Source organism: Carassius gibelio, chromosome A16 (assembly GCF_023724105.1).
Source record: "Carassius gibelio isolate Cgi1373 ecotype wild population from Czech Republic chromosome A16, carGib1.2-hapl.c, whole genome shotgun sequence".
NCBI lineage: Eukaryota > Metazoa > Chordata > Actinopteri > Cypriniformes > Cyprinidae > Carassius > Carassius gibelio.
Window position 1 is genome coordinate 12,915,882 of NC_068386.1, and position 60,948 is coordinate 12,976,829.

Genomic DNA, 60,948 nt, shown 5'->3' on the forward strand with positions numbered 1-60,948 from the left:
ATGTACTTAAATGTGCAGACGATTACTATTGCATTCCCTCGATTTACTATTTTGTTCACTCGATTTATAAATAGTGTGCACAATTTACTAATTCATTCCCTCGATTTGCTAAATCGTGCACACGATTTAGCAAATCGAGGGAACGCAATAGTAAATCGAGGGAACGCCATAGAAATTGTATGCACATTTTAGTACATTGACGGAACGAATTAGTAAATCATGCGCAATATTTTTTTTTTCTTGCGTGTCATGTGAGGGGCTACGTACAAATCTGCCCCAATGGCTCCCAATTAGATCGCGTTGCAGTTCCCCTTTCCACCACAGATTGACGTTGTTAAATTGTGGAGGCGCTGTTGAGTTTGGGAGGTCTCAGGCACCTTCTTCCCTGCTTAGTGTCATGCAAAATCCATGTGCAGGATTTTAATATATACTGCTTACTTTACTACTTAAAGCAGACCGAAAAATATTTGTTTATAACATATTTACAATTTTATTATTGTTTCAGTTGGTATATAGCCTATGTTATGGATAAATGTTTTGGTGGGTATCTGACCCACCTGCCCATACAGACTGCACCTGGAAGAGAGAAAAGTTTTTTTGAGGAGGTTCTCTTGGGATTGGGCTGTAAAACACTTTTTGTATGTAACATGAACCTTAATTTTCAAGAGAGCAATTGTTTGAGAGAAAGAGAATGGTGGAAAGAGTAGAGGTGAAGTGGACAGACTTGGGACCAGTAATTTTTAAAATCACAATTTGTTTCATTTTTTGTCTCCCCTGCCCTTAGTCTTAGTCTTAGAAAGTCCTATCTCTATGTTTTGTTTCTTTTGTTGTTGTCCAATTTTCCTCATCTAGCTCTGTTGTTTTCCAATGTCTCTTTCTCATTCCATCCCCTTTCAGCCAAAACTCTCATACTCCAGAGCCAAATGCATGTGGAGACATCTCTGTATACCCCCATCTATCTCTGCTTTCCTCCTGCCCTGCCTCCTTTCCTTTTTCTTTACTTTGCTTTCGTTTCCTGTGCACAGAGGGGAAGCCGGCTGCCAGTTTTAGTCTGCTAAGGGTTTATTCAAATTAGAAACGCTTCAGTCTTCTTATCCCTCTTCTCTACCTTATGCAAGCACTCACTCTCTCACCTGCTTTCCGTGGCTCCCGTCTTCCCTCAGAAGTCCCCAGAGCCCAGCTAGTTAAGCGGGACAATATTGTTGAGAACTGGGAGATGAGGGGAAGGAGAGGTTAGGAGGAAATTAGGGAGGGAGCAGCATGGAAGACGTTCAGATTTGTCTGGAGGGACCTGTTAGCCGTTTGATTTCTCTTCCCTCTCACGTTCTCGGCTGGTTTAGAAGCTGTTATGAGTGTTTACATATTTCCCTTCTGTATGATTCCCTTCTTGCCTGACAGTAGTATAACATTAACAACTTGTGTGGTCTACAAGTTTAGTATGTCTTGATTCTATTTTGCATGTTTCACTCTTGAGTTTTTTCCCCCTCTTTGACTGACTGTCAGTCATCTGTCAATGAAGCAGATGGGACACAGAGATCAGTCAGCCCTGGTAATCATCACTGTAAAGTACTATAAGCTATAAATCTCTAGTATCCCACCTTTGAGCACAGAAATGTTTTATTGGTTTGGGGTCATATTTTGGAGATCATACTCTTTTAAACAAATTCACAAGCTGTGATTTTTTTAAAGGAACTCCAAGTGTGCTTCAATGTAATTTCCACAGAAGAAAGTTACAGGTTTGTAACTTTTGGAAGAACAATCCCTTTGCAGTCAATATACTTTTGCATAGTTTGCATAATATTGTGGAACTTATATAACTGCAGTAGATGGCCAAAGGATCTGAAAAATGGCATGCATTATAAAGTTTAAGGGAATCCAAGGATTCATATAAACTAAACAAAGCAAAAGTAGACCAAATGGAATGGATTCATGTAATTATTAATAAGGCTTATTCAACTCTGGAAGCATATTGGACATGCTGCTTTGATTCCATTATATGACCAGTGAGAATGTGAATATTTTTATGCTGCTTACAATGAAGAGTAACCCCATTCAAGTCATTATACAAATGAGCCAGGAGGCCTCAGCTGGGCCCCTAGGCCTGTCACATGCAAAGCAGGAGATGGGTTCTGTTTGTCAAATGGAGATATGATATCACATTAATACACACAGAGTAAGTGCTTCTAATCATCCAACTGCATTTGCATATATAATGTTACCTTAAATGATGGATTCTGTGGGTGATTTTTTTAATTGTTTTGAAAGTGTTCATGCAAAATACTTATTATTAGTATCTTTTGACATATTAAGGCCTTGAAGGCTTTGTGTAATAGTCTGCAATTTCCAGTATAACATGGCATTGGCTATTTATAGGCCCTTAATCCCATAAGTATTAGCCTTTGCCAGTCTTTACATAAGGGTTAATTGATAAAACAAGCCATAAATTCCACCCAGGCTCACAACTTCAAAACTTAGAGCTGGCATTGATTTGCCTAGGCCTCCTAATCACTCAGAATGGACTTCTATAATCATTAGAGCACTTGTGTAGATTTGTAATTGCAATGTACATTGTAATTAAGCATGAGACTATTGCCTTAATCACAATTCAGGTTCAGTGACAGTATAGTCATAGAGTTTTCCCTCACATTGACTGCAAGTGTAGTGTAGGCCATATTATTTGGAGCCAAATGGTTTCATTAAGAATAAATAGTATGAAATTGTATAAAATCAAAAGAATATACTATTACTTGTCAGTAAAACAACTTATGTTTATTAGAAAATAATCTTGCAAAAACATACATAACACAAAATGTTAAATATTACAAGGCCTTTTTTCATGTTATGCAGTAGTTTGTGTTGTTTATGTATGATTTATTTGCTTTGAGTTTATTGCTCCACTCTGGGTTCTAATCTTTTTCTCTATGTGAAATTAACGTTTGCATAAATAATTAAATAATTATCTTAAAGAATTATACGTTGTCTTGGGCTACTTGCTTTTGATTGATGTCTGTTTATGATTCGTTCCGCTTAGAAATTCCTACAACATTTCTTTCCTGATAATATATCAATTTATCAGGAGAGGTTTTATGTTAATTTCCGCCCTCCCCCATACAAATACCCATCATAGTCCAATACCATCTCGAGCTAATTAAGCAAGTGTTAATTAAAAAATGCTGGAGAGTATGAATGCGGAGAATTGTTATGGAAACGTTGAAGTTAATCAAGCTTTCAAATTATTGATAACATCCTGAGACCGGTGATCGATCGGGAAGACATTAAGAGGCGAAATAAAGCAGATATTTGTGCGAGCGAGAGAGAGCACGCGTGCGAGAGAGTTTATGTGAATGTCGCAGTATTTTATGCCTTGTGTGTTTTTGTCAGATCTAATTTTCTTACTCTGCCATCCATTTTTTGTAACCTATTAACGGAAAGTTTCTCATTGAGTGCTTGCAATCACATACATATTTTGTCCCAGACCTGTGCGCCTGCTGAATTGAACATGACTCTCTTTATTCTGCAATGGAAAAATCACACTCGCTTACAGTTATGCAAAGGCCACTCGGTTAAGTCTTTGGAAATTAATATTTCCTCGTCCCCTCTACATGCTCTCATTCAATCCAGCAGGCGGTAGTTGTGCTTTATACTAGCTACTTCACCCCTTTTGTGTGTGTGCTTGTATGTCGTGTAGCTACTTGCAGGCCAGCTTCATCATTCAGCCAGCGATAGGAGCAATTTACCCATAAAGTGGCGCTTTCGGCCATAAATAATATTCAAGTCGGTCTATTGTTAAGTGAAAAGTTGACTGGTGTTTGATATTTTTTTTCTTTTTTCCTCCTCCTCCTTTTCCACGGCGACCTCGGGTTAGGACTCATACATCACGGGATGACAGCTATAGAAAGGCCCTAAATTAGCAACTAAATCGAATATTGATCAGCTATGTGCGGCCCTTCGCGTCGCGGTTCCTTGCCGTTTCTCCAGTGGAGAGAGTGAAGAGAGGTGTACGGGAGGAGGGGTGAAGCAGTGGCTGTCTCTCTGTGTTGTTGTTTTGTGTATCAGCGATGTGAGACTTATACAATGATTTCAGGAGAACCAACTTTGTTGAAAAAATGGAGTGCAATCTGTTGAGATTCATCTCGAGCAATTCGAATTTTGGCGTCCTTATGGCATTTGGCTAAACTTTTTAACATGTTATAGTAAGTAGATCTGTAATCAGTTTGATAAATAATCACAATGTTAATTTTTAATGACCCAAAAAGCGCTTAAAGGGATAGTTCAATCAAAAAGGAAAATTCTGTCATCATTTACTCACCCTCATGTCATCCCAAACCTGTATGAGTTGCTTTCTTATGTTGAACATAAAATAATATTGAAGATTTCTAGTAATCAAACAGTTGGTGGTTGCCATTGACTTCAATAGTAGGAAAAAAAAAATACTATGGAAGTCAATGGCAACCACCAACTGTTTGATTACAAGCAATGTTCAATATTATTTTATGTTCAACATAAGAAAGCAACTCATACAGGTTTGGAACAACACGAGGGTGAGTAAATGATGACAGAATTTTCATTTTTGGGTGAACTATCTCTTTAAGTGCCGTAGGCCTATTGCTATGGTTACCTCTCCAGGCCAAAGCGACCAATGTTCGCGAGCGTCGATTTACCGCCAGGTGAAAAGAGGCGCTCTAATTTTTGATCGAACTTTTGTGATTACTAGTTACACACAAAAGGTTTATTCTCTTTTAGCTAAATCAAACAAGTCGTTTCAGCTCCTTTGTGGTATGCTAACTATACATCATCGTTAGGCTACTCATATTGCATAATTTTAATCAATATATGCAAAAATAATTATGCACGCCCAGCATCTCAATTAAGATCAGCTTAATTTGCCTTAATTTATTAATGACTGAGTCACAGCGAGCGTGGTCGCTTCTAAGCACTCTCTTTCTTTTAGAAAGCAAACTTTATATTATCCAATTATCAATTCAGCCATGCAAACAAACCCACTCATCCATTTATCTGTCCGCACATCGACATGGTCTTCCTTCATCTCCCTTTCATGTGAATGCTTCCCTAGCATCTATGTTGAATATGAATTTCTTGCTCAATGAATGCTGATTGGCAGTGTGTGTTAATAGTCGTTGCATCATATTGATGTTCTCGCGCTTTGCTCTTAGACAGCGTTTAATGAAACGATCCAGAGACCTCTCGCGGGAAGGCGCTGTGTCCGGGGCATTGCCGTCCAAACCCAAGGCCGCAGTGTAGGTGGTCAAGGTCATACAAGGTCGCTCACATGAGCCCACTCGTCCTCTTTTTACCAAAGGGCCGGATTGTCAGGGTTGCCGAGTCCAGATCAAATATCGAGTGGTGCCATCATGGTAGAACAAGCAGAGCACAGAACCGCGAAGTGTTGGAGATTACAACAGGCTATTTGTAATGGATGCTCCTGAAGTGGAGTGCTAAATGAGGCCTCAAATATTTATGTTGTTCACTCGAGAGATGTGTCCGGGCCATACTGCCCCGTGTATCATCTCCCACATCGAATACTGACCTTTGACACTGGACACCTTTATTTAAAAATCTGTCAAAATTCGTCAATTATTCGAACGTGCACATAAATCATGGGCTGCAACTGCAGTTTTCAGCGGGCTGGAGATTTAAGCACCATGGACAGCGCACTGCTTTCGGCTAAACCAAAATATCTCACTTTATTTATCATTGAATTTTTAGTCCTTTACTCAGTCTGGTATTTCTCTACTGTTTTACATGTTTACCTAGTCACCAGGACCGCACTGCATGCGTGTCTTGTAGAGCTCGAGCTGAAATTCGTCACGCACGTGTGGAAATGGTAGAATATTTGATATGCACGCGGTTTTTTTTTTTTGCATGTTGTTTCCATCAGAAAATTCATAGCGTGCTTGTAGATGCCCTAGCCGCTCATCAGCGACGTTCGTGGCAAACACTTTTAGAACTTCGCTTGAGGACAATTCCGGCAGCCATCTGTTTCTGGCTGAGGCACGCGCACGGGGCAGGAAGCGCAATTAACAAATTTTGAAGGGGAAAGGTGTTTGTCAGCCAGTAAGGTCGTTGCTGGGAATGTGCACCACTTTATTTATTTTCATTATCGCTCCCACTTTCCTTGAGAGCGAACAGAAGGTAAGAAAACACGTTATTTTCCTGTTCCTTTTTTTCCTTTCCTGGCAAAGTGCCGTGATCCTTGCTTTTGCAATTCCGATTGTCAACACGATACTTTTTCTTATTATCACTCCCTGAAACAAGGTCCACCGTATTTTCCTAGCATTCCTTGGCGCTATTTACCCCATCTGAATTGGACGTTAATAGCTAGTGAAAGTGCTATGTCTTTCTGTCTGTCTGTCTGTCAGTATAACATCAGTATAACTGATTAATGAGCATCTCAGTTATATTCAAGGCCCTGTGGTGCAAATATGAAGTCTAGTAAAGTATGAATAGGGATCTGGAGGGAGATAAAGGCGTTCCCACACAGTGGAATATTTGTGGTGCCCTCACAAAACGAGAAGTGAATCGGAGAGAATCACTGCAGAGTAAGTAAAGGAAACCAATACCCCACTGGGTGAAGTAATACAAACAGAGAGCCAGATTATAAGGAGGGGGATGAAGTGACTGAGAATGAGAGAGAGGGAGGGAGAAGGAAGGGATGAATGAAAGGTAATTGCATTAGAAAGTAAAGAAGGCCAGAAGGAAGGAAATGATTAGAGGAAAAGAGACTGATAGCCGATAGAGAGAGAGTGGGAGAGATGGACAGAGAGAGAGAGAGAGAGAGAAAGAGGGTGGAGTGGGGTTGTTCATTTACTCCTTTCATTCAATACACACTGACACTCCCTCAGTGTCAATACAGAGGGTTTTCGTGTCTCCTCTAAGCACACTGTCTAGGTAACTTGTCTCTATTAGTTGTTGTGCTGTATGTCTGAAAGAGTATACTTCGAATGTATTGGTATGTATTAGTATTTTATTTAGTATTATTTGTGTTCTTGAAATTTCACTCAATATATTGCATATTATATATTTAGAAGTAGCATAATCACCTTTAAACTGACTATATATAAAATACATACTGTTATATTTATATACTTTATAATACATATTACATCATACATGTAAAAAATTCATGTTAAATCACTTTGCATAATAAATGTATATAATAAAGACACATACTATATATATATATATATATATATATATATATATATATATATATATATATATATATATATATATATATATATATATATATACACACACACACATATATATGAAACTTTTACAAATTATTTTGCATATAATACATTTAGAAGTTATTTAGCATAAATTACTTTGTAGGTGTATTACTTGTATATCATTATTAATATTAATATTATTATTATTATTATTTATATCTAAAACCCTAATTTGGTGCATTTTCTTTTAACAAACCATTTAGAGTCCCCAAAACATGTTGTAAAAGCATGTGATGATCAAGAAAGACTCAAGACAGACCACTGGCCTCTGACCCTCAACAGTCATTTTCCTCTTCAGCATCATAATCTCACCTCAATCCTATATTTGCATTTGAGGTAATTCATTCATTTTGGCAACTGCGTAGTATGAAATAACAGTAATCCCACCAAGCGCTGAATGTCTTTTCTCTCTGTGTCTTTGCTTCTTCTCGTTCTCCTTTTGTCATTGACCTTTGGACCCCATCTCTGTCTGCATATTGACTGTTGGACTGCGAGTCACTTGAGCTAGCTGTCGATACTTACCTGGTTTACACACCCTGAGAGCTGTGGTCTTCAAGCAGACACGGTGAGAGTAGTGGAAAAGAAACACATGCTGGATGAGCATGAAGAGAGAGAGTCATTTTATTATATAATTTTGTGTCATACAAAAAAAGTGGAAATAAACCACAAATCTCTGTTTATGATTATTCACCAAGGTTTTATGAAAATGTGTAAACTCGCAGACATTTGTAGTGACCTTTGCAGTGCGAGCCTTTATACGTCACTTCTACGGTGCACAGCTCTATTCAACGCCTGTTTTACAGTCCACTCCACCTTCTTCATGCTCTACCTCTCACTCTTTCTCTCCCTCTTTCCTTTTTACTCTTTTCATTTCCTTTAATCTCTCACTCCCTCCTCTTTCTCCCTCCCTGTCACTTTGATTTCCCTATCCACTGGCCCAGCTCTCTGTGTGCATGAGTCTGTGCAGGTCTGTAAGTGAGAGCAGGGGGACGGACTGTTAAAATATGTTTGTATTCACAAATGGCTGTTGTTGTTTTGGTCTATACATCTGACAAAAAAAATGATGCACAATTAACATGCATAAATTAAAGTCTGCATCTCACTAAACCTGATTGTGACTGATGTTATGAATTACTAATTATCCTGCCCCATAATGTCACATGTATAGACCAGACTCTCATTCTTGGTCATGCTTTTTTCTCTCTAGTATGTGAGAATAGCTGAGAAAGAGCCATGCGTGTCTCATTGAATGTATGCATCTATATTAGAGTAGACAGTGTCTGCATGGGCCACAGAAATCCTGGGAGAGAGAAGGGCAGAGCATCAGCGTGCGGGTGTTGGGGTGCATGTGTGTGCGTGCATGTGGATGGGGGGAGAGGCAAAGGGTCCCCCTCTTGTAGACAGTTTGACTGATGACATGCATTAAACAGTTAATCTGTCTGATTGAATGTTTGCTTCCTCAAAATTGAAACATTAAACAACAAGGCGAGAAGCGGGAGGGAGGGAGAGGCCGAGTTAAGCCTGGGATACGGCTTCATCTACTCCCCAAATCATGCAAAGAACCGACTGGAATATATAATATCGTCCTGTGAGTGAAGGAGAGCGAGAGCAAGAGGAAGAGGGAGATTGGAAGGGACAGTGCATGTGTGTGTGTTGCAGGAAGGGAAAGGGAATAAGTTAAGGCGAAAGAAGCTGGATAGGAGCAAACAATGAGAATGAAGGGATGGTGAAAGATGAGAAGAATGGTAGTGAAGATGAAGGAAAAGGAGAGGGATTGATATGAAGGATGTGGGATTATAGTGAGAAAAAAGAAAGAAAAAGAATGCGAGACTTGGAAATTCTGATTTTTATCACTTTGTAACCTGAAAGTTTTTGCCCTCCTAGTTTTGTCATAGCATTTAAATCTGTGAAGTGAAGTGATCGCTTCGGATGGACCTCTTTAAATGTCAAAACTCAATTAAACAGTTACAAACAAAAATAGTTAAGTTTTTTTCTACATTATTGTTAGAGTGCCAAGTATGTTGCTAGTCATTCTCTTTTTGCTTTTTACCCCAGTATATATTGTGCATATATAATGCACTGGAGAAATCTACCTGCAAAGCTACAGTACTGTGAAAAGTTTTCAAAAACAATATCATTAATATATTAAACCATTTTTGCTATCCTTTGCCTATAAAACAAATTTTTTCAAAGGTATGTGTTTATAAGACAGTTTTCCATGTATATTTCTCCAAGCATCTTGAAGATGTATACACAGTTTAGTCTCTAATTTTTTTGTTTCTCCATGTAATCCCAGACGGGCTGAATGATGGTGAGATCAGATCTCTCTGTGTGTGGACTCCTTGTGCACACACAAATGTCATTGAAGTGTTACAATTAACTGAAGGTTATGTAATGTAAACTGACACTTTCTACAGGCACACTAAATCCAAAGTTATAACTCAATGTCTGATAAATAAATATATATATATATATAGCCTTTCACAGACGATTGTATATCAGAAATGTAGAACATAAATATTATTTTTATACTGCATGATTGCAATGTATGAATATACATATATTCACAGCACTCTGATTAGAATGATGAAATAAATCAAGGGCAGGAGAATCCAGACCCGGAAGTAAATCTGAAAACCAGTTATGATCATTTCCCCCTTAATCCTTGAGGAGTTTATATATGACTTTTATATACAGTGTACAAGTCTGTTATTCCTTAGGCTACAAATTTGGCCAAATAACAGCCTCTTTTTTCCTTTTCTGTCATCACCTGATCTTTTTTTTTTTTTTTACTTCTATTGTAGCTGGATAATTGCAGAATGCCACACGAGATGACGGATTGAAGACCAGATGAGCCTATGGATGCTCTCACATCAACGAACACGAAAAAGCAGAGCGATCACAACATAAATAGACAGATTGCAGGATGGATGAATTGATAGATCTTTTAGAGAAGGTCAAACTTCTGTGCTCACACTCTCAAACCATCGTGAAAAGAAGAGAAATTGATTGCCGCTCACAAAAGGGTTGAAATGACCAAGAAATTATTTTTCTGGGCAATGAACATTGTGAGTGAGAGAGAGTGAGAAAAAGGGGGAAAATACCCAGCCTCTTTGTATGAATTGTCTCAAAAGTAACTATAGTCATCTTCAAGATGTTGCCAGTGTTCTGGTCAAATGGCCTTGACCAGACCAGAGCGGTTTTGAGTTTCGGTACCTCATCTGAAGTTTGTCCTTAAATGTAGCCTTCACATTTTGCCAAAGGAGATAGCCATGATGTCATCATTTCACCTGTCAAGAGTCTGTCAAAGTTACCTTGGAGACAACTGGCACTCGTGGAACCCTAGTGCCCCATGGCACAAGCTTTCGATTGTGGATATCACAGTTCCTCGATTGATGGATGCCTCCAATCCACACTATATTACCCTGCTGGGGTGCCACTGAAGACATCTAACACCCCCCACCCCTTCCCACAGTGTAAATAAAGACATCTAGGGGGAAAAAATGAATGCTTCTTTAATCATATGACGTCTGTGTGCACCAAGCCGTTCAAACGGCGCGCCACTAATGGACTGCTGATGAATAGACAAAGGGAACAACCATCCACAGTGAGCAGAACAAATAGGCCTCCAGCACAAATGGAGATGTAAGTGAACCCACTCACTCACGCTTAGATATGTAGATTGGGGTTCAGTTGATCACACCCTCAGACAGAGATGAATATACGGGCTCGTGAACGAATAAATACGTCGAGCCTTATTGTGAGCTCACTGAAAGGCCATTACCACGAATCCGCGTGCTAATCATAATTAATCACTTACTTATTAAGCGTTAATTGCGCTGCGCAAATGTGTCCTCGCCCAGAAATGCCCCGGTATTGAAGTTGCTGGGCCTAGACATGGCAATATTAATTTATTCTTACTTATTAATTTCCCTAATTAAAACAACAAGACCTAGACATATAAGTGCATTCTTTGTGTAATAAATGAGGGTTTTGAAAAGCAAAAGCAAGTCAAGCGTGTCGCTGTACAAATCGTAAATCATCTTCTAGGGGGTTGATTCATTCTCTTCATCATTTCTGAGCCAAACAAACACATTAAGATGGCACCCAAGTCTGTATGCACATCCTTACAAAAAAATAAAAAATCTTTTTGATAAACGTTTTTTTCTCCTAATAGAACTTGCTGATCTCTTTCCACTAAAGCTTAATCATCTATCTAATAGGATCAGGATGCATTACTGCTTTGCAGGCCTCTTTGAAACTAACAATACCACTTTTAGGGAGAGTTTGCCACTCATTGGAGCAGAAATTGTTTAATCTAGACCCAAACTGTTGGCATGTTGCTATAGTCTAGTTCTTGGTTGTGGGTTAACTTAATGAGTGTCCATTGGTTCCCCCCCCCCGTCTCGTTTTTCTCCATGCATTTTTATCGGTTTCCTCATTTCTTTTTCTCCATTTCCAAAATGGTCCACCTGAGCGGGCTAAGGGAGGGTGGGGTGCCGTAATAGCGCTAATGCCCAGTAATACGGGCCAGATATTATAATCTAAGCGCTGTCACAACGCGTTAGCCGCCGCAGACTGACGTGTCAATGCTAGTGAACGCAGGTGATATAGCGGGGCAGGAAGCGCGGCCTGGTAATCGTCTAACACAGACACGTTTATTTTGAGTGTCGCTCTCTCCCTCATTCTTCCTCCCTCACACTCACACACAGTCTTTCTCTAGGATTTGAGCGCGTGAAGGCTAACGACCCGTGCGCGCTCCTGCGGTCACGGTGCGGTGCGCGCTTCGTTGGTGATTTATGCGTGTGTGTAATTGAGTGTTAATAAAAGGTTGTCCGTAGCGCGTGTAATTGTGTGTTCTAGACTTTCTGTGTGCGAGCGTGGATGTAATTGGGTGTTATCGATGTGGCGTGCGCATCTGTGTGAGTAAGGGTAACTTCGGGCTGGCGCGCGCGCGTATACAGGTTCTGTTCTCGTCTCGTTCTCGTGTTCCATGTGTCTTAGAGCCCTTTACCAGACCGAAGACGACGTATACACTAGAGGGCCTTCTGTGGGTTGTATCAGCACATTTGTATGGCTCAGTCGAAGTCTCTATGCTAACTTTGGCCAACTCATTTAGTTCTGACAACAGATATGTGACCCTGGACCACAAAATACGTCTCAAGTCGCAGGGGTATATTTGTAGCAATAGCCAAAAAAACATTGTATGGGTCAAAATTATTTGTATGTTATAATAAGTTTATTTTATGCCAAAAATCATTAGGATATTGTGTAAAGATCGTGTTCCATGAAGATATTTTCTAAATTTATAACCATAAATATATCTAAACTTAATTTTTGATTAGCAGTATGCATTGCTATTAACTTCATTTTGACAACTTTAAAGGCAATGTTTTTTGTATATATATATATATATATATATATATATATATATATATATATATATATATATATATATATATATATATATATATATATATATATATATATATATATATTTTTTTTTTTTTTTTTTTTTTGCACCCTCAGATTCAAGATTTCCAAATAGTTGTATCTCGGCCAAATAATGTCTCATCCTGAAAAACCATATATCAATAAAAACCCCATTTATTCAACTTTCAGATCATTTATAAATCTCAATTTCGAAAAAATTACACTTAAGACTGGTTTTGTGGTACAGGGAAGTCATGGCCTAATGGTTAGAGAGTCGAAGGGTTGTGAGTTCGAGTCTCAGGTTGGCAGGAATTGTAGGTGGGGGAGTGCATGTACAGTGCTCTCTCCACCTTCAATACCACGACTTAGGTGCCCTTGAGCAAGGAACTGAACCCCCAACTGCTCCCCAGGTGCCGCAGCATAAATGACTGCCCGCTGCTCCCTTAAAAAACTCTGCTCGCTCTGCTCTGTGTGTTCACGGTGTGTGTGTGTGTTCACTGCTGTGTGTTTGCACTTTGGATGGGTTAAAAGCAGAGCACGAATTCTGAGTATGGGTCACCATTCTTGGCCGTATGTCACGTCACGTCAGCTGAATATCAGTGCAGTTGTGTGAATCGACTGTAGTGCTGTGCAGTGTGCTGATATTCATTAGGCCTACTGCAGAATTAATGTGATATCGTTGTTAATATAACTTCATTTCCACATTTCATATATAAAAAAGGTTGTGTTTTTATTCTCTGCAAACAAAATGATTTCCAAATGAAGCCAAAATGACTAAAATGCAGTCAGTAACAGCAAAGTGGAGTGGAGTGACAAAAATTTCCACTCACCCACTCAAAGCATTCAGACTGCTCCAGTTCCACTCCTGGATTTACATTTCTCCACTTGTAAGAAAAAAAAAAACACTCTGTGAGTGATCCTGGACTAACTATGATCTTGCTCCACTCACATACTCTGGTCTGAAAACACTGTTAGATTTACGGCTCAAATTATAAGATTGAATCCAACTTGTTAGAATTGTTATATTTTATTTAATTTGTTAGAAATATGTGAAAAAGTGTACAGTTTGAAGTTATTATTCACACATTTAAATACTATTTATTAACTCACTAATCAAACAGTTGTTTTTGCAGTACTGTGGTGATCACAGTAAGTGGTTCTAAGTGACTGCTTTTCAACTCTGTGTCTTAAAGTCAACCTCATAAAAGCCAGCTTTTTAAAGCTACCACCACTACTTTAAATCTGTTAAAGGGATAGTATAAAAATGTTTTTTTTTTAAATTCATCCTCATGTCACACACTTGTACTATATTGAAAAATACATTCTAATGAATGTTCAAACAAAACCATGTCTGGTCCCAGATTGCATTCAAGTATGCAGATAATAGTGTACATTGCAAGATAATAATGTACTATATTTTCTAATTTGTAGAAGAAAACATTGTCAAATTTGCCACAATATTTAATAGATAAAAATGCAAGATGCAGGAAATATATAGAACACAATGACTCATGGATGTTGCAGATGGGTGCATGTGCAAACTAGTATGTTACAAAGTTTGTGAGAGAGGATAAAAAAGAGCTTTGTGCTGTGATTGTGGGGTGTTTGTGTGACGCAGCGGTATACAGTATAATACAGTATACCAAATTGTGCTAAAAAGAGAACATCTGATTGGCTAAAGAATTTGACTATATCCAGTCATTTCTATTAAATATAAAATATATTATTATATTATAGTTATAGTTTAATTATTATAGTTTTTTTTACAATTTGTGTTTTGTCCTATATATTTTAAAGACTCATGAAATGTATGATGTATTTTGTGCGCATCTGAAGTAGAACATAACAGAACATACAGGTGCAGGTTAGTTGGTTGTGTGTGTGTGTGTTTGTTAAAGAGTGTGCATGGTTTGGGGCCTGTTTAATTGATGTGGGCTGAGCATCGATCCCCCCCGCCTGGCCTAATGAAGGCCTGATTGGTTTGTGAGGGCTGGCTGGTTCTGCTCAGCTGCCTGGGCGGCCCGTACTAATCCACAGCACAGCGCATTAACACACTCAATCCACCATCACTCTCTTTTGCCCCATCCCAATCTTCCTTTCTTAAATTCTTTTCTAAGCTGCCTATTCATTCTTTTTTTTCTCTCTTTAACCTTTTTTCCCGAAAGTAATTTTTTTTTCCATTTCAAAAAGTTTTACAACTATAGAAATGAATTGTACTTTTGACAACTAAATTTAATATGATGTAAAGCTCAATTTTAAGGCAGAAACAAAAATGCCTTTGTATTGACCTCTGTTAATCACATGACCAGCTGAATACTGCTCTGAATACTGAATTTTTTTATTTATTATGTAATGTTATAATAAATTATAATGGCAGTAACTGATCTGTACCATATCATATTATTTTATGTTCTACAGAAACATAATTTCCAACAACTCTGTAAACTACAAGAAGAAGCAGCCTACTGCTATTGACAAAAATCTCCCAGGGACTGAAGGTTCTTTGGTTTCCCAACATGCACTGCAGGTTTGAGTTCTTCCTCACAGTGTTTACATGATGCTGAGTTTCATATTTGCCACAAATTGCCAGTCAGGACAGTTGAGAGACTTTACTGATGCAACACACAATATGTAAATATGTAGGATATGTACATTTTATCATTTAATAACACTATAATAGGATAATTGGTGTTAATTTGATTGGTTATCATTTTGTTGCAAATTAAATAAATGCATAAATACAATACATTAAACACACACTATTGTTCAAATATTTGAGGTTGGTAAGATGTATATTTTAAAGTTTTAAAATGTAATTTGCTCCAGTGATGTAAAGCTGAATTTTCAGCAGCCATTTGGTGCTCAAGAAACATTTCTTATTATTATCAGTTGAGAACAGATGTGCTGCTTAATATTTTTGTGAAAACTGTGATACATTCTTTTCAGGATGGTTCAGACTTAATTTGAAAAATAAACAGTCATTTCAAATCAATTTGATGCATCCTTTCTGAATAAACGTATTAATTTCTTTAAAAAAACATTTTTATTTTACATTTACATTTTAAATCTTTTTTTTTTTTTAATAAGATTTATCTCCTGTTTAAAAATATTAAATATCTTTTATATATTGCAAGGGCTAGGTAACTTTTTGAGCACAACTTTCTGTTTTAGTGTGTATTATCTGATTTATCTGATGTTCATGTGAAGTTATATTCCCCCTCACTGTTGATATCATAATTTGTTGTCACACATAATGCTTTTTGTCAGGTACACATCTGTTGTCATAAATCTCATAGTGGATTCACACTGTTAAAGAAGCTGACAGCCCAGTTACAGAAAGCTGGTGGCAGATCTTGGGGATTGGTGGCCGTGATATGGTTTCCACATCAGACTGACTCACAAAATTTGTCAAAGCAATCTCCCTGGTGCTTTCCTCTCTAGAGGTGTCTCAGTTTTGCCACTTCACTGGTCAGTAAATTTTGATCCTCCAGCTTTTTCGATGAGTTTTTGCTTTTATCCAGCCTTTCCATTTATATCAGTTCTTTATTTTTGACACTAGCTTTCACTTGTCACTTGTTGATACCGGGGCTCATATCTGATCCAGCAACCCTTAAAAATCCCCTCAACTGAAAATCTGCTAATATTAAATACATATATTACAAAATAATGACAGAAAACTGAAGCTTTTAAGCCTGTTATGTTCAGTCACAATGACCTTTGTCAGTTTGCCTGATTGTCATCTCCCAAACACATTATTTATCCACTCTTTTACACTACATGAAAAGCTTATTTGAACATGTATTTTCAACATTTCTCAGCTTGATAAGTTTTCCTCTTTAAACAAGAAAAGCAATTAAGAAGAGGTTTTATTTGTAATGGTGGACTGCCAAGAGCCAATGTGTTCATTTAGTTATATGAATTCAAAAAAATGAAACGGGGAGCAGGTCTAATGCAAACTGCAATGAAAACACTAAATCTGCAAACACATTACATGCTGAACATGTGATAGAGTGCCAATGATAATTCTATATATATACCAAAGATTATACCAGAGGTATATACTCAAAGGTTGAGATTGTCTTGTATCATGTGTCAGGCACGTGAACAGCTTACAGTAGACTGTTATCATTCATACAGATGGCTGTGATGTGCATGTTAGTGGTTGTGTATGTTGGCCCGTATGAGTGTGTCATTGTGACTGAGTGACAGTTTACTACAAAGACATGCTACACACGTACCCGTCCTGCCTTGTATCTGTGAGTCCACACAGCATATCAACCAAGCTGTGCAATGGCCACCTTTGTTATCTGTCACTCTCTGTCAGTCAACAAGCTGGCAGAAACGCTCTGAATGCTGTACCTGGGCCAGCTTGGCCATCGGTGTAGTGATATTTAAGAGTAAGAATTAGCCACAAGACCAGCTTCAAAGTCATCACATGTGGAAAACTCCACAGATGTTGGACTCTTATTTAGAAAGCCTGGTAGTGTATTGCTGGTGGTCTTAAAGTTGACATGAAATTAATGTATTTTTGCACTTAATCCATGTTGCTGGTCTCATTCTGCACAATACTAATTTTCACCTTCATAATCTTCACTCAAAAAAAAGTCTAGTGCTACATTTTTGTGATTTTTTTTTTCCCCCACAATATGTTGAGCACAATTTCTGTTTAATTCTGACTTTGAAGGATAGATCAATGACTTTAGTGGTTTATAATTCTGAAAATACTTGAGTGAATAGAGTGTAAATCTGTTCTTCAGCGCTAGCTTATCTGTTGCTGTTTTTTTAAGAAAAAAACACAAACCTTATACAATCACCACACAATTACTGTGCCATTTTCTTTCTGTCAGAGGTGACATGAAAAGCTCTCAGTGGTTTTTAATACTGTTACAACATTCAGTTTCCCCTCAGATGGCACAATAGCAGCTTTAGTGTTCAGTCCTTCAGCAACTTTTTTTTGCTTATCATTGCAGTCAATGACTGAGCATATTTGAGTGGATGCTGTCTGAAAGCACCAATAATGTTTTATTGGATATAGATTGTAAAGCAGAGCAGATATGGCTCTACATCACCTCAGTGTGTTTATAATGTTAGTTTACTGTGGTATAATGCTTAAAAATAAGCTTCAGTGTTTCACTTAAACAACAAGGAGACAGCCACTGATAGAGGTGTGGGTCATCACAGCTGTCAATCACTCAGAATTCAGGTTTGTCATTTTAGTCAGTTCTGGTTTCCAAAAACTTTTTTTCACACACACAAACACACTGTCAGATAAGCACTCACTCACACACACACACACAGTGCTAAGTGGTGTGTGTTTACAGCTTGTTCATTTCCACTCTGCAACTGTTGGCTAAGAGAGTAGGGGCAAGAGAGGGAGAGAAAAAGCAGGTGATCGGAAGAGAGAGGGAGGGCCGACGGGCAGTGTTTTTGTCCTGAAGAGAAATAGCCCTCTAGCTTGTAATTGGAGGCAGAGAAAGAGAAAGAAGAGGGAGGGAGCGACAGCAGAAATTGCTTGGCTGGGGCTGTGTGGGATGATAGTGTTTTTGACAGGTAAATAAGGCTGTGATTGTCGACAGTTACACTGCACCTTTCTGACCCCCACACACACTGGCCTCCTCCATCTATATTTCACTCTGACACGCATGCTGACTGCCCCTCTCTCTTTCTCCTTCTCTCTGTCCCCCTCTATTCCTTTCTGTCTTGTAATCCCTCAATCCTCTTTTCTAGTTCTTCCTTTACTTGCGCTTTTATTGTGTTTCTTTATACGCAAACCCCAGGATACAGCACATGGAAGCTCTCATCTTACATTTTAAACTGATTTACAAAAACAAATTCACGCAATGCGCAGAATGACTTTTTTGTAGGTCTAGAATTCATGAAAACTTCATACCACTTCATGAAAATAGCTAATGCAAAATGATAACCAAAGCTTTATGATACAATCATCACAATATTCTGCAGTGCTCAGGTTATTTCATGTTGATTGACAGATAGATAGATAGATAGATAGATAGATAGATAGATAGATAGATAGATAGATAGATAGATAGATAGATAGATAGATAGATAGATAGATAGATCATATTGTTTTCTCTTCTCTGTGCAACCCCTGATATCTCTTCTTCCCTTTTTCCCTTCTTCCATCCCTTCCCATCCTCTTTTATCAAGTCAACAACCGTCTCTCCCCCTCCCGCTCTGTTCTGCCCTTGCCTCCCTCCCTCTCTCTCTCTACCTCTCTCACTTCAATCTCAAGTGTTTTCAATTTTATTCTAGAGTGGAATTAACTACCCCCGATGTCAAATTGCCGACGAAATCGATAATAATATCTTTACAAAAGAGGATATTCCAGTCTCTCGCGTCGGCTTTTGAAAAATGGAAAATTTAGCCGAGATTGATTCATTAGTTGACACGTTATAGGACGGTATAAGTATTGATCGCGGCCTGTCATGTCCCATCTCGGCTAATCGAAGCTGAGGCGCTCTGTCGATGGGCGCATTTTTCATAATTCCAACGCCGGGAGAGAGACTAGCCGACGGAGGAGACTGCAAGGCACTGAGAAAAAGAGAGAGTGTATGGGGCGAAGGGGGGCAAAAAGAAAGATAGACGGAGAAGAGATGGCTGTGGGGAAATAGGCAGGGGGCAAAGAGGGGATAAGTGAGAAATAGAGTGAAAAAGAGGTATGGGGTAAAAGGGAAAAAACACGAGCCGCGTAATTTTTTTTCAAGCATTTACGGAAAAGCCCCACAGCTGACAGGGTGAGCTGGGGGTGTTTAGGGGGAAAGGCTATTTTAATAGTGCAGGTATTGGGGCGTAAATAATTAATGCATTAACTAATTAAATACAAAACGATGCGAAAACGAGATGGGATGGAGAACACGACAGGAAAGAGAGTGACGGCCACTCGTGCACCTCTCGAGAAGGATGGGGTTTAATAGCAGGAGCTGAGGCTTGGAGGTGTGAAAATGGTAAGATCGGATGAGAAGGCTGAGTGAACGGTGGGGGGAAATAAATAGAAATCGAATGGTTTGAGTTCGGGAAAGAAGTTCTGAGGCGGAAAAAAATATATATAGGGAGAGTGAAAGGCGATGACGTTGATTGAGAAACTTTTGATAGTTGTTCAGCCTGAAAAGTTGTTTTAAAGGGCACCCGTCTCACCTCTTATGTGTGGGCTCACTCAGATTACCACAGATCGGCCATTTCAGCTCCGATCACTGTAATGCATCTGCTCTTAAGGTTTTTTTTTCTTTGGTTATAAAGTACAATGTTTTTTTGTGAGCTTTTAAGACGAGGAGGATGCAACTGGATAAGAGAACAAACCTCTAGACCTCATCACTTTGACGGCGTGCTTTAAGGTGTACTCAGTCTTTTTTTCTCAATAACAAAAAAAAAAAGTTTTAGAAAAAGAAATAAGGGCACATTTATCTATTAAAATCGTCTTAAAATTATGTATTCTCAAATGAACGAGATCCAATAATATCAGTAGCCTAAAAAAAAGCTGTTTTACTTTACATAGATCTTATGATTATCTCCACAATGCCCTTGTCATCAGAATTTTTTTCTTAGGCCTACAGAACACATCATGGTGAAAAGTTTTGGCTGCTTGAGTGTCAGTATAAGTCTCTATTAATTGGACTGCGCAACACAGAAAATATGGGTGCATTTTTAAAAATATGTTTATATATAAAGCAGATATTTGATCCTGGCTTGCACCTCTCATTACTGTAATGTTGTCACAGATCTTAGGTCATAGGTTTCTATGCTTATACCACCAGACAGAGAGGGGAAACCTTTCAATTGATCATGCATGTCCACTCTATCCTATTACAGTCTTCCATTATTCAATTAAGCTTGTGATTTCTGGCCAAACTCTGGACTGGAGCAGATGTTAGATGCGGAATGAACTCCTTTATCAAAAAAAGCCCACTAAGCATATATATTTAATGTCGTTGACACCTCAAATTGTTAGAATTTATTTATTTATTTATTTTTTATTTTATTTTTTTATGGGTGGGGGGTTATATTAACAGATTGCATGGTCTTCAAACATTTATTAAACTGACAACAGTTTGGAAACAGTTAAGGTAAAGAAAAAAGATTATTGTTAAATTAATATGGATATTAATTAAGCCACTGAAGACCAAAAATAATGAGTGGATGAGTTAAGGCAGATAGAAGTGATGGATTCGGATTATATTCAAGAGAGGGATGGTGAAAGAAGAGAGTGTAGATGTGTGCGGTGGATGGAGAAACGGAGGGGGTGAGTGGTCTTGGTACTTGGCAGTCTCTGAGTATCTCAGGTTCTCTCCGGCCGAGGAAAGCGGTCGATATTTAATTGTTATTGCTAGCATGGAACGTACGGAAGCGGTGCCTGTACGAAAATTTCTCATTTATTTGGTATTCTTGTTTTCTCTTTTTCACTCTCTCTCTCTCCCCCTTGCAGAGAGTTGGAGATGTGGGGGGTGGGGGTATTTAGACATTTGTGATTCAAAAGAAAGTGGGCACAGAGGGGAAAAGCGGGAAATATACTCTTCTTTCACCAAGTAAGGTTAGTTTTCTTCCTTAAGCCTGCTGCAGCAGCCTATTCCACGCAAGCAAGACGTCCTTTGACTTGCCCAGTTGTCCTTCACCCCCACCTGTCCAAAATGAAAAATCCTTTTCCATCAAACGTCCAACCAAATATTATCTACCCTCTGTTCCGAAAGATCGAAACTTATTTAGGGCGACGGGATTCGCCATATGTTTTCAAATTTCATTCCTCCATGAACTTTGTTTCCCCCGACTTTAGACAAAATTATAACCCGATCGATGCTCTATCTGCCCACTGTCTGCATATATTTTCCGCGGCGCTCTCCGTTTTTGCTCTCAGTCGCCGGTCAATTTTCTGACCCTTTAGCGCGAGACCAGGTGCAGACTAGCGAACGCTCCCAAACCGCGATTAGTTTAGCTTTAGGGAATGTACCCCAGACACTTTGCCTCCTCCATCCCCCTTTGACCTATCTTCTCGGTCCTCCCTGACATGTCCCCCTTTCTCCTCCTCTGTTCACCGGTGCGCTCCAGCTCGTCGTAGGCTACATCAGCGCGCGACTCCTTGTGTGCAGTTCAGTTTGAGCTCACTCTTTCCAACACATCCTGCACACTTTGCAGGCGGACTTGCGAGGGACTAGAGAAACCTATGGGGTGGGCGTAATTTTCTTTCATTACCAAATCCGTGATCCTAAAGGAATCTCGTTTATTTATTTTTTGTTTTGTTTACGTTTGTGTTTAGTCTCGTGTTCACTCGTCGCACTTTATCAGCCGTATGACAATATGTTGCCTCATTGTGAACGGTAATTCGGAGAGGCAAAACACAACTTAATGCACAAGTAGGTTTTCTGTGGTTTCCAGTCGCGGTGGTGGTTTGCAGACATTGCTACCCACGGGACCCCGGACAACCAAGTGTTAAGTCGATGTGAATGCGCAGCGGCAGGTGAGTAAAGCTCTTTACTTTTTGACTGTATGACTCTGAGTTCAGTCGCGGCTTCAAACCGCAAAACGTTCATTTACAGGATGAAAAAGTACAGGCTGTCCGTACTGAATGACTGCGAGAGCGAAACAGGATGCTGGCACCTTGCGTGTCTGTGAATTTGCCCCTGCTGCAGACAGCATTTTACTTTTCATGACAATGATTAGAAAAACGTGTCACATTACGCAGTGTGGTGTTTTATAGCCGCGGGGCGCGTAGCGGCGCGATGGAAAGGGTGAGAAAGGAAGGGGATTTGAAAGGTGAGGCACGGTACACCTGCACTCGCTTTACTGGTGATTATTCCTTGTGCTCACTGGTCGGTGTCATGTTTTGAACCTTTAGTTTAGTGCTGGACTAAATCTTTATTCAAGGTTTAATCAAAACACTTTCCTTTGCATTATTCTAACAAACAAGATCATATGCAATGAGGACGTTTAGTATTTTGCACCTAAATGTAATATTTTATTTCATTTATGTATCTTGTGCAAAGATTGTACGTTGAATAGATTTTTCTTGAAACTTTGAACATTTATGGAGGCCAAAATGCTGTTTTTAAACACTTTTTCGCTTTCACTTCACTAGTAGTCAGGCCTTCAAGCAACAATCAGTCATTTGACAAATCTACAAAGTATACAACACTATGCGTTTCTACTTTCTGAATGGCAATATGACTGATGACTGACACATCTTTAGAAGATGTCATTAAGTCTTGTAGTGTACATGTGGCAGTTATTTGTTGATATGGCAGGGCTATTCAAATCTTGCCCTGGAGGAGCAGTGCAACTGCAGAGTTTAGCTCCAACCCTGATCAAACTCACCTACCTGTGATTTTCTAATGATCCCAAAGACATTGATTTACAGGCTCAGGTGTGTTTGATCAGGGTTGAAGCTAAAGTGCACTGGCCCTCCAGGGCAAGATTTGAATAGCCCTGATGTATGGGGTCAACCAATGTTGTGTATAACTCTCGTTAGGCATGATGGGAAATGTAGTTTAGCTTCTCCTAGAGTTCGGTTCAGACACACAAGCATGTCCGCTAAGCTTATAAGCCCAAATTTATGGAGGATATAACAGACAAATTACTGCTCCAGTGAGGATAAAACACTCATAATGCTTTACTTGAATATGCCCTTCTCCCCCATTTATTGCAGTGCTGACAGCACACTGCTCTACAGTCAATGACCACATCATTCCTCATTCCTTTTATAGCTTTGAGACATTTATGGGCTTCCAGAGGGTTTAAGTAAGAGTTAACGAAAATCAGGATAGTGGTTTTATTCAGCAGCTGGGTGCTTTAAGTGATATCTATGCAGTGGACTTAAAACAGTAATGGTCAGATTTGGCACTTAAGGCTGGTTTAATTGATTGGACAACAGACTGAGTACTTTGGTAAGAGCCGTGGACGTTTGTTAGTTTAAGAACTAGTAGGTTTTCAGTTTCAAGATTCATTAAAATATTATGTACAGCAAGATGTAGGAGTAAGGAAACCCCTATATAACAAAACTTTATTCTCAATGTTCATTCCATGTTCGCATTGGATAAATATCATGGCAATGTTAAAAATGCATATGCAGCTAAGTCAAATCCCCCTCTGTCCAACTTTGATCATAATGTTGTACATCTGATTCCTTCTTATAGGTCAGTTTTCAAGACATGTTAACCAGAGTGCAAAGCACTTTGCTCAATACAAATTTCCTTTCGGGGATAAATAAAGTTTATTCTTATCCTTAATATTAAAGTTCAAAGTAAAAGCACAACATTTTTCATTGCAGTCCACCCTTCCTCCCTTTCTTTACTCCCACTTAACCCCATATTTCACAGCTGAACTGAAGCTAATTTAACCCAAGTTAGCCCCACACAGCTCTATCCACTCGAGAAGCATGCCTAATTACCCTCAATTAAATCACTTAGCAAACAAGAAAATTACTTTGATATGAAATAGTGCACATGGAAGCGTGACGAGAACAGACTCTGGTGGGCTGCTGGACTGCACAGATAAGCTGCGAAAGAATTGTTTAGAAGTTTATGGGGGATGTCGTTTTCTTGCTTTGGGCTAATACATAAAAACAAATATCAAATAATGCAATGCTTGAGAGTGTTGTTCTGACATTTAGGGGGTATGAAATTGATTTTATTCCTAGCATGATTTGGTGTATATTTTATTAGGACTCCAATCAAGTAATAGGGTTTAAAATTGAAAAACATAAGAGGAAATTAGTTTTGGGGCCAAATTAACAGGATTAACTTATTAACATGACTGTGATATTAATTACCTCTGATATGATGAAAATGGACTGTTGTTCAACGTTTCAGCTGGGTAATACATGTAAAAGTTTTGGTGGAGCAAGTCTAGTGCCTTCTTAAACCTTGATATGCATTATTTTTAATCATATTCTTTATTTCCAAGATCATGAGTCAATTTGTCCAATAAATATTTTTTCTAAAGTGTATTTAAAACTTTGAGGGAAAAGTACAAGTGTTTTGAATGTGAGGTCTGTCTCTGAGAAGGCAATTGAATCTCTGTTATTTGTAGCTTTCAGTTATTTTTATACTAAAAATATAGAGTTTGGGAGCTATATTTTCTGAATAAAAAATATTTAAATTGGCAATATATTACCAATATGAAAATTTAATCCATAAATAAATGAAACCATGCTACTTTGTCTTTCATTAAAGTTGTGTAGGTGTCAATACACATGATATTTGAGTCTTTTGTCAAGTTTTTTGAACATAAGTGAGAAAGGGAGATATGTTGTTTGTCGACTTTACGATCAGCTGTATTTACATTAGCATGTCCTTTTGTATACTCTACTCAGCTACTCCCAAGGCAAACAAGGGCGCACTACTTCGATTTTATGAGTTGATGACATTGTACAATCTAAAAATTCTTCATTAGACTGAGGCAGCAGGTGTAGAAAATCATAGAAAAGTGAAGGCTACATCGCACAACAAATGTGATTTATTGACTTCAGAAGCTGGTTGCACTGATCTTACTTTTAGCTGTTTAGGCGATTGCTATTTTACCAGCACTAGAGCATCCACTGGTAACAATAACAGTCATCACTGGCCTAATACTTTCATAGCGCTTTTAAATGTCCAGTTTACCTCATGCTATTTTGCTGGAGAGAGTGGCAGCCCAGAAAAGGCAATGCAGTTAGAGATAATTGTAAATAGTAGTAGTAATAACACCAGGTCCAACAGTGATAACAATTAGATTTGATTTCATTTGAGGATGCCTCCACAGCTGCTACCCCTGCCCCCCATAGTCCTCCAACCCCACAAACGGACCACTCTGAACCCCAGTACCTAACAACAACCCCCACCCCCAACCCATGGGGCCGGTCTCCCCTCCAGATTAAAGTGGGTGTGTTAATTCGGTGGTGTAGCGATCGAAGAGCTCTGGCAACAATGGGAAATGGGCTATTGATCAGACCTGCTCAGATTAAGACTGGGGACTGGAGCTCTTTCTTGCTCTCTTACCCTTTCCTATTCCCATCTCTCTTTTCAGTTCTCTCACAGCTTGTCTGTTCTTCCTCTTTTCCTTTCTTTCTATTTCTCTTTCTATTTGTTGTACCTTGTTCTATCCATTTGCGTCTAAAGATGTACAGAGGCCTCTCTCTTTTCTCATTCTCCTCCTTTTTCTCTGGTTCCACTATTTCAGTGAACGCAAACCTACTGCAAATAAGTGGTTTCTTTTTTCTTTTTGGAGGGTGAGTGTGATGTCAGTGATCAAAATGGGAAATAAAATAATAAGTATTCATTTATGTTTACTTAAATGTGCATTCAAAACCAAATTGTTTTTATTCAGGCTTAGATTTAATATCTGAAAATCCACAAAGACCTAAACTGTAGCACAATATGTCCTTTGCCAACATGATGTGGTTGTGAATCGGATCCACATTGTAAAGTAATAAACCATACAGTAAGGAAGTAGACAGTAAATCCATACAGTGCAAAGTGAGCTTTAAAAATCTCAGCTCTACCTATACGAATAACCTCAATCACTGATAATGGGATAGGTCAGACTTCCCCCTCCCAGCTAATAGATGCACCATCAGTTGTCACCACAGTCACTGACATTACAGCAAAGCACACACCTTGCATTCATAATGCCATCAGAGAGGCTTGTAATACACAGAACATTAGAGTCTATTACATCTGTCTGGGGTAATATTTGCATCTTCTCACTGAACATTTGGAAGATGTGACTTACAGTTCATTCCATGTGTATTTTAACCAGCTTGTGTGATACCTGGGAATCAAACCCATGACCTTAGCATTGCTAGTGATATATGATCCATATGTGTATTTGGGTATATATGTCAATGTGTGTGTTCAAAAGCAGAGGGAGCCAGAGTGAGGATTAGACAATAAACAATTATAATTATACGTTTTTATATTCTTCATAATACATCAAATAAATGTATTATAAGATATATAATAATACATATGTTCTTTACTTATTTTACATGATATTATTCATTCATTAACCTTTTCAGAAATTTAATAAGCAGTCATTTCTTTCTGAGTTTGTAACCCTGATTCACATGAGAATGGATTTGTGACCCTCTCTAGTCTAGTCAGTGTTCACTAGAGGGCGTTAAAGAGGTACATGACGGTATTGTAAGGTACTGTAAATCAGGTTAATTATGTATGAGACTGTATAATTGGCAGAACCTTTGTATCCTTACGCTACTCAACCCATTTTTCTCGTTTCTTTCTTTTTATGCATCCGATCCTGGACTCATCATATGCCTTCTTCCACACCCCAGTGGGTTCCATAGGTTTACCTCGTGGATTATTAGCTATAGCGGATCAATTAAGTCATTTAAGTTTGTTAGGTGCAGTCAATGGCTTGGAAAAGACCGTGAAGACTTGAAGTGATGTTACTTCTGTTCAATCAGGGTAAATGCTATAGAGAGATCAACTCTATATTTGTATAAGGTTTCCAGTAGCCTATTCCAGGTTTTCAACAGTTTGACAACTTAATCATATGACCGTTGATTAAGATTAAGTCTTGAAATGACCCTAAACTTTTAGCATGCTTTTTCATTTCATGCATCACCAGGCAAAGGTGTTAAGGTCGGTGGAAAAGCTTTATTGGCGAAACCGATTTGAGGAGATGAAAATCCAGATAGGCCTAGTCTTGAAATATGTTGCAGTGTTGAGATGAAAGTAGCGTGGACAGTGGACATCAAGTCCAAAGGCAAAATAGACCGTATAGCTGGAGAATCGCGAGAGAGGCATTGTGTATGCGAGAAGGTTAGGACGACAGTAAAGGGGGTTTTCTGTCGAAAAGAATGAGAAGGAGAGAAGAAGGGAGGGAGGAAGGAAGACAACACACACACACACACACACACACACACACACTTCATATACGAGACAGAGGAACGGAAACGGGTCGAATCCTACTTCAAATTCTCTTTCCTCTCGGCTTGTCGACCGGGGAAAACAAACCGACCCGAGGCACAGCGAATGGGGATTTACTAATTAACTACTTACCGAGAGATACACACCTCCTCAGCGCCCCCTCCTTCTCTCTCGTTCAGTTCCCTCGGTCGTGGTTATTAGTGTAGAGGTGCTTCCACGGTTCCCGGCTCCGAGCGCCCCGGATCACACACCAGGAAAGTGAAGGCGCACACGGGTTTGATAGTTTCTCCTTTGGACGCTTGGAGAGCAAGATCAGGAAAGGCTGAGGTATGTCGTGCGCTTTGTGTTATAAAGACGTTGACGATGACAAGATTTTTACAAAGTGGTAATATTTGGTAACTTTTTGTCGCTTTTGACAATACTCACATTTTATGGATGCGTTTTGGTTGTAGCATAGCCTATTTAATTATTATTATTATTATTATTAGCCAGTTATTTAACATATTTAAACTTAAGTTCAAAACTTTTATTGATAGTTTGTGTTCATTTAGCTGTTTTTTCGCATATTTAAATGAGGTGTTATGAGGAAATTGTACACTAAAAGATCCTTTGACTTTTGTGTAAATTTGAATAGCGCTGACGTCCGCGTGCACACTCGCAAACATCCTCGCGAGCCGTGAGGTCCGTGCCACGTCGGATTAGCAGTTAAGTGTCTCTATTTGTTAACGCTGTTCGTGGAGCCCTCACCTACAAGCCACACTATAAATCAGTCAATTAAACAGTCACTCTCACGGCAACTAGAGACGTTTAATGTGGACTAAGCGCCGTGTGTGTGTGCGTGTGTGTGTGTGTGTGTGTATAGCCTATCCCTTCGAGCTAGCAAATGACCAAGCTCAATTTACTCTCACAAGTGCATAACGTGTGCTGCTCCATTCATTCATCCTTGTCATGTTGGCCACTGGTCAAATGCGAGCGAGAGAAACAAATTGACTGAGCCTACTCATATTTACTTGGACACATTTTTTCCGTTGCTTAGTTAGTACAGGTTTTGGTTATTTGCAAGGAAATTTGGAAAGTTTGGAAAATTTACTACAATACATTTTTATTCAAGAATGGGCTAGAATAGGCTAGATTTTTTATTTTTTAAATAAAAGGTAAGGCGCTCAATTGGGGATATCCTTGTAGTTTTAGTCAATGTAATATAGCCTATAGCATTGTGGCCAGAAATCTGGAACTTGAAAACTTTTGTTTGCACACTGCGCAAAAAATTCATAACCTCATATTAAAACTGGTATTGACGGAAAACTTTAAAGCACCCTGCCCAATATGTTTTCGTAACATCTTCAAGAGTTCGACCAGGCTGAGCCTGTATTTAATACATAATTCGGTTAGTTTGTTTAAAAAAGTTGCATCAAAATGTTTTTCCCAGCCGATCTCTGATGCATATCCACGTTAGCACATAGTAGGCTATGCATCTTATCAATTGTTATACACAATGTTTCTGATAAGTGTTTTTTTTTTCATTTGCCTATATATACATTTAAAGATTCTTTTTGGATTTGTTGAATTATTCACTATAAAAACCCGCGAGTTCTGAAAACTGCTAAGTTGCTTGGCTTTTGTTTTTTCTCTTTTCGTTTACTTTACAGTCCTGACTCTATTCATCTCATAAAGTTCTGAAGCTGTAGAGTTTCAACACTGAACTAAATATTCTGTGTAAAACGAATGTGACTTGTATGCTAGATATTACACTGTAATAACGCTAATCCACTTGATGTTTCAGAGAATTCAGATTTTATAAATCAATTAGCTTAATTCGATTTTTTCAATAGAAACGAAAATGAAACGATATTATTTTGCTGCTCTTATAGTAATTGTAAACATATGGTTTTATATACAAATATTAAATACAGTTTAATAAAACTATGCTTTCGTAGGTAGCTAATAATAGCCTATGTGGCATACTTTTTCAGTGTGAAACGGTTAGTGGATGATTTTTGGAATTTGTTTAATATGTTCAATTTGAAATTTAAAATAATAACTTGAAGTAGCCTAAGCATCTGCCGGCTGAGTGTTATTTCTGTGTGCATTTTTTGTTAACTACTGAAGTATTCGTACAAGTAATAATCATAGCTATTTTTCAGACTAGTATAGCCTACTATTAATATTAATAATTATTATATAATAATAATAAAGCAATAATAATAATAATTCCACAAAATAATTGTGAAAAAAAGAACCGTTTGAGAATTACGGGGATTTTCCACAGTAGTGATTTTGTTTATCATTTGATGTAAATGTACCGAATTGTAATTTTGAGTCTGTACTCTCAGTCCTTTAACATGTAGGGCCTATTGCATCTTCTGAGTTCACTGCATTCTTTACGTGTTTTCACATTATTTGATTTCAATCAAAGTAATTAACCGCAGGATGTCAGTCCACGAATTTGGACAATATCCAGAACATCCATTAATGCAATCACATGGCCGCCTGCGCCGTTCCTCTGCGGCTCCCTCCTGTGTCTATCTCTCTGTCAATATTTGTTGGAAATATTTCCGACATTAAATAGCATTTGGGGATATCTCTCCTCTCCACATCACTTAGTCCCTCCCCCTCCCTCTACCCCAACACTGCCTTCGCTTGGTCCGCGATACCAAACTGCTCACCTGGTCAAACTTTGTTTGGAGTCACGATGCTTCGTTAGGCTATACTGTAGCTGGTAATGATCATATGTAAATGTATTAATGTGACTGACATGACTGTGTTAATAGGCATAATAAAAAAAATAAAAAAAATAATAATAATAATAATAATAATATAGACCTAATTAAATAATAATAATAATTCCTAATATCACCAATAATTCTAAAAATAAATAATAATTTTTATACAATTAAGTTATTTTATTTTAAAGTATTTTGCATTCTGTAAACATATCGAAAACTGTTATTTAGCGTCACAATCATCATGTCTTTTTTTCTTTCTTTTTTTTACATTGTGAGTCACGGCTGACGATTTACAAAGTCTATTTAGTTTGGATAAAAACACTTTTCTTATCCAACACATTTTATAGCCCTGCATTTTGTATGTTTTCTTCTGATTTCATTTATGAAAGTCTTAAGATTGCTTTTTTATTTAGAATTAGCTCTGTTGTTCCAAATGATTATCTTATAAAAACTCAGTATTGAGTTAGAGCAAAGATTTTTTTTTTATTGTAAAGCGAATCCGATTTTTTTTTTTATTCTTTTCTATTTTTGTCTTTTTTGCTCTTTTAGAGCTCTTTTAGCTCAACACGGTTAGGCTACTGCATCTCTAGTGCGATGTCGCTTTGTAAAATTATTGCATAGTATAATTAGTTAGGCTAAATTAAAATACCTCGAAAAAGCATTTTAAGTAGTTCATGCATTTATTTATTTTTGTATTCATATTTAAAGTTTTACTCTGGTGTAGGTCTACATGACATGTTCCGAACATGATGTCAGAGAATCTGATTTTATGGCGTAAAAAGAAATGATTTAAGTAAATTATATTGTTATAAATACCCAAAGAAATCTTGCATATCGTAAGAAATTGTTGGAGGGGAAAAGCTTTCCAACTCTTTGCTGTCACACAGGCTACACTATTATAATAAGTGTTATGATTGATGTTATGAGGTTACACTGTTTAACATGTAATTCTTGCTTTTAAAATTGCAGTTACCTGCAGGAAGCTATTTGTTAAAGAATAATAATTAAAAATAAAAGGTAGGCCTAGCTAAAAAAAAAAAAAGTTATACATTTTGTTTTTACCGTTTCAGCGCATCGATTATACTGCACGGAACAGCACAGTCATTGCTCACCGAGTTGGATCAGATAAAGCCCACAGATTCTCGGTCCATCCTACAGCCAGCAGCCACGGTGCCGGCTCCGGCCCTTGGTTTCCGTCTGAGGCGAGGCCACTTGGGAGTGCTGGTAAGTTCAGCTCCGTTAAACACACAGGGCCCTATCTTGCACCCAGCGCAATTGACTTTGTACACCGACGCATGTGTCATTCCTATTTTGCACCCGCGCAAAGCGCGCTTTTCCCTCCACAGACGCACGTCGCTAAACTAGTGAATGAACTTGCGCTCCCTGGGCGGTTCAGCGCAAAAAAGGAGGCGTGTTCTGGCGCAAACGATCCCTGGTGCTATTTTGCTGTTCCATTAAACAATTGCGCCACTGACCAGAAAAAACCTAGTCTAAAGTCAGTGGCGCGTTGCGCGTTGTTCATTATGCTATTTTAAGGGCGCATGCTTGACCATAATGTATAGCGTGCACAACGCGCATACACTTTGCTCATGTAATCTACACAGATGCAACAGTTATTTTTGCAAATCATAAATTGTTACACAAAAAAAATATTAACACATGAGATGACGGAAATCATTGTGGTGTGCCACGAAGATGTGAAAAAATAGAAATAAATCTAAATTATTCAGGCTAATTGTAGTAATTAAGGATCAGACCTGTTGGCCAAATAGTGGCAAGACATATGTGTATATAATGACATCTGACAAATTGTGGCTATTTCCTCCCACGCCTGTTTAACCGACGCTATTTTGGGTGGGTTTCTCCCATCCCCATACAACACAACTTCTCTGTCTTTCACTGCTCTTACAAGAACATCAGTCTCCTCGGCTGTGAACCACTCCTGGCGTGCGCCTGGTAAATACGCCATAATAATAGCAATCCATAATGGAACTTGCGCACCTGCTTTTAAAGGGAATGTTGGATGAAGTTCTGATTGGTTTATTTCACGTAACGCCCAAACCACACCTATGAATAATGAAACTACTTCAGACCAACCCATTTTAGATTTGCGCCGGGCGCAAGAGCCATTTATCCCACCGGGAAAATAGCAACAGCGCCGAGACCCGCCCACAAAGTTACTTGCGCTTCGCGCTTTGACACTTGCGTTTCAGATCGTTAAAATAGGGCCCACAAAGACACTCGGGTCTGCTGTTACAGCAGGAAACACCCGCATCTTTTTACATCACGCATCTATTTTGCTTCACAAATGCTGCTCGGGCGATGCACTATAGTGAGAAATCGCATCGTTTGTTCACAACAGGTTGGCAAGAATACAGCTTAATTCGCAGCATCTGTTTTTCCATTTGTAAGCACTGAAATACACAGTCCCCTGCGGTGAAAAAAAAAGTTTCAAATGGGTATCTCACTAGTTAAATGATGATATTGTTGTGTTGAATTTTTATCTTTTTTATGCTTCCATCGGGACATTAACAAATTGTAAAGACAAATGAATGAATTAACAGTTAATTCAGATACAAGCATGCGGCTGTTAGCATATTATTATTATGTTACCTGACCTAACCTGAGAAAATACTTTTCATGTAATCAGGTTGATAATCAGTAATATCTTTCAAATTGAGAAAAATCAGTTGATGTTACTATACACTGTAAAAAATGACTGTGATAACTATGTTAATAACTATGTTTCTTATTTTTTTCTTATTTGTTATGTTTATTAGGGTTGTATGTTACATATAATGTTGCTATATTAATATATATTGCATATTTCAGTTTAATGAGATATTTCACTGTTTAATAAATCTAAAACAGTGTAATCATATTGTTTACAGCTGCTGGTTTTTTACCGTATATTTTACTGATTATTTTTTACAGTGTATGAAGCAAACTATATAATATATATATATATATATATATATATATATATATATATATATATATATATATATATATATATATATATATATTTACAGTTCGTCCAAAAAAGATATACAGAGTTTAGATGGCTAAACTTTTATTTTACATTTTTGTGTTTTTATACAACTCTTTAGTTTTTTCCAACACTTTGAAAAGCAAAGGCATTTCTCTCTTCTCCCACATCCTGCTCTGTCCCTGATCCTTCCCATTGTGTTCTTTCTTCCTATCTCGTCCTCCTCCCATGCACCCCTGGTAGCTACAAACTTGTACACAATAATAACACCAATATATATCCATCTATCTCTCTATCTGGCTTGTCGGCAGTGTAGAGAGTGCCTGGGAGCCTGAGAGTGAGGAAAGGTCAGGTAATCGATGGTGCTCAATTTGACAAATCCAAGTGAGTCTTATCATCCTCAGTATTTAGGGGTTATAGAGGGCCTCTGAGATAACTGTTTAATCCTGACGGCAACTGCAAGGGGAGAAAAGGAGATAGAAATGTCCGTGGGAGAGAAAGAGACAGGCTTGAGAGAAAGTTGGAGAGAAGGGAATAGAAGAGAGAGTGTAGGTTAAATAAAAGAGTTCAGAGGCTAGACATATTATTAGGCTTTTGGAACAGACAAAAAAGTGTGGAGAGAGAAAGAGATCCCAAACCATCCCCTAAATTCCTAAAGTGATTTACCACATGAATTTAGTTGTTCCGTGAAATACAAAAGAAGATGTTGTGGAAATTATTATTATTTTTTTTTATATATATAATAAAAGTCACAGGGGTTTAATGTTGTTTTGGACCCCACTGACTATCATCATACATACACAAAAGAATCGTACCTATATTTGCATATAATACTTTTTCTTTATATATTTAATTATTATTTTTGATATTAAGGACTGTAGGAAACACACACTCTAACACTTATTGACCATGAAAGGTGCTTAGTCAAGTACACATCCTCTTACTCTTGTCTTCTCTCACCGTCTCAATACCAGCTCAATCTAATTCGACAGAGATTAGTTGCACTGGCATGACAGGAGATCCCTAGTATTGCCAAAACACTTAGGAGGCAATGACAAGCTCCCATCGACATCTGCTAATACAAGACTCCACGACTGGCCATGCATCACCACTACAGCATACACACACACACACACACACACACACACACACACAACAGAGGGGTTTGAGTGTGTGTGCACTTATGAGTAAGTGAACTCATAAGTCAGGCAGAGCTAGAGATGAAAGTAAAAGATAAGAGTACATCAGCGAAGAGCAGAAGAGAGACCGAGAGACAAATGGCATAACGGAATTGAGTTATAATGTGCAGAAGAAACAGGAACAGTGCTTGGGAAAGACAGAGCAATAGACGGACAGGGAGACTGATGGTGACCGAGTGAAACTGCGGGAGAGGGAGATGAAGAGTAAGTGGTTTTAGAGGATGGATGAGGACAGGAAAGGGAGAAGGCACAGCCAAGATGTACAGCAGCTTTACAAGAGCGGAGATTAAGGCAACATGTCCCTGGTCAGTCATTAATCCGGTTTAAAAGCAATTAAGCTAAGACTCTCTGAGAGAGAGAGAGAAAGAAAAAGAGAAGGTGAGATAAAAAGAGAAAGAGAAAATGTGATTATTTTGAGTTTATTTGGCTCTTTAGCACATAAAACCTACATCAGTAGGAATAAGACAGAGAATAATTTTGATTATTATCCCTCATGCTTCAGTCTTTCTGTCCAGCAGCGTCTCATTCCTCATTCTTCGTGTGTATCATGGTCAGTGATGTTCCAGATGTGTATCACAGGCTACAGGTCGACACAGGGTCTCACCAAATGTGTAATGTTTCTGCGTCCACAGGGAGATTGTGATACAGATAGCACTACCACCTGACAGATACACAACAGAACATAAATCACACCTGGAAGCTCTTGCGTGCACACAGAGAGACAGTTTTATCACACAGTTTGTTCTACAAAGTAATTAACAGCTATACAAGCAGGGAAAGGTCAAAGCAAAATGATGCTGAATGAAGAGTGTTTGTGTTTTCCCACTCATTCTGTTTTACTGAGATCTTTCTTTTTTGTAAGCAAAATCTTCAGGCATACTCATTAAAATTGACCAATCATTGTAGGGGAACAAAGCATTAAGAAATCCAGTGTGTTTCAAGCCTTACGTTTGCAGGATTTATAGGATGACAGAATTGTACACCATTCTGAAATTAACTGAGAATGCATTTTCAATTCTAAACCAGCTGCTGAATTTGAGTTTGCAAACAGGATTGATTCCCATTCTATGTAAAGAAATGAACTGAAACTTAACAAAACTCCTTTTAACTTTTACTTCTTTTTAAAAGTAAGGTTTATGAAGGCAAACTTTAAATTTTAACAATAGCTTATTTGAACGTTTTGAAAAAGTTAGGGTTAGGCTTACACGTTAGGGTTAGGGTTAACCCTAACCCTTTGTTGTTTGAAGATTTATAAGCCCGATAGACAGACAGATAGATAGATAAATCTTTAAAATAACAACTGTTTTTGTATTATATTTTCATTATATTTAATTAAATTAACCAGGGTGGAAGAACGCTTCAGTTCCCAGAATGCATTGCCTGTTAAATTTCTTGAATTCTGTCAAATTCACAAATTCACATGGATGTTCCCCAACCTTGACGTATGCATTATTGGTTGCATCATCGTAACATTAAACAGAAAGAGACAGAGAAACGGAGAGAGATCTTTAAAACATGATGGATGAAGTCCGTCTCATTTTCCACTTTACCCGAAGTGAAAATACAAAAGTGTTGACATAGATTTTGTGGAGTGTTGCTCATTGTTGACCAGGATGGAGTGCTATCGACTGGCTCTTCCTGCTGAGGGATCGTTGTGCAGCCCTGAGGCCAAACCCACAATGACATTTAATACACTGCACTGGTGACCATACTGCCACACTACTCCTGGTGTGTCTGTGTGTATGTCTTATCTTGTCTCTTATTTACTCACTCATGTTTAAATACATTCAAAGACCCAATCTACATATGCAGTACCTCAAAAAGACCAATTTAGAGGGAAAAGAGTCTCTTTGTGGCAGTCTCTTTCCAAATGAGAAGAAGCAAGAAAATGGGTTAGATGTCTCCATATTGTAAAGATATAAAACGGGACAAAGAAGGATAAGGGGGACAACATGAGAGAAAGAGATGCCACAAAGACAGCCTCTGGGTAGGATCTAATTTGCAAAAAGGGAGGAAGCACAGAAGAAGTTGTTCACTAGGGACAGAGAAAAAAAAGAAAGACAAGGGAAAGACAGAGATACACAGATGGGAAGGAGAAAAGGGGAGGGTGTGGGGTGTGGGGTGTGGGGGGGTAAAATTTCCATCAGGTTTTCAATTGGGGCGGATCAATAGTGTATTAGAGCTCACCTTGACCCCGCGTCTCCCCCCTCTTCTCACAGGCCAAGTCACTTGCACACACAGCAGGGGGCTGCAGAGGGACAGTGACTGCATTACTGCCTCCCTCACAGCAGCCCAAGTGGCAGAAAATGGCACAATAAAAAAGGGAGAGAGTGAACGAAAGACTGAGACTAGTGCTCAAGTACTCCGGTAGGCAGAGCAGCCTGCTGCGCAGTGGTTGAAAATTATAAAACAAGCTGATTGAAAGATGTTTCTGCATTTACCTGCCTACATAGATTTATAAATCTCGGTGTGCTTTTTCACACATGAACACACAAGCACACCACAGACAGTGCAAAGACACAGTGAACTTCAATCCATTTCGAAGGCGGAGGCAGGGGGCAGCGGGCACAAAGGGATTGGGGGAGAGGTTGAATGAAAAAAAAAATTGATCTGGGAATTTAGCATTTAGACACAGTTTACAAAGCGATATGGAGGGAAGGCAAAAGAGTACAGAGAACCGGAGGGCCCAGAGACACTTAACTTTAACTTAAATTGGTCAGCATCACCCAGTTGGCTCGGTCCATCCAAAAATGGAAATCTCAGGTGGAAAAGCTTTTATATATTTGTGAAGTCTTGTCATTCAATACTATTTTATTTCTAGCACAAGTGAATGACTTTCCTCTGCCTTTTTATGAGCTGATTTGTCGTTCGACGACCAGAAAACTGGGTGATCACTATGAAATTTATGTTCCTTAGACGACGCCATAACGACATTATTAAGACTTCACGTCTGCCATCGTTTTGTCGTGACGCTCAGATGAGAAGTTTTCTCCAGGCGTTTCCTCGACTATTGCAGGCTTCACACTGCTTCGCTCAGTCACACTTGCACACACAGCGACTAACAACAAAACAGAGGCGCGCACGCAGTGTCCCCACTGCCGAAGGGAAAAAAGAAAAAGAAAAAAAGGGAGAGAGAGAAAAAGAAATCGATCGCCGGGGATAGCGGTGCGCGTCGGAGGATCGTATCTTGTTAAAATAATATATTACCCTCATCCCCGGCTGATCGATGCGGTGGATTAGGGACGGAGGGCTCGCTCTCCCCTCCCTCCTCTGTCTCTCTCTTTCTCCCTCTCTGTCCGCCGTTCCTTGCAGTTTAATATTTACCTCCGTGAAGGAACGGGCGCGACGGCGCTCACTCTTAATTGATTCCGACACTTGGGGCTCTGTGCTCGGGCTGCGGAAGAAGGCGGGAGGGGTGGCTAGAATGTAGAGAAAGTAAGAGAGAAGTGGTGAGGAGCAAGCAAAAGAAATGAGGGTAAAGTTACAAGTTGACTCTTAGCTTTTATATGTATTTAGTATGCATTCGAAGTGTATTATATTGGTCTATTTTCATATTTTGTTGTTATTATTTCATATCAAATGTGAGACAGGAAGGAAGGGATGTGAACCTACACGTTCCACCTCCCATTCTGTAGCCTACAAGTTACAAGATGGCAGATGAAAGTGAAACTTTTAACTTACTTCTATTCATCAAAGAATAGCACATTGAAAATAATAAGAAATGTTTTATGAGCAGTAAAGCAGCAAGGATCATGTGACACTGAAGACTGAAGAATATTTCACAATATTACAGTTCTTACTGTATTTTTTGATCAAATAAATGCAGCCTTGGTGAAAATATGACATGTTTCAAAAAGGTTAAAAAGTCTTACTGACCTCAAACTTTTGAACTGTAGCATACATTTAATATCAAATAAATGCCCAGTGATGGGAAGAGATGAACAAGACAAAAGCAACGCTTAGGAACCTGTAGAGAAAAGGGCCAAAAGCAAAAGACAGAGACATTGAAACAAACAAAAAGAACAACAAAGATAAGTAGCAAAAAGAAACATGAATGGCAAGAGAACAGAGGGCAACCATAAAAAAAAAAAAAAAAAAACAGGGAGGAAGGGAAGAGAACAAAATTGTGAGGTGACAAGAGTAATATAAAGAGTGATAGACAGAGAACAGGAACGATGGAGGGAGACGGAGAAAACAAGAGAGGCACCATATTTTCCGTTGAAGGAACTCAGCTGTCATCTTGTTCCGCCAGCACAGAGCATAGCCATAAAATACAAGAGCCAGGCAGGTCACACTCAGTGACTTATGTGTATATCTAGGCTTTGTCAATATTTCTTTCTGGCTCCCTACTCTCTCTGTTTCTGGCTCTCTCTCACACAGATTCTCATAGAGGTTATGTGGGTTTCATGTTGGCTCAAAGCTTCTGTTGTGTTTTGCATACACAACATTTTATGACAGTTATTTGGATTGTTAAAAGTGTTTGTATTATGGTGTAATTTTGTTGTAGGCCAATCCAAGGATTACTGTAGCATAGAACATCTCTTTCTCTCTATCGTTCTCATATAGCATAAAAGTGAATGTTCACCCAGAAAATCCTGTCATTGTTTACAGTGTTGATCCAAATCTTTATGACTTACCTAATGCTGCAAAACAAAAATGTAGTGCTGTTTTGCATTTTTATTATAAGGACCAAACAGCTGAAACATTTTTCAAAATATCCTTTTATCTTGAAAAATTATATTTTCATTTTTGGTGAACTATTTTCTTCACATATTTTTGTACATATCTACACAACTTCAGGCCATGATCTTGGTGACCATACTATAGGTCAGGCCACACGCTACCATCACATGCAACTCAAGTTGTCTGGACACTACCGACACCTAAGTCTAGCCAATACACAGCCTCTCCTTTCAAGTATTTATTGATTTTGAAAACAGAGGTATTGTGAAACAAAGCAGATTGCAAAACAAAATTCCCTCGTACATCCATCTAGCTGACTTGTCAAGTTTCATTTTCTCTTTGTTTTCAGTTTCCCTTGCATCTCTCTTTGTATATAGTCCTACACTCCTCCAGTCACCCCCCCCCCACCCCACACTTCATCTCTCTCTGTATTTCCTCATCTCTGGTCTTTATTTACCGGTGCTGCGGCGCTGGCTGTGGCAGCTCAGGGAGCAGTAACAGAAGTGTCAGGTGTCATTATTCGTCTAATTCAGTAATCCGTCATCACACACTCCCTGTGTGTATGACGTATTATACATGGACACGGCGGGTGCAGTAGTCGCTGAGGTGGAGATTCGATTTGACACGCGCAGAGGTGGGCTGTTTGGAAGAGGGAGAGGAGAGGGGGCATACAAGGGTGGAAATAAGGTCCCAAGTATGACTGAAGACAAAGGGTAGTAAGAGTTTGTGGGTTGCTCCATATTTTAAGCAATTTCTCTTATTCATGAAAGGATTTTAGCTTAGAAGGATAGTGCACCTAAAAATGAAAACTCTGTCATCATTTACTCACCCTAGTGTCATTCCAAACCTGCGTGAATTCTTTCTGCTGTAGAACACAAAGATCTTTTTTAAAATGGGGTCCTGTACTATTTTTGATCCCAGCATTGTGCTCAAAGCTTCACTGTAAAAGCGAATTAGTTTAACTCACTTAAAAAAAAAAAAAGCATATAAACCGATTGCCTTCAAAAAAACTAAAGTAAAAAAACAAATTTGTTCCAACAATTAATTCATTTTAAGCCATACTGGGTGTGTATTCCAAAGAACACATTTATTTAAGTTGAGCTAACTAATTTAACATCTACTGCAATTTGGAATTTCTCAATTGTATTTACTTGAACAAGGATCTGATTTTATTGTTAAAACTGTGCTAATTTGTGATTGCTATAAAAAGACCAAGTGTTACTCCAGTAAATAAAGTACTTCAGTTGTCCAACTAGGCTAGCTATAGCACACCTGCACATGCTAACATAACCAACAGAGAGGCTCCCACTGCATCATAAGTGCATTTACTGCTCTAAAGTAGTATAGCCTGAATGTGTGTAGAGCTATTCTCAGCACAGGTTCTACTCTTTAGAAAATGGTAACCTGCCAAAAACTCAGATACACTCTAAAATCTTGGGCAAAAACACATAAAATAACACTTAATTTCAACATTTACTATTCGAGTTTGTAGTAAAGCATGCAGGGAACTTGAAACTAGCTGGACAAAACGGTACTCAGAAATCAATGAAGATCTTGGTTGTAACAAGGCATAGTCCACAGATAGTACTGATCAATAGATTTTACAATTAAATAGAATAAATTATTTTACATGCAGTAAATTCAACTATAGTTAGGACATTTATTAGGTTGTACAGTTTTGTATAAACCCAGTCTAAATCTGTAATTTTGTGATGGGAAGAGCAGAACAAGGCTCCTGTTGTTCCTGAAAGTAAATAGGATAAGTTCCTGCATTGTGGTTATTGCCATAATAATTTGCTGTATTATAATGTAAAATACCCATATTCCCATTCAACATGCTCAAAAGCAACTTAAAATCACTATTCATTTCAATTTGTTCAACCAAAACAATGCACGAAAACATTATTTGAATAATTTTAGTTTAGTTTTTATTTTGTGCTCATTTTGAATCATTCTCTCCATATTATGTTGATGAGTCGTCGTACTTTTTCCTTTTTTTATGTGACCCTATGGTTAAACTACACCTACAACTTTGGTTTGTTTCCAAGCTTTCTTTTTTTCCCTTAAACAGTGAGGATATAAATGCTGCAGTAACTATCTTAGTCTACAGTTCTGCTACAATTTTCAAGAGCATTGCAGTCCTCGATCCTCAGTGCTGCTATGGTGATGAACTTGTTTATAGGGACACAAATAAAACATCTGAGGATTAGAATTCAGACAACTCTCCAGTGTTCCAAAGAGTCTGAAAATGCCCATGGCACAGATGAAGATTTAGATGGTAAAGAAAAATGCTGTGGGGTTGAAAGTCATTTTGGGAGCACGTTCTTGATCCTGGAGCCTTGTTAAGGGGTTAGCAGTTGGTGATTATTGAGGTTTATTTCCTTTGCCTCCTTTGTTTTGTCATCAGTATGAGAACAGTCACTGCTCCATTTGGGAGACCAAGTTTTGTGATGCTCAAGCCTATATTTCTACTCCAATTTTTAGACCAAAGAGTCTTAACCAGAAGTATGAGATTACAAGAGCACATATTTTGATTTTTGGTAAGACCTGATAAAAGGTAATATTTTGGAAGTTGTTTTCAGGACATGTGGATTTGTTTGACGTCAACGGCATCACTTAAGTTGTGATGTTCATTAACTGCCCCCGGCTGTGTTTCCTGAAAGAATCATAATTCTAAGTAGATTGTAGAGAGCCTTAGAGCTAGTGAACTATCTAGCACATTTTCTTGACACACCTATTTTGCATTGTCAGTGGTGTTACTTGCTCACATGACACAAATTGCCAGCTCTTAGTGAAAATGAATGATCTCTGGTTGATTTGTTGCTGTGAAATGCTCAATATGTGAACAACCCTTTACCTGCAACTTTAATGGATTATGATCAGTTTCACACAGTGCGCATGTTAATACATAATGATCCTTGCAAAGCCATTGTACACTATATGTGATTTTTTTTCATTTAATTTTGCACAAAAAAACTTTAAATGCATTTTAAGTTGATATTTACTGAAAATCTTGCTTGAAATTTTTGACAGAGCAGCTTGGCCATTCTGCCATAACTAACCCCTTGTATGTTTAACAGAATAAAGAACCATGACGGTTTTATGAGGGTGAGTAAATAATGGCAATTTAATTTCTTTCTATGAATAGACCCTCATTTACAACTTTTTCAGGAAAACACATGACTTCACACAGAATATTGAGAACAGTTTAGAATTATCTTATTTATAATTTTCTATTATAATTCATCAGCGCTGGAAAATTTACCTTTCCATTATACGAATATCAAGGGTTCACAAGTATTTGTCTTATTATTTTTATTAAGGTTCGGTACACCAAGCACAATATTTTTCGTTTCTTCATCAGTTTATAAGAGAGAAAAGAAAAAAAACTGTCAAACCAGAAACTATATTAGTACATTTTGATTAATGCAAAGTCATTAGGCTATACGCAAAATATTATCCGAAAAAAAAAACACCTGAAGTTTCTGCACACATAATAGACATTTACATAGCATACATATTTAGGCTATAATTTACTAAATTAATTTCAGTCTTTTTATGATCTAAATATTCTTAATTATGCTATTAGAAAATGTGTGACCCTACAAGAGTTCTCTAAGAAGTAAAGCAAGTGTGTTACGCGTGTCCTCTTCTTCTTCCAAAGGCGAGTTCAGACTTCAGTTCATATTTTGGCAATGGTACTTGTCGGGCCCCTTCCCCTTGTAATCATACATATCGCATGGGGCACTTTTATTTATCTCTGTATAAATTAACATCAACATTTCTGAAACTTACCAACAGTCATATTTATTTAATGCGCACTAATACCTCCACAGATGACTTGCAACCTTTTATCTTCAGCAGTAGCCTATTTTCAGCCCCTTTGGACCTGACAGCTCCTGTGACAATTTACTTCTAGTTTTGGAAAACCTCAGCTCGCGTCACGTGACACACGCACAGCCACGCGTCTTCTATAACATGAAGCTTCTCTTCATAGAAATTACTAAAGAAATGCATTTCAGTTACATCGTGATTTTAAATTACTAAAGAAATGCATTTCAGTTACATCGTGATTTTAATGCTGTTTATTTAAAGAAGATTCTCGGAAGGTTATCAGAAATATCACTCTGACCCAACTGTGATAAACATCGTTTTGTAAACAACGACAATTATCGTTATTATTATTATGCAACATCAACAACAGCATAAAATAATAATAAAAACAATAGTAATGTGGGCGTGGTATGCAGAAACAACACCTGGAAGAAGGAAAACCTGCCTGTAAGACGTGCTTCCTTTATTGAGAGATTCTTATGTGTCGGTAATGAGACGTGTCGAGAGCTTCAAACAAACGGAACTCTGACACGAGAGAGAGAGAGAGAGAGAATAAATCAATGTGTTGTGTTCACTGCGTGCATCTGCCTATAAAAGTATTTTTAAGACAAAAAAAAGTTGATGCCTATTAAAAGCGACTTTATAAAGATTCGACAAACAAAATCTAACGCCACAAAACAGCTTCTATTGGGCTACTTTTAAGCTGACACTAGTAATCTTAACTTCACGAATAAAGAGTTGCGTGAATGCAGGATAAGGGCTGTAATAGATAAAAACAGCAAAAGACACAGAGAGGTAGGACTGCAGCCAGACTCCGAGAGATTGATAGTGTGCGCTGAGCTCGGGGCAGGGCGGTCACTGTTTTAGCCCTCTTGAGTAATCCTACACTTTATCACCATCACAGTGACAGAGAGCGCCGGAGACGTAAGCAGATAAGGGTTAAGTAGGTGTGGATTCACCCGAGGTATTAGCATATGCTTGAGGAGAGAGTGAGGGGGAAAAGAACGAGATGGAGATGATAGAGATATCCGTACACGCGTAAAGGAAGAAAAGGGGATGAGAGAAAGAGCGTCGTGAACGTGCGCGCGCCAAAGAGAGTCTTTATAGGCATGATGATGAAAGCTTGATTAAAGTAAATGAGCTACCTGTGCCCCGGACTAACCTCTGGCACGCGCACTGTCAAGGAGGGTATCGGGCGAGGAGGATGGAGCGAGAACACAGTCAGAAGTTCATAGTGACGTCGGCTGACTGATCCTATACTATCAGCTGTCTAGAGTAGACATAGGCCTACACAATGAGAAGCCAATAGCCAAAAATAATTTCATAGTACCACATTATGGCCCATCTGTTCGCAGTTTCTACAAGAATGTAGGTAAGACCATTAATTTGCTTCGCTCTCTTGTTTTTGTGGCCTACTTCTCTTATTACTAATTCAGTTAATCACGAGACCTTTTATTTATTTATTTATTCTTGCAACCCTCTTCCCTTTTTCATCTCTCTCTCTCTCTCTCTCTCTCTCTCTCCAACGATTATCCTGCCGTCTAATTAGAAATCGATAATGTGAAGCCGGCGGGTATTTGCGATGTGTTTGTGAATGTTGAGAACAATTCCCTGGATAGAGGTGGATAGAATAGGAAGAAAAAGAAAGCGCGCGCACACACTCATACACGCACACCACCACTGCCGAACAGAAACACACTTACTGCTCCGAGCTATTCGTTTTTTTAAAAGCTGGAAAAGCACACACTAAACAAGGACAGAAAGAAGAGCTTTCCTTTTCTGCGCGAGGGACTGAGGCATTAGCATCTGGGATTTTTATGCAAATAAACTATACGGGGCTTGGTGGTGCATGTGCCTTAAGAATAACTTGATAATGAAATAAGAAGTTGCGTCACGTTCCGATTAATAGACACAGACCAACAAAGGATACAATGGAAAGTCATTTAATGATGACATTACATTTAAAGACTTGCCATAACTTAAGAAAAGCGTTTCAAAACTCATTGTCATTTAGTCCCGTTTCCATTTCAGAAATCATAAAAGAGATTATAGCTAGGCCTATACTACAGCCTAGGCTAAATATTGTAGCTATATATATATATATAGAGAGAGAGAGAGAGAGAGAGAGAGAGAGAGAGAGAGAGAGAGAGAGAGATTCATTAGTTGTGTTATTCAATTATAATTATTGTTAATAACCTACTTATTATAAAGTGTTTTAAAGTGATTTTAAAGTAGCCTAATTATTACAGTGAATTATTTTGTTTCGTATATATTGCAGCCATCATCAGTGACATGGGGTCATAGCTTCTTCCCCAACAATGAGATGTGATCTGAAGTCTCTGCAATCCAGGAGACGGAGGCGACGGGTTAGCGCTATTATTGCGCCAGCAATCGAACTTAAACGAATTAGCAGCTCGCGACGCCGATCTGGAGAAAAGCAACAAGAGAAAAGAATAGGCCCTCGTACATTTATTAGTTTAGCTCGCACCGAATTCGTTTTTCGCCACAGTTTTCTCTTTATTTGCTCCCACCTTAATGCGTTTGTGTCTGTCCTGGCTTGTGATTGCTATGTCTCTTTTACAGAATTGTTCTCTCTCTCTTTCTCCGTGGGGAAATGTTGATTTAGATACTATATAGCACTTTTCACACAAGTTTTTTTTTTTTAAAGCAGAGACAGCCATCTACTATTGCATTATATTTCATCAACCTATCCGGTGGGGAAGACTGATTTCTCTACATTTCGAGCATTTCTGCGCTAGTTTGAATCCGTCCGTGTGCCTCTCCACTTGAGCCTCTCATTAAACGTCGCTCTATCTCTGCTCACTTCGCCATACTCCCTCTCTCTCCCTCATTTATACGCGCTTTACTCTCCCCTTGCCCATGGCTATATGATCGCAAAAATGTGTTTACAAAACTCGATCTCGCTCAGATCAAACCGCTCCATCGAATCAAAGAGTCTGAAAGCGAGACAGAGGGAAAGAAGCTGGAGAACAGGGAATATGCAGGGGCCGTTCGTGTGTAATCTTTCAATTCTCTCTGTGTCTTGTGTGTTTGTGTGTGTGTTGGTTTCTGTGTTTTAATATTTTTGAATAGCCTGTGTGAAGGAGATCAGCTGGGACTTAAGAGAGGGAGAGTCTTGCTTGAATATTTACTTGCTTTGGCAAAAACAAATTAATCGGTGAGCTCGAAATAACTTTGTTACACATTTTAACAGGAGACGCATGCAATATCGATTGACTTCTTTGTCAGCACACTTTTGCCTGCCATATTAATGCCCTGCAAAAAGTGCAATTGTTCCTTTGTATTTTAACTTTTCTATCCCCTTATGATTTTTGGTAATAAGCTATAATGTAGATTGATTCGGACATATCAAATAACATTTTTGACTCCGGAAATGTGTTACCGCAGAAAGCACTTTAAAAAAATGTTGAGAAAACTCTTTTCTGCCAAGTTTGCTGTCTTTGCTGCAGTAATATTATTTGTATGATGTTGAGAAATAGTCAAAGCTGTGCAACACACCTCCTAGTGTAGAGACATCAGAATGCAAGAAGGGGTGAAGTCTGTCACAACACGGAGAAAGCACAAGACAGAAAGCGAAAATAAAATTTAGACTGACTATAAATAAGGCATCAAATACATTTCCTGATGCAGAGCAACACAGTAATTACATTAATGCAGATTTGCCCAGTGCCTATGGATAAAAATCAAGAAGTTATTAGATGGCAGCAATAAGAAAGTGAACATTAAGTTTAATTGGTAGAACAGGTTGCAAAGCCAACACAAATAGAGGGTGGGTGGACAGAAGAAATGCGTGTGGGAGAGAATGAAGGGGTAACGAGGGATGAGGGGGCAGACAGACAGGCATGTGGAGCGATTATAGCAGGGTTTATGTATGAGCTATTGATTGAGTCGGTGGTGACTTCTTGAGTGGTTAATTCGGGAAGTGAGAGCGAAAAGAGAGAGTAACTCACTGACCAGTGGGAGGAGGGATAAAGAGAGGGGGATCGCAAGCAGGAAGAAATGTGGCGCAATGGCCTAGCTTCTGTCATGTAGAACAGTACGTGATAAAGACATATAAAGGAAGCAGAAGAAGCATAACAGCAGGATTCATTAGCCTAACTAACTGGTTGCGGCTTTATTTAGAGTGATTTAATGGAGGATCATCTGGTGTTTTAATGCACACTTAAATTGCTGCGATCTCAAGACCTTGAGCAGTCTGCACTTCCCTTCTTTATTAATTAGCTTTCCACACCTTTTAAATTAACATCTTGCAGAGCCAACAAGTTCCCTTGTGCACCAATAATTTGAAGCAGAATAAACGTGCCTTGGTTTTCCGCGTAAAACTTTTTTTTTAAGTGCGCAAAATGTTACACAAACATTATTTCAATTAAGACCTTTAATGCACATATTTGTTTAGTGGTTATAAAGCGAGTAGCTATAGAACTCACTTGTTTAGCCCTAGTTTATAGGCCTGTTGAGCGAATAAAGGTCTCAAATTAGTGAAAACTGAGAGATTATGCTAAATGATTTTTAAAATGAATTTTTAAATATTTAATTTGAGAGTTACAACCGCCTTAAGACGCTTATAGACTCACTAAAACAGCGTCATATGCTGAAATAACCCGCCACATTAGCCTGTTTATCTTGCTAAGACAGTGCTTTGCCTCCTGCTCATTCAAGGAGAGGAAACATTTAATACGTCGTGATGTCACCTTACAAGACGACTGCAGAATACGAGCGGCGCGCGTGTTTGTGTTAAGTTTAAAGTCCGCTCGCTCTCCCGCGCATTTTCCTCTTTCTCTTTCTCTTCCCCTCTCTTCCCTCTCGCGCAGGTTTTGATCTCTCGGCGGCGAGATCAAAGGCGCTCTCTGGCTATTAGTCAGCGAGAGCCATTGATCCCACATCGATCCACGCGAGACACAGCCGCCCCGTGAACACCGTACGAGGCTCCCCAAAGCTCTCCCGCGCGTCGGGAGGGAAAGCGAGCGAGGAGAGAAAAAGAGCTTTAAGGGGGGCGATGTGTGTGTATATTTTTTCACTGGCGCGGGCTGAACCAAGCTCGAGCTTTTTCTTTGCCGCGGGACATGAAACAATGAGGCTCGAGCCGGTTTTAATAAAGCGCGCTTTCCATCCTTTCAACTCTGGCGCGAGGCGGACTAGTCGGCAACGGAGAGCGATCGATAATTAATGACGATGAATAATTTAACCATATTGATTGATACTTTTCTCCGTCTTTTCTCCTTCTTTTCCTTGTATCTTAAATACGATGTTCTATAAGAAACCGATACCATATCACACGCTCGCTCCTAAAGTTGAGCAAGTTCTGTTCCGTCTTCTATTTTTTACCAAGTTTCCTCGGCTTTCTCATCCGCAAATGTTGGGCACCGCTTCCACGCTCTCTTTACCTTATTATCTCAATTATTGGCTCTCGCATCTAAACCTCGCGAGTGTTATGGAAGATGATCGCTGTTTGGGGAGAGTGGAGTAACACGGGGTGAGACGCGACCAATTAGACACGAGCTACAGGGGTGAATTCACCCCTAGGCGCGAGACCAGTGACCACCCTCCTGGGGTGACAGAAGTCTCTATATTTAACAATATAAAGCTTTTACAGGACAACAACAATTCTGAAGTAAGGGCAGTGTAATCTCATGTCAGTATGATTGTAATAATATTAAGGGATGTTAAATGACAGAAGTGGTATCAGAAGATTGTTGTTTGATTAGATATAATTTAATTTTAATATGATTAATAAATATGCATTTAATATATTTAATGTATTTAATATATTAAAATATTAAATAAGGTTTTGTATAAGAATTATGTAAAAAAAAATAGGACCATGTATGGCTGATATTTGCTACAACTGTGTGTGACACATAGGCCTACTGTTATGTTTGTTAACTTCTGCTTTGTGTTTTATATTTGTTATTTAAATTAATTAATTAACAGTACATTTGATTGCCACACTAAATTCATTTTTAAAGTTTACAAGTCCATATGAGGAAGATTGCACTCTTTGACATTGATTTGCAGTTTAAGCAAACATTCTAAACTTTAATGTCAAGCGGATGAAAATTATATAAATGTTTCAGACACCATGCAATAAAACACAGAGCAGCCACAGATGTTTAAACAAAAATGTGTTGCAACGTTTTCCAAGTTCAAGTGTGGTTCTCTAAAATAACTGCAATTTATTACATCCTATTTAGAGAAATCCATTACAAAAGGGATCTACAAATCTTTGTAGAGAAATTATTATTTTTCAATAATGTGATTAAATGCCCCTCACTTTGCACGCTCCAGCTGAAAGACAATGATGTCTCATCTATTTATGAATTATTAAGAGTTATTCTGAAACTCTACATCCTGTAAACAAAGAAGGTCTAGTAGAATTATGTTTGTTAGCGGACTGAAAATTTTTCACTTCCACAAGTTTGCATAGGACCTGCCAGTTTTGTCTGGTAGCGTCCACAATGTGTCAGATGTGTCCCATTTCAAGCTCTCCGTCTTGACCATTTCTCTCCTTACCCCTCTGTTCCCCTGCTCTCCCCTTTTCCTTGTTCATAACAAACACACAAGCCAGTCCTTCTGTTCTTTGACCCTGAGGCTGTGCAGACTGTCAGGGTAGAGTCAAGAGAAATCGAGAGATTGAGAGAAAGTAAAAGAAGGAAAGAGGAAGGAACGGTGGGGGGAGAACGAGAGAGCGGGACGAGGGAGCTAAGTAAGTCCTTTTCAGTGGCAGCCTGAAACAGAAAGATGACACAGATACAGAGGGTTTGTTTCATGTCCTGGGAGCAGAGAGCAAGAGGGACAAGCTTCATCACATTCCCTCAGTATCTCTGCTTCAGAACCTTGCTGTTCATCATTTTCACAACAAGAAACAATGTCAGCCATCTGTTACTCAGTTCTGTCTCTTTTCCTCCACTCTTTAGTCCACTTCTGTACCTCACCTTTTAACCATTTTATTTTGGTACCATTTTTATATTTGGTTCACCCAATATGTGTTACAACCTTGTTTCCAGCAGCCTGGTTTTGTCAAAACGTTAATGTGCAATCAGCAGTTTTCATTAAATGTAATTAGTCACAGGGGTAAACATGTTAAATCTGTAGGGCATCGCTATTCCATAGTGAATGAGTAATCAATGCCTGTGTTTAAATGCAATAATGTTTGTAACAGCACACTTATTATTTCATACTTAGTGCTATAAGATTAGCACAAATCATTTTTCCATGGCATTAAACTAGCATTTTTTGAATCCCCACACCATTACAAAACAGATTTACTTAAAGATTAAAAATTATTTGACATACAGTCATGACATTTAATATTAAACCATGCAAACTGCTTTACAAAATATAATTTTATTTTGTATATAAAATTAATTGATATATACTTTTTTATTGTTTCTCATTCACCTAGTATACACATATATATGTATATTCATATATTTAGATATATAATTAATTAATTATTTATACAATTTTAAAATCAAGTAAAACGTGTGTGTAAATTTTATTCCCCTCTTTTCTACTCACAGATGACATAACTGTGAGCTGCTGTTAGTTTGTTACCTTGATGTGATCGTATGTACCTGTCACAGAAGGGTTTTATTCTTCTCACAAGTGCGTTTGAGAATATTGTCTTGGGGAACGGTGTTACTTTGTGTTGCCCTGTCCATGTGTATGTGCATCTTTTTTTCAGAGTTTTTTGTTTGGTGTGTGTGGTGGTTGTGCACTCCCTGAATCAGTGTCTTCATATCTAGGAGACTGTGAGAAGATGTATTCCCTTGGCTGCTAGTTATAATGTTTCTGGGGGTGATGGGGAGAACTTGAAAGCCGTGTGCTGCCCAAATCAAAACTAACAAGGAAATGATGGGGGCTCCTTTATCTCCTCACTGGCCTGGAGGGGAAGAGCAGGGCAAAAGAAGGAGATCGAGGGAAAGGGAGGTGTGATGGGGAGGTGGGGGGCGTCCTGGCTTCCTCTTTGATTTGTAAAAAATGCATTACCTCCTAAATCAAACGGAAAATTACTGAGTGGGAGCAAAACATACAGAGGAGAGAAAGGGAGAGAGGGTGCAGTTAGGTGCATGGGCAGGTAAGGCTGGGTTTGCTTTGATCGGATAGGCTGGCCGATAGGAACTGAATACAGATTTCACAAAAGGTGGATGAAAATATCTGAATGAATTCATTTACAGGTGTGGCATTGACTGCACCAGTTGCATTGTGCTCAATTATTGCTTTAAATATTGTTAAAGTAATATCTATTCATAATATGACAGTCTAGTATAACAAAGTAAAAGACTGTCCTGCTAAGGCAAGTCTTGAAAGTCTGAATCTACATTTCTTTGCCTTTGCAAAGCTAACGAAATTGAAGCTACTGAATTGACATACTAACTTTGAGTAGAAAAGATACTCTACTAAAGAAATAACGACAGATGAATGTTACAAGAAAAAAATAGCCAGTTGAGAAGTAGATGTTACGATGGTGGAGAGCAAGTGGACAGTCCAAAGAGTAAAAGCAACAAAGGGTAAGGGTGTGTGTGAGAGAGAGAAGTGCCTGGAGTTAGCAATAATAATTTATACAAACACACCTCAATAATTCACGTTCCATTTCAATGCTGGAGGGAAGATCCAAAATTCACAGAGCATAATTAAATAGAGTGAGAGAGGAGAGGGGGAGAAGGAGAGGCCAGCATTAAATATACCCTTGTACCGGCTCCTCTTTCTTCCACCCGAGCTTTGTAAAACAACCTTTATGAAATTGTGATGGCTGAGGAGAGATTGAATTTCTCTAGCCATGTATACTGAATTGCTGCATGGAGAGATGGATCTTTACTGATGATCCCAGTTGTTCTGATAGAAGATGCAATCTTCAATGATTTTTGATATCCTGCTTTGAAGTTATTTTGTATGAACACATGCCCACCATGGCGAGTTTATTTCCTTTCGCTGCAACATGAATATTTCACGTTGGAAATTAAGTTCCATTTTAGTGCAAATCAAGTGGAAACATGGATTTTTTATTTCCTACTGTTAAATTAATTTGTTTTAGAATGTATTGTACATTTTTGCACTTTATCACAAAAGGTCATGTTTTTAGGTGCAAAGAAATACCTTTGAGAAGTTATAAGGACTAATTGCTTGAGGGCCTCTTGTGTTTAGCATGAGATGGAGTCTTTTGAACATTGCTCTTTGAGAAAAAATGCTCAGTGATCTTGTGCATGGCTGAAGGGACAGCCTTCGGCAACCATATTTAAAGAAACCCTTCAAATGAACTGGCATTGATTGATTTTAGAGGCCACTGGAATGACATGCCCTCATGGTTTATAACAGCATGTTCTGACATACTGGTGTGTAGAGGGTGAAATGAGTCCGCAAGCCCATGACACATATTTGTTGAAGTCAAAGTATTATGCATTAGCCTTTAGCCTTCTTTGTTCTAACTTCAAATGGTTTACACTCACATTTTGTTGGTTTGTGTGTGAATGCAGGTGTAGTGGAGGTATGGACTGTAACTGTGTTAGTGACCTGCTGCTCACGCCACCTGTCCCAACCCTCTGGACACCAGGTGAGACATTGAAAGAGGTGTTCTTTTTTAAAAAGATGTTCTGTATGACAAGACAAGTAGAAAGAGATGCATAGATGTTACATTGATTTTTAAAACAAAGCTATGATACATATTTAAGCTAATTATCACACTAATAAGACCAACAGCATGACTGTGAGTGTTATATGCTATTATACTGCAGTTAACTCAAATAGAAGTTCATATTGAGCAACTTACATTTTAGACACTAAGTAGTCTATAGTCAGGGTAGACTCATATTAAATTTTTGACAGGAATTGAAGTGAGGCTGTGAGGGATAGAAGTACATTTAGTGGATTGTACTGTTGTTTAACAACACAAACATACCGATTGTTCTGAGGAAATGTCCTTCCAAAAACAAACTTTCAGTAGACAAAAGCACCATAAAACAGTTTTGAAAGTAGTGCATTGGGGAAATTGACGATTTAACATCAGAAGTTTAATAAGTTGGTCAGAAACATACATTTCGCATATAAACTGACAACTAACCATAGCTTTCAGATGCCATTTTTATTTTTGGCTCAAATGTCACAGAACCGCGCAGGATTATGGGATATCAAAGGCAGACAAGGATGCATATGCTTCCTTCAAAAATCGATCAAATGAAAGGCATATCAGAAGACAAGTGGTGAACCTAACATTGTATTCAGAGGTGCCTTGATGCTTTGCTACCTTTGAATGCATTCTGTGATTTTGTTCAGTTTTCCAGGCCCCTAGTCAGTAGTTTTGTCGCTGAATATATCAGTGTTGTTAACAAATGAATGAATGTTTCAAATAAAAACACCCTCTTGTCGCCACCTACTGGTGTGACAATGAAACCTGCAATAATAATCGCTTTAAAATCCCCACTTTTTATTCATAGCTTCACAGTTTGCTAGCGGTGCCAAACTATTTCAAATACAAATTCAGTTAGAACTGATACTCAATTTTTACTCCTATATGTCATTAAGCTGTTGCTACATTTTGAACAATAAGCTGGTACATATACCAATTGAAAGATTTTTTTATAATTATTTTTGAGAAATGTAAAGTTCTCTTGCATATCTTACATATATAATTACTTATATATATATATATATATATATATATATATATATATATATATATATATATATATATATATATATATATATATATATATATATATATATATATACTTTAAAACACAGGCTAACTATTCCCTAGCATCAAAACACCCATCGTTTCATCGGTTATTTCAGACAGAAATGCTTTTAGCAAGTAACAAAACCAACAGGCCTTATCCAAATCCTTTCACTTACTCGCCTCCCTTTCCTCAGGCATCGCTTTCCCAGACTGGGCCTATAAGCCAGAATCAAGCCCAGGCTCCAGGCAGATCCAGCTGTGGCACTTCATCCTGGAGCTGCTGCAGAAGGAGGAATACCACGGGGTGATTGCCTGGCAGGGAGACTATGGAGAATTTGTGATCAAAGACCCAGATGAGGTGGCAAGACTGTGGGGCATTCGGAAGTGCAAACCTCACATGAACTACGACAAGCTCAGCCGAGCACTAAGGTATGCACAGAATGCATGTTTCATATTCATAGGATAGTTTTCTGTGTTAATGCCTAATTGCTGGCTTTTATTGTTCTCTCATGCATTATGCATATTCTAGATGGCGTGCTTTGTTGAGTATACAGTCTGTTCGGCTGTTTTTCTGTGTTTGTGTGTGTTTTCATCTTGCATCTGATGGAGGGAAAAACATCATTTATATTTTCCTCTCATAATATCCTGTATAATAGCATTGGCCCCTCCATGCTTGATAGTATGTGGATATTTTAAGTGCTGCCTTCCCTCTGAAGAACATCAATACAGTCCAATTTGTGGAATCTTTGAACATCTAAATGGATTCTGGATGTTCTTCGGCAAGAGCCTCATATAAAGAATACTTGTCGATGGGGATTTTGAAATTAAGTCTAAGATTGATTCATACCTCAACAAACTTATATCAGATCTCTTTCCAAACTCTTCCAAACTTTTAATGTTTGAACTTTAACCCTGAGTGAAGTACTTCTGCGCATTTTCATGCAAATACGCTTATCCATTTCTCATCCCGTGTCTTTTATCGTTCTGCTTAGCTCCCTCCTCCCCCAAACCTCCCTTTAATAGATGCTGTCGCTAGTCGCTAATTGTTATGAATAGGCACAGGCCATAATTAGCCTCGTTGATTAGCCTTGTTTAATTGCTCAATTAAGGGGCACAATTGCCACATGAAATAAAAGCTTACATATTATTGCGCCGGCAGATTGCATCACACCAACTTGTGTAGGCTGCCGGACCGGGTAAGGTGAAGTCAAGCATAAAGTGTGCTGAGATTAAAGAGCCTCGCTCTCATGCACAGGTGAGCATCCTCAAAGTGCTCGGACACTTGTGATGAACGTGAACGGGTGATGGTCAGGGGACAAGACACAAAGATTCTGGACAGATCCATCTCTGATTTCCAACTGAGCGATACATGGCTGTGTGATGTTAAGGGAAATCTAAGCAGTCATGACTGTGCAGAACAGGAAGCTGACAAGGCTGACATTCCCGAATAAAAGGCCATGACCCTGGAAAATGTTTCGGGTTGGAGGAGGTGGCAGGCTTTCCCCCCTTTAAAGGGATAGTTCACCCGAAAATGAAATCTGTGTCATTTATTCATCCTCGTGTCATTCCAAAACTCTATGGCTTGAAAAACACAACAATATTGGGTGTCGCTGTATAGACAAAAAAACTCTGAGACATTCTTCAATATTCTTTCACATTCTTCATTTTTTTTCTGTTCTCCAACCTGCAGGTACTACTACAATAAACGCATTTTGCACAAAACTAAAGGAAAGCGCTTCACCTACAAGTTCAACTTCAGTAAGGTGGTTCTGGTGAATTACCCACTGCTGGACATGGCCAGCTCTCCGTTCCTGTTGGCTCAGAACCACTTCAATGGAGGAGGAGCAACACCAGACTGCAGCCCTGTCACGCCCGAGGTACAAATAAAATAAATACGTTGCATGTATTAAGTGCAGTGCATTTACAGGAGAATAATATCATCAGAACAGAACTCAAGATAATGAGAGACAGGAATGAACCGCTAGGTGGAAGAGAAGAATGAAGTCAGACAAAAACTTGAAGCGCTGACGTGCTCTGTGATAATAACAGCTCTATTGCTAGTGTTTAATGATTGATGGGATTTTTTTATCCATACTGTATAAGGCTCTCCGTATTAGCTTTGATGTGAGGGATCAGGCTATTGATTGTACAGAGTCAGTCAGTATGTAGGTATCTTTTTTTTCCTGTATTTATTTGATTTATTTTACACTTCTGTTTTATTCGCCTTAGGTAAATGTTAAACGTTAACTAAAATAGTTATCATCTGAATACTAGGGGCAAAGCATCAATTTAAATGTTCTGATTGAATACAAAAAGACTGAGAATATGATTTATCAATAAAGGTTTCAGAAAGCTGAATTGATTTATAATATGCACCTTAAAATTTAATTTGGTTTAAAAGAATAAAGAGTGGTTAACTTGCAATACAAGGTAAGTTAAAATAAGTAAAATGCAGTAATAAAATGATTGTTTGTATTAATTATCAGACTTTACTTTAGCCGTAAAATAAATAAATGGATACATAAATCTACCCAGGTCATTCTATGAGAAAAATGTATATGCTGTACATCTTGACTAGAGGAGACTGGAGGAGAAAGGAAAGAGAGCGAGCCAGAGGTGAAGAAGAAAGTAGAGAGAATGTCACAGATGACATTATAGCCTTAAAACAGAAGAAGACATTATCCCTTTCCTCTCATCTCTGTCTAGGATGGCATACTCATCACTGCCATTGATTGAAAATGAAAGACGTGAGAAATGAAAGAGAAGATGGGGCTGTCGGATCAGTGGCATGTAATTAATGCAGTTTTGTTAAGCATTCCAGATTACGTAGATTCGAACTACAGTTGTGCCTTTTCTCACTGAGATGAGAAGAGTGACAAATTATTGATCACCTCCATGTCACTAATAAAGAGAGAGAGAGAATCTTTACAGCGTTCATCCTCTAAGATTCCTGCGATGACATCCAGGTTTCCTTTACTGAGCTTTATCCACCAGCACCCTTTTCTAATCTGCTCCCGAAAGCTGTTTCACATTTTGGGAGGTTAAACCCAGGATCTCTTTGTGGCCTACTCTGACTGACATCTTATGAAGTCTTTAAGACAAGACTTTCTTATTTCAAGATTTCCAAGATGGTGTTAAAGATGTCATGGTTTCTTATTATCATCCGATGAATTTACAGCAATGAATTCTTGACTTGTTCATCATTTATTTAATTTTTTTTACGACTTCAACATTTTTACTACTACATAAACATCAAAATAAAATTGTTGCTAATTTATAAAATTCTGAACATTTGTTAAAATTGACAAGATTATTAGTTATCCTATCAGTATTGTAATTTTTTTGTAAATTACTCCATTTAAACAATGTCATTTATTAAACTTTCTTCTCACTCAGTCTTTTTCACTGTGAAATGATCCTGACACACTGTGTTTTCTCTTTCCCATCTTTCCCAGGCCCTTCAGTCTTTATTCCCTCGTTTACCTGAATCAGGTCGAGGGTCCTCTATATTTGAACGCACTGCAGGGGCCCCAGGGCCTGAAGGGGACAAGCTGAGACTGGACACTTTTCCTTTCCTCGGCTCAGGTGAGACATAAATGAAACAGAACAACAAATTTGACAAATGTGATAATATGTGAGAAAATAATGGATTAATGTTAATTTGTAAAGGTTCTTTGTTTTTTAAGAGCAGTGAAGTGAAGTATGTAAGTGTGAGTTCAGATATAAGTAATTAGTTCACACTGTTATCAGTAGTTTTTTTTTATTTACATGACAGTGTTAGTTTCCATTTGCATTTTACACTTGCATTTGTGCACTAGCACTTCCTCTGAGAGTGGTTTGGTGTCATGTGCACACCCCTTTGTCTTATCAAATGCTCTGCACATACACTGAAATTCTGGTGTATCAGAATGTATGAGGGCATGAGTATGTCAATGCGACTCCCCCTCCCACAAAATAAACCTCACCCCTTCAACTTTGTTTGTCCTGAGGTCCTGTTCCACCCTCCTCCTCTTCTTACCCCTCTCTGCCTCCCATGTGTACCCCCTGTCCTAATCCCTTCCCAAGCAGGAAGGCCCTAATTGAGGGTGCAGGCTTCAGTTTGTGGCCTGTGGGCGCCCATTACTGTGTTTTCATAAGCAAGTGAAGCCTGCCTGACTGATTCAATATTCATGTGTCTGCTAGCTACTCCTGGCCCTATACGTACACACACACGCTAGCACTGTCAAATTAGCCCTGCATAGCAAATAACACAGAGAGAGGCAGAGGAGATAAAAAGAGAGGGAAAGAAAAAAATGGAGAAAGTGAAGTAGACAGGAATGAAGAAAAGAAAGAGAGATGGAGGAAGAGGTATAGGTGACATTATGAAGAAAAGGTGTTTGTAATGGATGCAAAAACATTGTGAAAACCATGTAAAATATTATTAGTGTGAAATAAGCTCTCATTTCATCTCATAGGTACATTTTTAGGATATTAGGATATATATTAGGAGAATATTAGGATAATTAATTAATTTATTCGTGGGCAAAATAAGATGGCTGATTTCTTATTTCTATTTCCATTCCATTTGATCTTGCATCTTATAATATTATATTAATAATGTAGAAAACCGAAAATTAATTATTTAAATTAATAAATTAATTACTAATAATTCGACACAGACTTTAAACATTAAACTGTTTTAATGTTTATAATAACATGAAATGTTTTTGGACAAAATCAGCGTATTAAAATGATTTATGAAGGTTCATGTGGCACTGAAGACTGGAGTAATGGCTGCAGTCAACATAGGAATAAATTACATTTGAAAATATATTAAAATAGAAAACAGCCATTTTATATTTTAATAATAGTTCACAATATTACTGTCTTTGTATTTTTTTTTTATGAAATAAGTGCAGATCATAACGGGTACATATATTTAGAGAGAGAGAGTGAAATTTAAGTCAACACAGGAATTAATAAAGGATCATAATATTCTCACATGTTTTCTTCACATCACATTTTTCTGATGTTTTAGGAATATATTATTCATAACAATAACAAGCTTTCTAGTTTTCTCTCGAAGAACGAGTTGCCTCACATTCTCTGTTCTCAGTCTTGTCCCTAACATCTGATCTTAAACATTAACACTGGTTTTCATTCCATGTTTTTCAATTTCTCCCACAGGGGCTCCTTGTTACTCCAAACCTCCATCCCTTTTGGGTCCTTACCCACGGAACCCCTCTTTTGACTACCCCTGGGGCTTCAACCCCTATCTCCCAGGGGCCTTTTCTCTGAACAACTGTCCCAAATTGCCCCCAGGCTCCCTGTACTCTTCACATTTCTATCCCAGCCCGCTCCATTCCGGCCTGTCTCAGCTGTCACACCCCTTCTCTTCGCTCTTACCCCCCGGAGACACGACCGGGGCAGAACGTGGTCAAACGGGAGGAGCAAATGGCTCTGCAGGCGGTCAACCTCCCAGACTCTGCATCCCACCATACCCAGGGAACTTGCCACTCGGCCGGACTGAGCCGGGGAACGGGGGTACAGGTGTCGGTGACCGGGATAGAGGGGAGACCAACACTGGGATAATGGGTGGAGCTCTTGGTTTGGGGTTAGGCCTAGGATTGGGTTTGGGTGGAGTTGGCATGGGAAATGGAGGAGGAGGCCATCAAAGCCCTTCTGAGCGGAGAAAGGGTGTGAAGCAGGATCCGGAGTCTGACTCTGAGCTGGAGATCACAGACTTGAGCGACTGCAGCTCAGAGAATGAGAACGAGCGGGACTTCTCTCTGGCGAAGGAGCCAGGGCTGGGTGGTCGCTCACACCCTCTAGAGGCCAAAACTAGGGGTCTCGGGGGAGTTTTGCCCCCTCTCTCTTCTCTTCCTCCACCTGTGTCTCCGCATCCCCTCAAAAGACTGGGACCCCTGACTCCTCCACCATCATCCCTGCCTCCATCCCTCTCGCCTTCCCTCACTATAATCGACCGGCACAGGGAAACAGAGACACTTAAACTTGCTCACAGTTAATTTGTTCTGTTGTGTGATTTATTTATTTTTGTTGATGTCTTGCACATGTTCTCTCTTTCTCTTATTCTGTCTGTGTATTCCTGCATTTGTGAAATAACACACTTTTTAAATTGCACTGCATTCTGGTGCTGCTGAAACAGGCAGTAAATTTGTTCAGTTTGGTGTATTTCAGACTTTTCATAAATGAATGTTAAGCTCTGCAATACAGTGTTTAGCTGAAGAGTGTAACACAAGCAAAATGCAATAATGGCAACACTCAAATAACAGTTATTTTAAGGTGATTCAGTTGTGTTGCGATAAAGCACTTTTGTTTTTATTTTCGTGCCGATTCCAAGGGATTTAGACATATAAGTGGTCAAACATTGCCATCTTGTGGTTGTATTTATCTAAGCCTTTCATTGTTTCTAGGTAATTATTTATTTATGTTCACTTTCAATTTTCAGGTCTAGTCCATGTCTTTTTTATATATATATATATATATATATATATATATATATATATATATATATATATATATATATATATATATAAAAAAAGGAGAAAAAAAGTATGACCCTGAGAATAAGAGACAGAATCAACACTGCTCATGCCAGTGACTATTTAAAGTTTGTATGTATTTCATTGTATATATTTTATTATTGTGTACATTAAGTACTATTACTATATGGGATAGTTGTATTGGTATCATTTTACTCTGTATCTAACTGAAGAGTGATATATGAGACAGGAAAATTGTTAAGTATATATGTGTAGTGACCCAAAGTTGACAGAGAAAGAGCACTTTTTTTTTCACATGGTCATAAGAATGGCATTAAGATGGGGAAGTGTGAAAAAATAAATAAATTACCAAATCACAAAAACCCTGCTCTTTCTAATTGTGCCATGTGGAAATGTTCCCCAGATACCTCCGAGTAGATGATCCTGATGGACGGAGTATGCCACTAGTCTCTTATTTCAATAATTCATTTACCCAGTGGTGAAGTACTAAAAAGTGTGAATAATATTAGTTGCAGCATCTGCTAATTTGTTTAACCAGTGTTCATGTAACGTTTATTATGTTTGATATATGAACTTCTGATTTGAATGTAAAAACAATACATAGGAGCAGAATGACACACTCTGATTAATAGATTACCTTCAAATACAATTCAGACAAGTTGGGGGGAGGGGGGTACAGATAACATTTGATACAAAAGCAAAATGCAAGTAAGATTTTACCAAACCATGGCAGCAATATTTCCAGATATTCTTCTATGATATTAT

At 38.5% G+C, this 60,948-nt stretch overlaps 1 protein-coding gene across 1 annotated transcript; it reads left to right on the forward strand.

The window, feature by feature from the left end:
• The first annotated feature begins 27,769 nt into the window (after positions 1–27,769).
• LOC128030644 (ETS domain-containing transcription factor ERF-like) lies at positions 27,770–60,133 on the forward strand. Its single transcript, XM_052618440.1, has 7 exons — positions 27,770–27,883; positions 31,353–31,506; positions 52,482–52,558; positions 53,875–54,109; positions 55,371–55,557; positions 57,136–57,265; positions 58,847–60,133. Exons 3-7 carry the CDS (start codon positions 52,495–52,497, stop codon positions 59,683–59,685), a joined length of 1,455 nt encoding a protein of 484 aa, XP_052474400.1. The 5' UTR covers positions 27,770–27,883; positions 31,353–31,506; positions 52,482–52,494; the 3' UTR covers positions 59,686–60,133.
• Positions 60,134–60,948: the final 815 nt, after the last annotated feature.

Bases quoted from the DNA above. Each gene is read 5' to 3' on its own strand.
- LOC128030644 (XM_052618440.1), top strand. From the start codon at position 52,495: ATGGACTGTAACTGTGTTAGTGACCTGCTGCTCACGCCACCTGTCCCA. The intron at 52,559-53,874 runs GTGAGACATTGA...CCCTTTCCTCAG, and splicing joins CCCAACCCTCTGGACACCAG to GCATCGCTTTCCCAGACTGG. The intron at 54,110-55,370 runs GTATGCACAGAA...TCCAACCTGCAG, and splicing joins AAGCTCAGCCGAGCACTAAG to GTACTACTACAATAAACGCA.